At 47.9% G+C, this 67,500-nt stretch overlaps 2 protein-coding genes across 3 annotated transcripts in view; both read left to right on the top strand.

Annotated features, from left to right (window-relative positions):
• LOC130131702 (insulin-like growth factor-binding protein complex acid labile subunit) overlaps positions 1 to 17,362 on the top strand; it is a 19,578-nt gene extending 2,216 nt beyond the window's left edge. The window contains 3 exon segments of the mRNA XM_056301485.1: positions 13,066 to 13,192; positions 15,447 to 16,474; positions 16,476 to 17,362. Coding sequence (XP_056157460.1) covers positions 15,461 to 16,474; positions 16,476 to 16,532 — 1,071 coding nt within the window. The 5' untranslated portion in view covers positions 13,066 to 13,192; positions 15,447 to 15,460 and the 3' untranslated portion in view covers positions 16,533 to 17,362.
• Positions 17,363 to 21,638: 4,276 nt separating this feature from the next.
• On the top strand, positions 21,639 to 41,300 carry LOC130131509 (major facilitator superfamily domain-containing protein 6-like). Of its 2 annotated transcripts, XM_056301209.1 has the most exons (7): positions 21,639 to 21,914; positions 24,022 to 25,558; positions 29,438 to 29,535; positions 31,215 to 31,376; positions 32,206 to 32,304; positions 34,306 to 34,586; positions 39,104 to 41,300. In XM_056301209.1, exons 2-7 carry the CDS (start codon positions 24,024 to 24,026, stop codon positions 39,329 to 39,331), a joined length of 2,403 nt encoding a protein of 800 aa, XP_056157184.1. In that variant the 5' UTR covers positions 21,639 to 21,914; positions 24,022 to 24,023; the 3' UTR covers positions 39,332 to 41,300. The 2 variants fall into 2 exon arrangements, with proteins under 2 accessions (XP_056157184.1, XP_056157185.1); XM_056301210.1 differs by lacking the exon at positions 24,022 to 25,558.
• Positions 41,301 to 67,500: the final 26,200 nt, after the last annotated feature.

Below are 67,500 nucleotides of genomic sequence, written 5' to 3'. Positions count from 1 at the left end.
GTTTACTACAGACACGTGTCCTATCCTAGTCTTCCTGCTGGATGAAGAGTATCAGAAGTGGGTCAGTTTACTACAGACACGTGTCCTATCCTAGTCTTCCTGCAGGATGAAGAGTATCAGAAGTGGGTCAGTTTACTACAGACACGTGTCCTATCCTAGTCTTCCTGCAGGATGAAGAGTATCAGAAGTGGGTCAGTTTACTACAGACACGTGTCCTATCCTAGTCTTCCTGCAGGAGGAAGAGTATCAGAAGTGGGTCAGTTTACTACAGACACGTGTCCTATCCTAGTCTTCCTGCAGGATGAAGAGTATCAGAAGTGGGTCAGTTTACTACAGACACGTGTCCTATCCTAGTCTTCCTGCAGGATGAAGAGTATCAGAAGTGGGTCAGTTTACTACAGACACGTGTCCTATCCTAGTCTTCCTGCAGGATGAAGAGCGAGGCTGTTCCTAAACAGGAAGACGCCACATTTAATTCCTTGTGACATCATCTTCATCACTAGTGTCCTTGAGTAAGACACCAAGCGGCCAGCTCTGCAGCTCACCCTGACCCCTGACCCCTGACCCCTGCCCGGTGCTGTGACAGAGAACAGTTTATTTTTATCATTGTGTCTTTATATGAAGTTGAAGGAGTCCCAGCTGAGAGCAAAGAGCTTTTACTTCCGTCCACCGAGAGAAACATGCCCCTTCTTTTTCTCTTTCATTTTTCTCTCCCTCCTTCTCCCTTCTCTGTCCTCCATCTCTCCTCTCATCCATCACCCCTTGCCCCCCGTCTCTCTCTGTCTCTCTCGCCCCCCCCCCCCCCCTTTCTCGGTCTGACTCAGTTGAAGCTGCGGGGCTGCATCTGCGTCAGAAGCATCAATGTAAATATTTGTATATGAATGAAAGCATCACCTGACCTTTACTCCACCCCCCTGCCCCAAGGCCATTTGCCTCCCACACACTCTGCTGATGTCCACTAACCACACACACACACACACACACACACACACACACACACACACACACACACACACACACACACACACACATGTATACAGACACAGGAGGATTCACAAACACAGACATATGTACGTGCACATCAACAGGCAGATATGAAACCACACACAGAGATGCAGACAAACATTGACATGCAAAGAAACTGTCTCACACACACTCACACATGCACACACACACTCACACACACACACACACTCACACATGCACAGCCAGACACAAATACATACCCAGATGGGCAAGAAGGTAGACCTGCACCCATACAGACATACATGCATGGCGCCACACACACACTCACGTGCAGAGCTACAACCCTTAAGACTTCTGTGCACACAAACACCTTTTTATTCTGGATGTGCACACGTCTGCGTCTCCACGAGCCTTTGCGAGTCATGATTACCCATAAACCCCTGCTGCTCTGTCGCCCACTACAGACCCGCTGACATGGCGGTGTCACGTTAGCGACCAGATTGGATTCTCCCGTCAAGCAATCTCCAACAAACCCCCTCAGAACGGGGACGCCGTCGCTGGCGTGCGTGGCTGGGGTCGGCGGGGCAGAGCCGCGGGGGGTCTTCCTGCCGGCGCGCCCCCAGAGGGCTTCCGTGGTTCTCCAGTAATCCCATCATCACCCACCCCGCCTTCATTCCCGCTCACTAGGAACGCTCCCGGGGCCTCTGCTCTTTACTTACCCACGGAGTTCCAACAGGTCTGGTAGAGTCTCCCTGTGGGGTGGGGGTGGGGGGGGCAAAGTCTCCCTGTGGGGTGGAGGTGGGGGGGGCAAAGTCTCCCTGCGGGGGGGGGGGGGCAGCACCTCGCCCAAATCTGTCAAATAACTGGAAAATTATTTAAAAACCGTTATCGGCAATGATGAGAATGTTCTGCTTTAAACGCCTCAACAACGAAAGGCGGAGTCCACAGGCGTTAACTGTGTGTGTGTGTGTGTGTGTGTGTGTGTGTGTCTGTGTGTGTGTGTGTGTGTGTGTGTGTAGCCATTCCAGCCCTGTATCAGAGGGACTGGGTTTGGGAACTGTCCGGGTTCACATTTAGCTCTGCTGCAGTTTGAGGCTTTCAGATTACAGGCCCGGCCCGGAGACGAGGCCAAACCGCCGACACAACCCGGCTCTGTGCTGGGGCGGATACGGCGTTCGTGTCCTTAAATGACCCGCAAGTGTTGTTAAAACCTCCGAAGTGACCCAGCTGAGTGTCTACAACCGGCTCTGGAGTACGGTGGGTGGGTGGGTGGGGGGGGGGGGTTGGTGCTGTCCGCTGCAGCTTCTCCCTGCAGCTGCAGATGTGCGAAGCCCTGACCCGAGGAAACCTTCAGTTCAGCTTTGCACAGCCCCCCGCGTCTACAGGAGGCCGTTTTTGCCGCCATGCGTGTTGAGCGGCACGACGGTGCGGCGGTTAGCACTGTCACCTGACAGCAAGAAGGCCCCGGGGTTCGAACCCCGGGGTGGTCCAGCCTTGTGGGTCATCCCAGGCCGTCCTCTGTGTGGAGTTTGCGTGTTCTGCCCGTGTCTGCGGTGGGTTTGCTCCGGGTGCTGCGGTCTCCTCCCACCCTCAGAAAGACGTGCATGGTAGGGTCGATACTCCCACCTGTGGCCCCGACCGGGGCGGGGCGAGACCACCCGGAGGTGGTCCCCGGGGGCTGCACGGCGGCTGCTCCTAGCTACACAGCTAGGGTGGGTTAGATGTAATGAAAGAATTTAGCTTTGGGGAGCAATAGAGTATATCAAAATGTTATATATATATATATATGTGTGTGTGTTTGTGTGTGTGTGTGTATATATATGTGTGTGTGTGTATATATATGTGTGTATATATATATGTGTATGTATGTATATATGTATGTATATGTATATATATGTATATATGTGTGTGTGTATGTGTGTGTGTATATATATATATATATATATATATGTGTGTGTGTGTGTGTATGTGTATATATATATATATATATATATATATATATATATACACACACACATATATATATACATATGTATATATATATATATAGTTATGATATTATTTCCCTCAGCCATGGGTGTTTCAGGCATCCGGGTAGCGTAGCAGTCTATCTCGTTCCCTACCAACACGGGGATCGCTGGTTCGAATTCCGTGTTACCTCCGGCTTGGTCGGGCGTCCCAGCAGACACAACTGGCCGTGTCTGGCCGGGTATACACAGGGTGTCCGGATGTGGTTGATTGGGGCGCCTGTTCAGAGGGGGAGGGGTAACTGGGGGGGAATAGCGGGATCCACCCTACGTCCCCCCTGGTGAAACTCCTCGCTGTCAGGTGAAAAGAAGCGGCTGGCGACTCCACATGTATGGGAGGAGGCGTGTGGTAGTCTGCAGCCCTCCCCGGATCAGCAGAGGGGGGCGGGGCAGGGACCGGGACGGCTCGGAAGAGTGGGGGTGATTGGCCAAGTGCAATTGAGGAGAAAAGGGGGGGGGGATATGGGTGTTTCGATTTTTGCCCGACTTTAAAACTCACCAACAGGTCTTGTGAGGTCTTAAGTGCGTTTCCACAAGCGGTCATATAGATTGATGGCGGATCAGCTGGCCTGCCGTCCTCAGGCGCCGCGGCGACAAGAGCGTCAATCCATCACCGGCCGCGGAAACGAGACCGCAGTCGTTTCAGAGTCCCATCTGTGGAGCGTCAGGCAGCGTGTGTCTCCCGGGGCAACGCGGAGTCAGCAGCAATCTGCTCCAGCACCGTCTCCTCCTTGTTGCTCCGACCTCCCGACCTTTCGGAGGCTTCTCCCAGCAGGATGTGAGAGCTGCCATGTTGGATTGTCGCAGGGGGTGCGAACAAGTCGCCTCCCCGCCCGACGCTGTCGCGTTCATTACCGCAAACCTCCTTCACACACACACACACACACACACACACACACACACACACACCAACAGATACACACATATTCACACTCAGACACACACTCGTTTAGACAGTAACAAAACAGTCACTCGTGCATTCACACAATGACACGGTCGCAAACGTGCACCTGCTGTGACACACACCGGGTTAAATGTTCTTTACTTCACTTTGTTTCCTCTGATACTGCAAGTACGGCGCTGTGGGCCTGTCCGGACCCGGTGAGCCCTGACTGTCCGGACCCGGTGAGCCCTGACTGTCCGGACCCGGTGAGCCCTGACTGTCCGGACCCGGTGAGCCCTGACTGTCCGGACCCGGTGAGCCGCGACTGTCCGGACCCGGTGAGCCCCGACTGTCCGGACCCGGTGAGCCCCGACTGTCCGGACCCGGTGAGCCCCGACTGTCCGGACCCGGTGAGCCGCGACTGTCCGGACACGGTGAGCCCCGACTGTCCGGACACGGTGAGCCCCGACTGTCCGGACCCGGTGAGCCGCGACTGTCCGGACACGGCGAGCCCTGACTGTCCGGACACGGCGAGCCCTGACTGTCCGGACACGGCGAGCCCTGACTGTCCGGACACGGCGAGCCCTGACTGTCCGGACCCGGCGAGCCCTGACTGTCCGGACACGGCGAGCCCTGACTGTCCGGACACGGTGAGCCCTGACTGTCCGGACACGGTGAGCCCTGACTGAGATGTCCGGGATTTTTTTTTTTTTGTAAGTCGTAAGTTTGTGAAATAAATGGAGCGTGACACAAGCAGTGGGAGGACTCGAGCACTGGAGGACTTGAGCAGTGGAGGACTCGAGCAGTGGGAGGACGCGAGCAGTGGAAGGACTCGAGCGGTGGGAGGACTCGAACAGTGGAGGACTCGAGCAGTGGGAGGACGCGAGCACTGGAGGACTCGAGCACTGGAGGACTCGAGCAGTGGAGGACTCGAGCACTGGAGGACTCGAGCAGTGGGAGGACGCGAGCAGTGGAAGGACTCGAGCGGTGGGAGGCCTCGAGCGGTGGGAGGACTCGAGCAGTGGGAGGACGCGAACAGTGGGAGGACTCGAACAGTGGAGGACTCGAGCAGTGGGAGGACTCGAGCAGTGGAGGACTCGAGCAGTAGAGGACTCGAGCAGTGGGGGGACTCGAGCAGTGGGAGGACTCGAGCAGTGGGAGGTCTCTTGAGTGACAGACGGACGAAGCGAAGGAACTTTGTTGGACAGTTTGGTGTGACAGCTGATGTGTGGAGTCTGTCCTCACTTAGTCTTTCTTCGTCTAATGAGCCTCAATTATAGAACAGAACTACCCCGCAGCTGTGTGTGTGTGTGTGTGTGTGTGTGTGTGTGTGTGTGTGTGTGTGTGTGTGTGTGTGTGTGTGTGTGAACTGTAATTCCAAATTGTGCGAAGTGTTCTTCCTCGTCATGGTGATGATGGTGAAGATCATGTCATGATGATGATGATGATGATGATGGTGTGTGTGTATGTGTGTTTGTGTGTATTTACCACATTACAAGGAACAGCCCTGTGACTACATTTGCCTGTGGCCATCAGCCAGTGTGTGTGTGTGTGTGTGTGTGTGTGTGTGTGTGTGTGTGCGTGCATTCACCCAGGTTACATTCTTAGTTTTCAGTCGTTTTTCTGCTCCGGTCTTAAATTGTGGTTTGTCTGATGTTGTTAGTGCATGATTTTTTGTTTGATTCATAGATTTTGGGCTTTGTTGTGCAATGTAATTATCACATATCAGAAATATCTTATCTACTCATCCATTCGTCCAGCTACAGTGGATATAGAAAGTATACACACCCCTGTTAAAATGGCGGTTCTTTTTGTGATGCAAAAAACTGAAACTAACATATATCGTGTCAAAGCTTTTAATCTGTAAAAATGAAGTGAAAAACAAACATTTTAGAGGAAAAAAGAAAAGCAAAACTTACAATAACCTGGTTGCGTAAGTGTGGACACCCTTTTACATCTGGGCATGTGGCTGTGTTCGTAACTAACCAATCACATTCAGACTCAAGTTAAATAGTAGTTAGTATACACCCGCCGTCAATTAAAATGACAGTGATGAACCCCAAGTAACGTTCAGCTGTTCCTGCAGGATCTTCCTCCAACTGCAAAAGCCGTGGTCCACAAAGAGCTCACAAAGCATGAACGGGACCTCGTCGTTGAAAGGTATCGATCAGGAGGAGACTTTCCAAGGCATCCGACATACCATGGGACACAGTGAAGACAATCAGCAACAAGTGGAGAAAATATGGCACAACAGTGACACTGCCAAGGACAGGACGTCCCTCCAAAACTGATGAGAAGACGATGAGAAAACTGGTCAGGGAGGTTGCCAAGAGGCCTACGGCAACATTAAAGGAGCTGCAGGAACTTCTGCCAAGTACTGGTTGCTCCCTACATGTGACAACAACCTCCTGTATTCTTCATATATCTGGGCTATGGGGTAGGGTGGCAAGACGGTAGACTTTTCACATGAGAAAAACAGCCAAACCCGGTTAAATGTTGCAAATGGATGCTTCCAGTCTCCCAAAACCATGTGGAAAAGTGTGTTATGGTCTGATGAGACCACGGTTGAACTTTCTGACCAAATTCCAAAAGGTACGTTTGGCACAAAAACAACACAGCACATCACCAGAAGAACACCAGACCCACGGTGAAGCACAGTGGTGGCAGCATCAGGCCTTGGGGCTGCTTTCCTTCAGCCGGAGTCGAGGCTTTAGTCAAGGTGGAGGGAATCGCAAATAGCTCCAAATACCAGTCGACGTTGGTGCAAAACCCTTCAGGGCTCTGCTAGAAAGCTGAAGGTGAAGAGGACTAGGACCTTTCAGCACAACAACAACCCAGAGCATACGTCCAGATCAACAAAGGAATGGCTTCACCATCAGCGTTTTGGGATGGTCCGGCCAGGGCCCAGACCTGAACCCAATCTGTGGGGTGACCTGTAGAGGGCTGTGCACAGGAGATGATGCCCCCCCCCCCCCCAATTTGATGGACCTAAAACGTTTTTTTTACAAGAGAGAGCGGGAAAGTATTGCCAAGTCCAGATGTGCCAAGCTTGGCGGGCAGCATTCTCCAGGCACTCTGGGCGGTGCGTAATAAGCGGCTCCACGCCTCGTCCACACATACACGGGTATTTTTGAAAACGGGGGTTTCCCTCCTTAGTTCCTAAATAAGATCCCGTCCACGCAAGCGCCATTAAAAGAAAAAAAAAACCCGTCCAAATGAAAACGCAAAAACACAATGAACTCAACACGACGAATGCGCTGTCAAGTGCATGCCAACCAACAGGTGGCGATATAACCCAAACCCGAAACCCGCGTTGGCCACTCAGGAGCCTGAAAACACAAGCCAAAAACTCTCCTGTCTACGCGTCAACACGCAAGACGGAGTTTCTGAAAGTCGTCGTCCGGGAACGTTTCGCAAAAGGTCCCTTTAAGCTGCGCTTTCAGAAACACCCGTTTACGTGTGGCCTAGGCAACAGGACAGAGCAACTTTCTTCTTCGTCTTCTTCTTCTGCTGCTGCTGCTTCTTCTTCTCTCGGTTTACTGGCGGATCGTAAACCACTTCAAGTGGCATACCGCCACCTACTGTACCAGAGTGTAACATCATGTCAGTTTACCCTATTCAATCCTACCCGTCAACCTTGTGGTCGCTTAAAACAGTTTTTGTTTTGTTTTTTGTTTTTTTATTCCCACTCGTCAGCACGTGACTCTGTTTTCCGTTCCGCAAACGTGTCCCCCGTAAACAATGACAGGTAGGAACCGAAATTGCTTTGTCCGTACGCAAACGGGACATGAATAAGCAGCTTAAATGTTTCACATGATAGAATATTAGTTTCGTCGATCTTATAAAATAATCAACTTAATTCTGTAAAAGTCCAAAACGATCTTGTGAAATTATTCCCACTGTAAAGCTTAATGGTGACATAGATTAATATGGTAAACTTGGATTGAAATAATCCAAAAATAGGTATACGTCAAGGTTACAGACTTTTACCCAAAAAGACAGTGCTGTAATTAAATCAAAATGTGCTTCAGTAAAGTATTACTGTGCACACTTAAGCAACCAGGTTATTGTAAGTCCCCCCCCCTAAAATATATGATTATTTTTAACTTTATTTTTATAGGGTGCAATTTTAAAAAAAAAAAGTTAAAAACTTCTGACATGATTTATTTTGGTTTCATTTTTTCACATCATAGAAACCTGCCATTTTAACAGGGGTGTGTCGACTTTTTATATCTACTCTATCTGTCTATCTGTCTTATCCAGATGTGGCCATTTTTGATGGTGCCGCAGACAGCAGCCTCGCTTCTGTGCTCTCTTGTACGTTTTCTGTTTTTGTTTATTTGCTTGGTTCGTTAAACTGTGACAGCGGGGATTTCAAATTGCGCAAACGTCCGTTCATGGAAACATGGACTTTTCCAGATCCGCTGCCCTGTGCCTCACTGCAACCCGGCTTGGTGAGCATATTCCGGACAGCTCGCTCCATCTTCCGCACTTCCAACTCCTCCATGCAGACCGTGAAACGGAGCAAACAGGGAGGTGGAATAGGCTTCTATGTAAATGAGGGTTGGTGTACAGATGTCACAGTGTTGAAAAAAATCATGCAGCCCTCTCTTAGAGACCATTTTCATTGACTGTGAAGCATTTTATTCCCCGCAGGAATTTTCCTCGTTTATTCTGGCTGGTGTCTATATGTTCCACCTCAGGCCTGTGTTAGTGAGGCATTACAGCACCTGGCTCACCAGATAATAAACATGGAGTACAAACATCCAGACTCCCTTCTCGTTAACCTTGGGAATCTTATCAGCGCAAACTTCCGCCATGAACTGCCAACATACCGACAGCATGTTAAGTGGCCCACCAGGGACAAAAATACAAAGGATCATTGCAACACAATATTAAAGGACTCCTATCACTCTGTCCCCCGTGCAGCCTTGGGACTCTATGAATACTGTCTGGTTCATCTTCTCCCAACCTACAGGCAGAAACTACAATCTGCAAAGCCTGTGGTTAAAACTATGAGGAGATTGACCAACGAGTCAGAACTGGAGCTCCAGGCCTGCTTTGACCGCACTGGTTGGAATGTGTTTGAGGCTGCATCGCCAGACCTGGACAAACTTACTGACACTGGGACATCTTACATCAGCTTTTATGAGGACGTGTGCGCCCACCAAAACTTCCCGCACCTTCAATGAAAATAAGCCCTTGTTCACAGCAAATCTCAGGCAAGGAAGAGGCCTACAGGATTAGAGATAGGATCCTGTACAGTCAAGCCAGAAACACACTGACAAAGTAGATCAGAATAGCCAGAATGGGCTGGAAAAACAAGGTTTTTAGCTAACGATCCTGCGTCTGTGTGGAGAGGCCTGCAGGACATAAACAACTACAGGAGACCACACACACACGCACACACACACACACGCACACGCACACGCACACACATGCACACACACACACAACACACTGCAGATTTGATTAGCCAACTCTCACATCCCTCACCCTCTCTGGCCACATCACACAGCCAATTGCACCTCCTGCCAGCCCCTCCCCCCTCCCCACTGGTTCCCCACCTGCACTCAGGATCTGGGAAGAGGATGTGAGTCAGCTCTTCCAGAGACAGAAGATCAGGAAGGCACCAGATGGCGTGTCTCCCCCGTACCCGAAGACCTTTGCTGGCCAGCTGGCCCCCATCTTCACACTGATCTTCAACAGATCACTGGAGCTGTGTGAAGTCCCCTCCTACCTCAGCAGCTCCACTATCATCACGGTCCCCAAGAAACCCTGTATCTCAGGATTAAATGATAGATCCAGTGTGATCCGAACGTAGCTTTAGCATTTGTCCTGCCGACGGTCCCTTGAGCAAAAACATGTATTGTGACTTGTGGTTTGGTTTTGTGACTGGCTCCCCTGTTGTTTAAATTGTAATGCAGCTTCTTCTTTAATGATTCTGGACTCGTACTTGTGACTGGGTTGAGGACCAGTTTTGATACAATATTCCCTCCCCACCGTGTCCATGACACGTGATGCGCAACGCTCTGCTATGGATATTATCCAAACATCCGGGTCTTTTCTCCTCTATCATTAAACAATCCTCTATTCTCCATACCTTCTGACCTCCCTGGATTTAGGCAGTTTATCACACAGCACCATTAACCCAAAGGGTAAAGAAAGTGGGGGTGAAACGTTCATAAAGGTTATTTTTTTGGGGGGGGTGTTCTTCTTAATGGAAAGCGTCTTGAATTGAAAACACACAACAAATAAATAAATAAATGTCTAAAAAAAATGTGTACCAAACTTTTGTACCGGAAACTTGCGTTTATAAATGTGGGTGCGTTTCGCCCCCTGCTGGCCGGCATCGAGAGCTGCAGTGTGTAAATCCTGAACGGGCGGGGGTGGGGGCGAGGGGGACGATCTCAAGCATTTCCAGTAACCCGGGAGCTGAACTGTAAGGTGCAGCGATGGAAGGGGACATGACGGGGTGACCTCTCAGGAGCATCACATGTACATTCTGACACGACCACGTGGTCGTTTGGTGACACGCAACACGGATGGCCAGATGTCACGTGACATCCCTCCGGTTTAATTATCAATGAGCCCATCGCTGAGAGACTGGAAGAAAGACATGCAATCAGATAAGCCGGGGGGGGGGGGGCAGAGGTGAAAGGAAAAGAATGGCCAGACATTAGATTAGATTAGACTCACAGCACAGATTACACATCTGACAGTGAAGTGCAGGTTGGCATCTCATCAGAAAGTGCTAAATAACACAGTGACGTCAGGTACTGGGAATACGAATATGGAGCATCAACAGATATGAATTTACAGCGTTGTGACGTGGTGTCTACTTATCCATGCACGTTACAGTATGTAATGAGAGACGTGCTGTATGTGTGCAGTATCTGGATCTGTGCAGTAGTGCAGATGGGGGCGGGGAGCAGTATAAATATAAACAGAGTAGTACTGTGCAGGGAGAGTGCGTTGTAGTGTGCACAGTTTAGTGTGTCCAGTTTGACAGACAACCGATGGGCAGCACGAGAAGATACGCGGATGTCAATATGGTTGAAGGGTGCAGGCCTGCAGGTGCAAGAGCGGAGGCTGCTGCAGCGCCCCCTGGATGGGAGGAGGAGGGTAAACGGTCTGGTTCGGGTGAGAGGTGACTTGACGATGCCTCGCGGCCTCCGCCGTGTGTGTGTGTGTGTGTGTGTGTGTGTGTGTGTGTGTGTGTGTGTGTGTGTGTGTGTGTGTGTGTGTGTGTGTGTGTGTGTAGGTCCTCAGCAGAGGGGATCTGGGCGCCGGTAATGTGCTGGGCAGTTTTCCCCACCCCGTTGCCAGGCCGTCCCGTCGGAGGCAGAGCAGCTGCCGAGACGCAACTGGCGAGGATGCAGCTCGGTGGTGCGGCGGCGAGAGCTCATCACCAGCCTCCGGGCAGACAGGCGAGCTCTCCTCCGACTCCTCCGCAAAAAGAAAACGACTACACCCTTCCACACTTCCCACAATCCCTTCACTCCTCTCTTCCCCCGCCGCACCATCTGCAAACCCCGAGATTTAGAAGTAGAACACATCGATAATCCCGAGTCGTGCGAATTACGCTCTCATCATGATCTTCTTTCTTTTTTCTTTTTTTAAACCTCACCAGGTTAAAACATATCAGGCATGGGAGCTGCGGTCACGTGGGGTCGCACAACGAAACACAAAATGCACACCGTGACGGTGACCTGCTGGAAAACGACCGGAGAGCGAGGCAGGGTTGTCTTTCACGCCAGCCTCCCCGTTGGTCTGACCGCATGCAATGTGGACCGGTTTCCCGTTTCAACCTCAAAACCTCAAACCATCTGGTCTGACTATGGTCTACGAGCCCAACCACACCTACCCATGAACGGCAGGTACGTGGAAGCTGGACTGGCTGGTGACGTGTTCACGGTAAATAAATGGCCTGGCCTGGGAGCGGGCTAACGGGCTAACGGGTGGCTGGCGAAGTTACAGGCGAAGTCTCTTATTGTGACGTGGTCGATTATCTGGGTCACGTCTGGTTACAGAGCCGGGCCGAGGGCCACAACGAAACCCGACCCCGGCCGGCTCCGACAGACACCTGATATCTCGCAGGGACGGCGGCCCTATGAAATTTACAGTAGCCTCCCGCCGCGGCCGTGACTCAGACCTCATCCGGGATGCCGACTCATCGCACAGCGGCAGACGTGGCCTGTCGACGGTGGCCTGCAAGGTTCAAAACAAACCGGGGCGCGCCGTTTTCCAGTTTTCACCACAAAAATTAGCATTGCATTTTGCAACAATTGCATCCCCCCCCCCCCACAGTCAACACCACCTTATCTAGCAACATGTACGTTACTAGATCTACTGTGTAAAGGAGGGATGAAACGAGAAACCCGGGCTGTATTTGCTGCGAGACTGCACAAGACCACGCGGGCCTTTACGCGGGCCGGTCGGAGGCGGGTGTGTATGACGTAGGCTACAAAGGCCTCGCGATGAATCTGCGTGGCGACACCCGCGTAGAACGTAGGCTGCTGTTACTCAGTCTGTGCTGAATGTAGGTTGGGGATTTGCGGGGCATTAGTGTAATCTTCCTCTCGGTGACCAACGGGTTGAGTCATCTATCCGCCGGCTCAGTCCAGCACCCTCCGCGCCGCGTTATTAGAAATCAGCAGTTGACATCTGGCGGGTCACCCTCATCCTGGCGCGTGGGGGTTTTAACTCCCGCCACCGCGGACGCCTCTCGAACCGGAACGAATAAAAGCCTCTCACCCCCCTCACTTGTAGTTTGCTTCCTCGTTCTCGGTCCGCAGGCAGATTTGTGAGCCGAGACACGTTGGGATTCAGACCGTACGGCGTCGCGTCCCTCGTCAATGGGCTCGCTCGACGGCAGCTATGGAGTTGACCATCCAGATGTTTGAACACGTGTCCCGGCCTCGCCCGCATCCTGCGCCACCGCTTCCCTTCCGGGACGACCACTCCGTATCTCCCGCCTTTCTGCAAAGAAATGACGTTTAACTCGTGTCGTTTCTTTAATATTTGGGGGAAAAAACCTGCCCAGATTGCAAATCTAACCAGGCTTTCTCTTCATTCTCAGGCCGGTGGCCCAGTTTGGAGTCAATCTCCTAAAGCCCCTCTTCCCTCCTCCCACATCCCACATGAATAATTGACAAGCTCTCTCTCTCTCTCGCTCTCTCTCTCCAGTAAACAGTAGTGAGACAGGAGGCGCCTGAGAGCGAGGCGAGCATCTCTCCAGGATGTCCACTCTCCACCTGCCGACGCCTGCATGGTAATATTCAGGAAGCAGAGGACCGCCGCTCTTCTGGAACTGGTAAGAGATGACCAGCTGAATCATTGATTGCATTTTGTTTTATCTGTCTTTCTGTCTGCGTCCATCCCCCTGTCTGTCCACCTCTGTCAGACATCACAGGTGTGGCTGTCCTACCAGTCATGCCTCCCTTCGATCTGGTATATGTGTCCGTTGAGTTGGTATTTGCTGTTTTGTGTGTTTATAAATGGGAGGGCTGTTTGGCAGCTAGAAAAATAAAACTTAATTTCACAGCCATGTTTGTGGTCACAGCAGAGACAGACCGGATGCTGGTGAGTTTTGTTTTCCGCCGCTACGCTCGTCATCTTTTCCAGCTGTCACTCAAAAGTCCCGTTCTGTTGTAAGAATACGATTTGGCCGACTCGGTGAACTTCTGAATATAGCCTTATCGCCTTGGTTGTTGGATTTTGCAGAATGGGAAAATGAATAATAAAGTTCATAATGAAGTGAAATGTGAAGGGCTAATTATGAAACTCTGGTAAAGTAGTCATCTTCTGCAGGTCAGGTGTCAGGGCCCGGCTGTCATTCGCAGGCCTGTTCTGTTGGAAGAGCATGAGTTGGCTGGTTCAAAAGGAACTGGTGAACTTTCAGATGTAATAATGAATGAGTGAATACACACACACACACACACACACACACACACACACACACACACACACACACACACACACACACACACACACACACACACTTTGCCCAACAACTAGTTTAATTTAGTACTTAGGTGAAACTTTTGATCAGTACTATAATATATATATATTTCCACAGGATGTTGCAATGAAACCTTCGATGTAGAAAAAAAGAGCTTAATAATTCAGGAGCAAAGATATATTTTATAGCTCAAAGTTATTAAATGGCAGAACAAGCCTGTTTTGTGCTCAGCGCACTCATCAGCTGCCTGTGTCTATGTCTGCACCTATGATAGATAGATAGATAGATAGATAGATAGATAGATAGATAGATAGATAGATAGATAGATAGATAGATACTTCCTCCTTTGGCCAGCTTGTTATTCCAGCTGGGTATCTGATGACTGGTGGGTCATATGTGTTGATGGCTTGGATCTTATTCTTCCTAATGAGCTGCCTCCTCGGGACCTGCCTCACTCTCTGGAGGTTTTTGGCTATAGCTGACCTCCTTGCTGCCTCCTAATGGTTTCTATTTGCCGGTGGAATACCCAGGTACTTGTAACTGCCCTGTATGTCTGCTATCCTGCCACCTGGTGAGTCAACCCCTTAAGTGCTCACCATCTTTCCTCTTTTTGCCACCATTCGACCGCACTTGCCCCGCCCGAATGACATCCCGATGTTGTTGCTGTAGATCCTGGTGAGGTGGCTCAGCGAGTCAACTTCTCGCTCATTCCTGCCATACAGCTTGATGCCACCTATGTAAAGGAGGTGGCTGATGGTAACTCCCCTTCTGAACTTGTATCCAAAGCCACTCTTTGTGATGAGGGGGTTCAGGTCTATGCAAAACAGCAGTGGGGACAGTGCATCACCTTGGTATATGCCACATTTGATGGCTACCTGTGTGACTGACTTTGAGTTGGCCTCTAGGGTTGTTTTCCACTGCCGTATTGAGTTCTTGATGAAGGCTATTAGTGTCCTATCGGCCTTGAATAGTTCCAAACTCTCCAGTAACCATGTGTGGGGTATTGAATTGTAGGCTTTCCTGTAGTCAATCCAGGCTGTACTCAGGTTGGTCTGTCTGGTCTTGGGTGACTACTCTAGCTACTGGTTAATAGAGCAGTCACCCAAGACACTAAGACCAGACAGACCAACCTGGTCTTACAGTATATATAGCGTAACACTTAAAACAAGAGTTACAAAACACTTAACAAAAACATAATTGAGAAGAATAAAATAGAATTGAAATAGAATAAAATTTGAAAAATGAAATAAGATAAAACAGAGGGGCACCCCAGTAGCTCACCCGGTAAAGTGTGTACCACATATTAAGACTGAGTCCCTATCGCAGCGGCCTGAGTTCAGGTCCAGCCCGGGCCCTTTGCTAAATGTCATCTCCTGTCTTTCCTGTCTCTCTCTACTATCGTTATCAAATAAAGCAGAAATAACCAAAAACATAATAAAATTAAATAGAATAGTAAAATAGAAACAACTGTACACAGCAGAACAAACATTTCTTGCCTTGGTTGATAGATTTTGCAGCACAGCAGAACAAATAAAGTTCATAAAGAAGTGAAATATAAAGAATAGAAAGTGCTAATCAAAAAAAATCTCATCTCTTGTACTTCCAGGGTGCTGCAGAGACATGAAGGAGCTCCTGTTTCTCCTCCTGCTCCTCCTGGCAATGGAGGCATCCCACGGTGGCTGGTGTGACCTGGGCTGCGACTGTCAAGGGGACCTGAAATTCACCATCTGCTCCCGGGCTCTCTTCACCCGCCTACCCACCAGCGTCCCTCCCATCACAGAGCTGCTGGACCTGTCATATAACCAGATAACCATCATCCCGGAGCACTCCTTCAATAGGGTCCGTAAGCTACGAGTGCTGCTGCTGCACAACAACAACATCAGCGTGGTGGAGGACGGCGCCTTCTCACCACTGGAGTTCCTCCAGAGACTGGACCTGAGCTGGAACCGCATCACGATACTGCAGGAAGGCTTCTCCCTGGGCCTGGGCCTCCTGCGGGAACTGCAGGTGGCCCACAACCACTTGAACACCCTGGACAGCCGCAGCTTCTTCCACCTGGATGGGCTCCAGAGGCTGAACCTCACAGGCAACGACATCCACGCCATCCACATCAGATCCTTTGTTTCGATGAGCACGCTGAGGCAACTCCACCTGGCTGAAAATCGGCTGACATCGCTGAACAATGGGATCTTCTCCATGCTGCGCTCGCTGGAGGTCCTAAACCTGGAGGGGAATCAGATCAGCCACACAGAGTCTGGCGTCTTCAAGCCTCTCACCAGCCTGGCACTGCTGAGTCTAGCCCACAACCAGCTGAGCACCGTCTACTTCAAGACCTTCCTGAGCATCCACACATACAGCACCCACATCCTGCTGGAGGGGAATCCGTGGCACTGCGACTGCGACCTGCAGAGAGTCTTCCACAAACTCCGGAGCATCCAGCGGCTCTTCCTGGATGACTACTACAACCTGAGCTGCAAGACGCCACCCGTCCTGGAGAACTACCGGCTGATGGATGTAGACACGGAGCTTTGCCTCGCTGAGACAGTCACCGTGCTGGTCATCACATTCACTGTGGTGATCACTGTGCTGGCTGCCATGGTAATGGCAGAGAGGACGCGGAAGAAGAAAAAGAGGGGAAAGCACTGGACGCAGCAGGGAGACGTGTCGGATGAGTCAGACCACAACTGACTGACTGGCTGTGGCTGCATTCAGACCGAATCAGGCGCTGCGTGGAAAATGCCAGTCCTCCCATTCAGTTGGACGAGGGTAGTGCGTTTGGGCTGCAGCAGTGCGTACCGCAGGGGTTCGGCAACAAAAACGTAGCAGAAGTAGAACCAGAATCAAGTGTTGCCAGAACGCGACCCGACGCCCCCCTGCGGTGGCCAATCACATAAGCCGATGATCAGACTGAAGACGCCAATGGGAAGGAAAGCCTCGTTTTTCCAATCCAGAAGGTGGCGGTAATGCGCCTTAAACCTGTTTGCCACCCGCCATTAAACAACAGAAGAAGAAGACGAAGAAGAGACGAACCAGGTAGCGTTCCGCTGTTTACCGAGCAGCTGTGAAGTTGGGAGAGAGACTGATGGCCGCCGTGATCGCATTTCCAGGGGCTGTACAACCCCGCCATGAGCGAGCACAAAGACGTTAGTCGCTTGGCGTTGTATCGCTCTTCAAGTTGGGGTTATTTTCTAGGCGCTGTACCGCCACCTTCTGGCTTGGGGGTGTTAAAGTTCACAACACGACGTCGCACAAACGGGCCACGCGTTGACACGCCCACACCTCCGCTGGGAAGGTGCTGGGTTGCCAGATTCGTTGTGAATGCAGCCTAACGTCCTCTCTCTTGCTCTGTCTCAGTTCAGTTCACCTTTTACTGGCATCAAGTGCAACGCAACGCGATGCCACAGTAAAGTCCATGTAACACTTTGCAGTTCAATATTCTTATGTCAATCACTGGCTCCTCAAATAAAAATGCAGAAACGCAATTTTGGACTTTTTTTATTCGATTTTATTTTTATTTTAAAGTTTGGGAAATGGAAAATTCTGACACCGGCATCTAAGTTCATTTCTTTTTCACAAGAAATCTTGGGCTAAACCGTTTTTCAAGGGGGGAACCAGATGAGCCAGGAAGCTAAACTTCATTGCTTGTGGTTTGTGTGTCAGCTGGTACTGCCTACATATGTTTTCATGTGTTTTCATCACAGATGTGGGGTTTTTTCCCCCCAATCTATTCCAGACAAACTAAATTGGTTTTCTCCATGGAAATTATCAAAAAGATAAACAATAGCAATTAATAAATGCAACCCTTCACAGGCTCTCTTTCTTTGATTACATGTGAGCAAATGCACAAACATGCATCGATGCACTTGCCCAGTCTCTGACTTGTGGTTTGTTTCTGCATTACGGGGCCCCCTGCACTGTCTTCTTTGTCGTTTGGGCAGGTTGGTCACTCCCAGTCCCAGCGCCACTTCTTCAGATAAATAACATTCATCCCCTCCATAGACTGTCCCTTGCAGCGCTTTCATTCAGCCCCCCCCCCCCACCTTGATCACTGGGGACTCCATAGTCTGAATTCAGTCACACGCTGCTTTCCTGGAGCCATTACTCCTGACATCCTGGGGAAACTCCCAGGCCTCCTTGATTCATTTCCAATAACTGTGAGAGTAATAGTCAACGTTGGCTCCAGTGATACTGCCCGTCAGCAGTCTGAGCTGACAAAAAGGGATTTCATCCATTTTTAAATCTCAACTGTTGTGGAAAAACTGCTTTTATCTCTGGCCCAATTCCTAGCCTGCTCCTCTGTCCCAAGGTGTCCCCCAGGGTTCAGTGCTTGGTCTTCCCCTGTTCATATTTTACATGCTCCTCCTTGGTAACATCATACATCGCCATGGTCTCCACTTCCACTGTTATGCTGATGACGTCCAGCTCTACATCTCCACTAAATCCATCGCCACTAAAACTTACTCCAGTCTGACCAACTGCCTCAGTGAGATTAAATCATGGATGCAAGCCAACTTCCTCAAACTGAATAGTGATAAATTTGACATGCCTCCTCCAATACATGTGGAGCTGACGGCTGCTTCTTTTCACCTGTATGTACACTTTTACATATGTACACTCATCCCATCATTTCATCCAACGACATCTCGGAGCGTTGCGTTGTGGGAGGTTTAGATTTTTACCCTTGCTGAATGGAGAAAAAACAAAAGGTCGCATGAAGGTCAGTGAATGGAGTCATTATGCGTGTGCATATGAGTTTGAATGTGTGGATGTGAGTGTGAATGTGTGTGTGTATATTCAAGGTCCATACAGGAGGTAAACAAGGCTGTGTCATTGTCCCAACCCTGTTCTCTCTCTTCATTGCCACCATCCTCTACCTCACGGGTCCCAATCTGCCTCAGGGAGTCAAAATCATGTACAGAACTGACGGGAATCTTCTGAACATTAACAGATTCAGGGCTAAAGGTAAAAACACCACCACATCCATCCCTGAGCTGCAGTATGCCGATGACGACGCCTTAGTGTCCCTTGTAGAAGAGGAACTACAAAGCATACTGGACTCCTTTGCAAAGGCTTGCAAGCAGCTTGGCCTGGCCATTATCCTCTACCAACCCCCACCCAATAGAAATATAGAAATATGCCTGCTCTGACCCCGTCCATCTCTGTAGACAACACCAGACTCAGAAACATGGAACAGTTCCCATATCTTGGCAGCCTTCTCCCCTCCAAAGCCAACACTGACAATGACATGCAGCATCGTCTCAGTTGTGCCAGTCAGGCCTTCTCAAGATTGAATAAAAGGGTTTTTGAAAACCGTGACCTTCAGGCCAGAACAAAAATTCTGGTGTACAAAGTGGTAGTGCTGCCCACCCTACTGTCTACTACTACTACTACTACTACTACTTTCAGCTGCCCCCGTTAGGGGTCACCACAGCGGATCATCCGTTTCCATCTCTTCCTGTCCTCTGCATCCCCCTCTGTCACACCAACCACCTGCATGTCCTCCCTCACCACATCCATAAACCTCCTCTTTGGCCTTCCTCTTCTCCTCTTCCCTGGCAGCTCCATATTCAGCATCCTCCTCCCAATATACCCAGCATCTCTCCTCCACACATGTCCAAACCATCTCAATCTGCCTCTCTTGTTTTGTCTCCAAACCATCCATCCTGAGCTGTCCCTCTAATATAATCGTTCCTAATCCTGCCCTCCTTCGTCACCCCCAGTGACAATCTTAGCATAACTGCCCACCCTACTGTATGGGTCAGAAACCTGGACCACATATAGCAGGCACCTGAAGGCACTCGAGGCACACCAACAGCGATGCCTCAGGATGATCCTTAAGATCAACTGGGAGGATTAGCGCACCTCCTTCAGCGTCCTTGCGTAGGCCAACATGCCTACTGTGACTGCCACCATTGCACAATATCAGCTGAGATGGACTGGCCATGTCCTCCGCAGGTCTGACTCTCGCCTCCCGAAACCAGTCCTTTACTCTCAGCTCGTGACAGGACGCCGTGCCCCAGGAGGGCAAAAGAAGCGATATAAAGATAACATCAAGGCCCACATCAAAATGTTTGGCATCAACCTTAACACCTGAGAACAAGCAGCCAACAAACAAAAAGAAGAAGAAGAAGAAGAAGGCCTGGAGACTGGCTGTCTGTGAGGGTGCTGGGTGCAACAACCATGACCTCCACCATGCTGCTGAAAACAAGTGCAGACTCAGAAAGGAGCGAGTTACCAGAAAGGCCCAAACCACATCCTCATCCACTTCATCACACCCTTACCCACGTTGCCCCAAAATATGCGGCTCCCGGATCAACCGATCTACACCCACCTGAAGACCCACGAGGACCCAAGAAGGAGGACAATCATGCTCGACCCCGCGTGACTGCTGATGATGATGTATGTATTCAGTATGTGATGCACGTGAGAGAGAAAGTATTGAGTTATGCGCACGACTCAGCAAAGTTTTGATGAAATGATTATGAATAAATGAAGCTGATGTGATATAGTTATTAATGACAACATGATGAGGCCTGTATGAACTATAGGCATTGTAAAAAAAAACATTTTTTAGGGAGTTGTTCCTTATCTGATGCGAGGGTGTAAGGCCAGGATGTGATGTTGCTGTAAAGCCCCTTGAGGCGCATTTGCAATTTGTGAACTCGCGTTGTTGTGTTCACAAATGACACAAATGCGGGTATTTGCCCTAAACAAGTCAAGCAGGTGTGCTGGGTCACACGCCCTTTTTTAAAATGTAATCGTCGTCACCAGAGAAGATCTGTGAAGTCTGGTGTTCTCAGTGTGTCTGATTGGAGCATTTGTCATGAACCATGACTGGGCCTGGGTGGCCAGCAGTTCTGTTAAACATCATTTATTAATATCATGGAGTTAGTGTATAGGAATAATAGACAAGGTATCTATCTATCTATCTATCTATCTATCTATCTATCTATCTATCTATCTATCTATCTATCTATCTATCTGTCTGTCTGTCTGTCTGTCTGTCTATGGGCAGCATGGTGGCCCAGTGGTCGGTACCGTTGCCTCACAGCAAGAAGGTCCTGGGTTCGAACCCCAGGCCGTCCCGGGTCCTTTCTGTGTGGACTTTGCATGTTCTCTACGTGGGTTTCCTCCGGTCTTGAAAAAGGCATGCATGTTAGGGTTAATACTCCTGTCTGTGCCCCTGAGCAAGGCAATGGAAAGAAGAACCGGAGCTGGTCCCCGGGGCGCCGCACGGCGGCTGCCCACTGCTCCTACACTATAGGATGGGTTAAACGCAGAGAGGGAATTTCATTGTATGCATGTACAAATGACAAAGCGCATTCTATTCTGTTCTATTCTATTCTGTTCTATTCTATTCTGTTCTGTTCTTATCTATTCTATTCTGTTCTATTCTATTCTGTTCTATTCTATTCTGTTCTGTTCTTATCTATTCTATTCTGTTCTATTATATTCTGTTCTATTCTATTCTAGTCTAGTCTATTCTAGTCTATTCTGTTCTATTCTGTTCTATTCTATTCTAGTCTAGTCTAGTCTATTCTAGTCTATTCTGTTCTATTCTGTTCTGTTCTGTTCTATTCTGTCCTATCCAGCTGGCTCGGGATTATTTACTTTTATGATTTATATGTTTGCCGTGGATCGACGTGAACATAGCCAGCGGCCGCGTCAGCACGGGATCGACCCCGCGCGCTCGCCGCCCGCCGCCGGCGTCGCTCCCCGTCACGAACGGCGGCGCTCCTTTAACGGGGGGAGGACGCGCGCGGAGACGTCAGGCGCGTGCGCGCACGCCGGGCGGCGCACAGGTGGAAGCTCCGGTTGCGGCGGGGTGGGTCAGGCCGCCGCTGTTTCCGCGCACACTTCGCTTACCGGCGCTGGGGAGATAGTTAGAGGAAGAGAGAAGAAGAAAGAGCGGATGATCGGAGGGGAGGACGGGGGGAGGAGGAGGGTTACCAACAACAACAAGACGGGGATGATGTTTAGTGGGGCGACGCGGCTGCGAACGAGCGAACAAAGAGACGGAGCGATCCGGGGGAACTGCGCAGTCCTGCTTTGATGGGCGCCGTGACCTGAGCAGGTGAGTTCCGGTCTGCGGTGGCGGGACACGCTGCTCCGGCCGCTCGGACCCGCTGGCGCGCTCCCCCGACCCGCTGGCGCGCTCCCTCGGCCGGGGCTCTGGTGTAATGGAAGCTAATGGACCCGCAAGTGAAAGCCGCGCCGCGCCGAGCCGCGCCGCGCCGCGCCGGGTCGCCTCACTTGTCATTGTTCTCCGGCGCCACACCGCCAAGAGCTTCCGCCGCGCATTGTGGACGTGCACTTTTAGCGCGATTTAAAACGCCAAACATCTGAACGTGTTTGTCTGTTCATTAAACCCCGTGTGTCGTCCTAATTAACAGCAGCGATGCGACCGAGCGTTCGTACTTCCGGATAAGACCGACACAGCCGGACGTCGTCGGCCGGCCCGTTTCTACCCGTCCTCCCGTCCGTCACCGCAGGACGATCTGATCAAACTTCCCTGATCATTACCGACGACCCAGACACCCCGAATGTGACACCTGTCAGCCAGAGTTTACTCACAGCCCGAGGTTTGGCGTCTGGTTCAGCGTACAGGGGGCATCACATAGGCTGTTACCAGTTATATGGGACGTTACAGGACGTACTACTCCATAGTGAGCAGTGTGCAGTGTTTCTCAACCGGGGGTCCGCGGACCCCTAGTGGTCCGTGGTGTAATTGCAAGGGGTCCGTGAAAATAAAATATCTTTAAAAAAAGATCCTATGACATTTCTAGAAATAGGATTATTTTACTCAAATGTGACTGAGACCTTTATCTACCTAAACTATAAAGGGTAACAGGACTTTTTTCTCTAATTACATCTGTTTCACAAGTGTAATTTATGGTATTTTAATAAGAGATCTCGCTCCCGTTTGCATTGTTAAAAGTTACTGCATAAGAATTCTGTTGTTACATCTATCTGAAAGTTACTGAATACATATTCTGTGTTGTTACATATATCTGAAAGTTACTGCATAAGAATTCTGTTTTGTTAACTATATCTAAGTTACAACTGAAAGCTCTTATTTTTGCCCCAAAGAGTGAATAAATGCTATAATGCAATTTAAAATGCAGTTTCTACTGTTTCTATCAAATTGCAACCCCCCTCCCCCAAGATCAGGTGGAGGGGTCCTCAGGGTAGATCACAAATACGCAGGGGGTCCAGGACCCCAAAAAGGTGGAGAACCACTGGTGTATAGGACACTGTGTAGGGTATCAAATAAGATGCAGGGTGCTAATCCTCAGAGATGCAGGTAGGTCATTACACTATACACAGCTGCTGATCTCGGGGTGTGGGCTGCTACCAAACTGGAATACATTAATATCATCTTAATGTAAAATGTCTACTACTATTAAATGCAATACAGCGAGCCACGCCTAAACTTCAACAACAACAACAACAGCATGCCAGTACTGTTAAGTAAAGCTCACAGCCAAACTAGAGAGATATTCCAAATTAATAGCAGCAATCGAAAAATATTGTATTGTAAAATATTTATATTGTTGGTATCCATCACCCTATCCGGTGTGAATCAATCGACTAGTTATGCTCCATCTGGCGCCAGGTGGGAATACTGTATTGGAGAGACCTGCTGTTCCCATGTTTTGTAAACTTGTTGGGTAGATGTCCATATTACTTTGTGCTGGCATGCCAGGCAAGTAGAAACCACGTTGTGTGTTCCTGAGTCACGGGATGTGTGTAACCTGCACTGTATAGTGTCCTGTCTAAATACATGGCCCCCACTTTGTGCGTCTTTGCACTGTGTATCTGTTAGTATTGCGTCGTCCTGACATGTGTCGTATGATACTCGCATGTATTTACGTGTTGGCGTTTGTTGTGATGTGAAAACACCACATTAAAAAACACACACACACACAGCAGCATGTTATTTATTTGGCAATAGCAGCCTTTTCATTTTGGTTACAAGCAGAACTTGACTTCTTTTTGTTTGTGCCACTTCTGTCGCTGTTTCACCCACCAATAAGATGGTTGAAATAGAACAGGGCCTACAAATGGTGGTTGGTTACCAGGTAAAGTGGCCTTCACAGGAGATTTGACAGCAACTTCACAGCCCGGTTCTACTCTGCCGGCTGCTCTCTGACCCGGTTTCCCCTTTTCTTCTCTTCCAGACATGGCTGCTGACGACAAGGTTGCCATCTTGACGGAGGACGAGGAGGAGCAGAAGAGGAAGTATGTCTTGGCCGAGCCCTTCAACTCTCTGTCTCTGGAGCACAGGGTGGAGGACTCTGCCGCGGCCCCACCCGCCTCGGACACGCCCCCGACGGAGCTCGCCGGGCCATCGGCCACCTCCATAAACTGCTGTCAGAGAATATGTCTCCGCGTCAACAGCCACCTCCTCGTCTCCAAAATCTTCTATTTCTTCTTCTATGCAGCTTATGGCTCCCTGCACCCCCTCCTGGCGGTCTACTACAAACAGCTGGGCATGTCACCCAGTCGCAGCGGTTTGCTAGTCGGTATACGTTATTTCATTGAGTTCTGCAGCGCCCCCTTCTGGGGAGTGGTGGCCGACCGTTTCAAGAACGGGAAGGGTATGCTACTGTTCTCAGTGTTCTGCTGGTTGGTGTTTAACTGCGGCATCGGTTTTGTCAAACCGGCTGAAATGAGCTGCAGGGAAAAAGGGGCGGCTGCCGTGACAACCGTGTCGCCCGCGGTAGCGACGACTCCCTATACAAACGCCACGCTGGCTGGCAACGCCACCAGCCGCACGAGGCGCCGTCGCAGCATGAACTATTTCCTGAATCCCCCGATGATTTTTAGTGTGCTTAGTTCCTACCACAGTGCGCGCCGGAGGGTGGAGCGAAGTGTCGATGCCAATGCTACATCGGTGCCCTTTAAAGTACTCGACACCACCCTACCAACGGCAAATACTACCGTCGCCAGTACCACTCGTACCACCACCAAGCCAGCTCCCACCAAAGCCAAAGAGTACCAGATCATCTACAACGAGGCCCAGGTGGAGAAAATCTTCCTCATCATCTTGCTGGTGGTCATCGTGGGGGAGTTCTTCAGCGCCCCGGCCGTCACCATCGTGGACACAGTCACCCTGCAGTACCTGGGGAAGGCCCGGGACCGCTACGGCATGCAGAGGATGTGGGGCTCGCTGGGCTGGGGCCTGGCCATGCTGCTGGTGGGCATCTGGATTGACCACACCCATGTGTCCGCTGTGATTGATGGCGTGGGCTGCATCCTCCCCGAATATCGCATGCACAACTACCAAATCGCTTTCATCTCGTTCGGCGTGCTCATGGGTGTGGCGTTGGTCGTGGGGACGCAGTTCTACTTTGACAAAGGTGGAAGCAGCCATCAAGAGCTGCCGGCGGACACTGCAGAAGAGCCGGGGGACACGTCATCCCCTGACACCGGCTCGCCTTCGGAGCAGACACCTGTCAGCTCGGACGCCGGTCAGGATTTCCACTACAGCGACCTGCTGAGGCTGCTGTGCAGCGTACGGTACAGCTCGGTTCTGTTTGTGGCCTGGTTCATGGGCTTCGGCTACGGCTTCGTGTTCACCTTTCTCTACTGGCATTTGGAGGACTTGAAGGGGACCACCACGCTGTTTGGCGTCTGCTCCATCCTCACCCACCTGTCGGAGCTGGCAGCCTACTTCACGAGCCACAAGTTCATCGAGCTGGTGGGCCACATCAGGTAGAGCAACGTCATTCCAGATGTGCGATGTGCTGATACGCCCTGTTTTATGTACATTACATCAGCGTCTGTTGTTGGTTTTTATACCAAACTCCTTAGTGCCGTGGGTGCATTTCCATCATGGGCTACCCTAATAGGCGAGGAACCCCCCCTAACCCTGTCTGAGTTAGTCGGTCTTAGTGCCTTCATCATATTGAACTGTTTGCTCTTGTAAAGCGTAATATCAAGCCAAAAATAGTTTTCAAATAATACTCCCTCAGATATTTCAGACCTCATTTTGTGAGACGTTTTGGGTAATAGCTTCTCATTATCATCAATTTACCAACGATAAACAAGAATATTGAATTACCGCCTCGCCCTACTTGACTATGTAGGACCACATCCGTGTAAATGTCACATTCCTCCGTTATTTATTTAGTTTTATCCTGATCAAATCGGTCGATGTGGCACGGCGGCGCAGTGGTTAGCGCAGTCGTCTCGCAGCAAGAAGGTCCTGGGTTTGAACCCTGGGGTTGTCCGACCTTGGGGGTCATCCCGGGTCGTCCTCTGGGGGGGTCATCCCAGATTGTCCTCTGTGTGGAGTTTGCATGTGGGTCTCCGGTTTCCCCCCACGGTCCAAAGACATGTAGGCCAGGTGAATCGGCCGTACTCGATTGTCCCTAGATGTGAATGTGTGGACCCTGTGACGGACTGGCGGCCTGTCCAGGGTGCCTCCCTGCCTGCTGCCCAGTGACTGCTGGGTTGGGCTCCAGCATCCCATCACCCTACATAGGACGAGCGGCTAGGATAGGGGATGGATGGGAAATCGGTCGATTACCAGCTTTGTTTACAACTGTTTATTCGTCTCTCGCTCGATTCAATAACCTTCGCATTTGCCTCCATTTGGGCTCGAAAAGCCACTCGGTGTTTATGTTCAATTCAACAACGGACTGCCTGTTGAGGGTCTGAAAATCAGTGGTGTGAACTGAGCCGCTCCGTGCTGACAGTGGGGAAGCAGGGAAGGGCGAGTTTCTCTTGAGAGGAACAATGATTTTATTGATGGAGGGTTGCTGCAGGATGGAGCGGCGGGCCCGGGACTTGGCCCCCCGGGGACATTTGAGAGGGCGGCGTTAGGTTTCAATGTGAGGGCCCCCCGCACTTCTCCCACCTCTGTCCTTTGACCACAAAACCAAACCCACTTAAACTAGAGGGACGGCTCGGGGGGGTAAAGCTTAATTTATTGATCGGTTGGATTTTTGTGGACTCTGTGCGTCCTGGTGGACTAAAGTGGTAGTGTTGCGTTCAACCTCCGCTAGCTCGAGCATTCGCATGGAAGAGAAGCGTGAGAGATGTGGTGGTGTTATGGGGAAACAGCTGTTTGTAAGATATCCACCAATGAGGTAATGTATTTGTGTCCCGACTCATTATATAGCAACGTCTAATCGCCGCACTGACGGTCACGGTTAATCACGTAGGTCATGTGGAGGCGTCAGAATTCAGCTCAGACCCATAAACGTTCAATGAAAAGCTCCTCCCAGCAGCTTCAAAAAGAACTTGAGGTTATTTTCTGTTTTTAATAACTAATCTATCCGGTTACCTGGTGGAATATTTACACATCGATCTTCGTCTATTGGTTAGCAAATATTTTCAGAGTAATTATTTCATGTTGACTCGTACGGGGACAGCTAACAGAATGCAAATGCCTCCTTGCAAAAGACAGGAGAGGCGTGTAAAAATCTCTCGAGTTTCATCTAAGGGGGATTTAGAGGGGAAGAATTATGTAAAATATAACACTATTTGTGTGTGTGTGTGTGTGTGTGTGTGTGTGTGTGTGTGTGTGTGTGTGTGTGTGTGTGTGTGTGTGTGTGTGTGAGTGTGTTCACTCATTCATTATTACATCTGAAAGTTCACCAGTTCGTTTTGAACCAGCCAGCTCGTGCTCTTCCAAGTTATTTGTCTGCATCACCCTGCTTCACATGCCCTCATTCATACACATTCACACTTAGGAGCTTCCCAGTACAACCAGCCTGATACTGGTGGCCACTGGGAGCTTCCCAGTACAACCAGCCTGATACTGGAGGCCACTGGGAGCTTCCCAGTACAACCAGCCTGATATTGGAGGCCACTGGGAGCTTCCCAGTACAACCAGCCTAATACTGGAGGCCACTGGGACTTTCCCAGTACAACCAGCCTGATGCTGGTGGCCACTAGGAGCTTCCCAGTACAACCAGCCCGATATTGGAGGCCACTGGGAGCTTCTCAGTACAACCAGCCTAATACTGGAGGCCACTGGGAGCTTCCCAGTACAACCAGCCTGATACTGGAGGCCACTGGGAGCTTCCCAGTACAACCAGCCTGATATTGGAGGCCACTGGGAGCTTCCCAGTACAACCAGCCTAATACTGGAGGCCACTGGGACTTTCCCAGTACAACCAGCCTGATGCTGGTGGCCACTAGGAGCTTCCCAGTACAACCAGCCCGATATTGGAGGCCACTGGGAGCTTCTCAGTACAACCAGCCTAATACTGGAGGCCACTGGGAGCTTCCCAGTACAACCAGCCTGATATTGGAGGCCACTGGGAGCTTCCCAGTACAACCAGCCTGATACTGGTGGCCACTGGGAGCTTCCCAGTACAACCAGCCTGATACTGGAGGCCACTGGGAGCTTCCCAGCACAACCAGCCTGATACTGTTGCTCCACCATGGCGGTGGGTTGGAGGATGAAGAGCCTTGCCTAAGAGCACTGGAGTAGTATTGAGCTACATAATAGCCTTTGAGAGTTCAGGATGTGTGTCATCAACATTCCCAGTGCCGAGTTTCACAGCTTGTGTGAGATTTGAGCCATCCAGTCACAATATGCTGCAACTGTCACTGCTTCCATTACAGGTCAAAGTCCAACGAGGAAAACATTTCACACTGAATAGTAAATCAGAATAAAATCATATTTCTGCCACAGAGTTGTGTTTCCCAGGCTCTTACCTGGGTGGGTCACTGGACTTGCCCATAATGCACCAGATGGTGCCTTGGTTGTCGTTACCCCAGTGGATAAGGCTATCAGGAGTGACTGACACACCTGCCTCTGTGACAGTTAATAAACAGTGATAATGGAAATTCTCGCTGCACTGTACACACACACAGACCCACCTGCTTACCGGCTGGTCTGGGATCTGTTTAGTTAACCTTTACATAAACAGGCATGTCGGTTGAGAGCAGGTTTGAATTGGCAGCAACAAATATAGGAGTGTAGTTACAGGGGGAGAGAGTATTACACACAAACATACCCATATTCCCACAGTCCTCTCTTTACAGTTCTCATCCGGTATAACCACAGTCCTCTCTTTACAGTTCTCATCTGGTACAGTCTTCTATACCAACTCAGTGACTGACAGCTTTAGACTACTGTCCTGCAGCGCATGACTGTATTTGAACTGGTTAGCTCCCTGTATACAGGTGTGACTATGTAGACAGTGCTGGAAATGATGCATAAAGCACGTAGTACTGAACAGAAGTAAAGGATTTTGCACAAATCCTGAAAATAAAATCGTACAGATCCTGTTGAATATATTGCACAAGTTAAATGTTGGCACTTTATAAGGTGTGGAAGAGCATGTAGGGTGAAAGTGAATATGGCATGGTATTAAACATTAGATGTGAATTGAATGGGAAAAGGTAATACAATGATAATAGATAATATTGCCCATACAGTAATATGTATGTATATATACACATACATATACACACACACACACACACATATATATATATATATAAAAGCAGTGTGTCATACTCTTTCTGTTGGAGAAACAAGATGGCGGGCATTCTTTAAATATTGTGTCTCTCTCTCTCTCTCTCTCTCTCTCTCTCTCTCTCTCTCTTTCTCTCTCTCTCTCCCCGTGGCAGGGTGCTGTACATCGGCCTGGCCTGCAACACGGTGCGTTACCTCTACATCTCCTATCTGGAGAATGCCTGGATCGTCCTGCCCATGGAGGTCCTCCAAGGTAACAGAAAACTAATTCGCACCCTAACGTTAAGGTCACATTCACGGATCAGCCCGGATGGGGGGAGCTAGGACCCTGAGTCACTTATGCGGCGGCGTCTGAGACGAGGCTGCACGCAGACAGGAACCGACTGTGTTTGTTTAGCAGGGCACTTATCAAACTCCCTTTTCCTAGACACTCCTAAAACAACTGCCGGATGTGTTGTCAGACGGACATGCTCAGAATGACGCCATTTTGCTTTTTTATTTCACATTTTAGCCTTTTTGCCGAAACTTATCTAAAGCAAAAGGCTTAAGCCCACAGCTTGCTGCTGGCAAATAAACTGTACAATGAATAGAATAGAATAGAATAGAATGGAATATATATGATGTGATATAATGATACAATATATTTTGTATCTAAACGCTAAGTGATATGGAAAACAATATCACAGTAATCAGGGAATTTGAATTTTCACAGGAGATATATATATATATATATATATCATATCATGTTATCTGCTTACATATGCAAAAAGGCCAAATTTAAGAATACACCTGAGCTTCATCACATTGAAATGTTTGGTAATGTAAAATATGATATGAAACTAAATCTAGTTTTCAAATAGCACTCCCTCAATTTGTTCAGGCCTCATTTTCTGAGAAATTTGAGGTCATGGAGTCGCGGGATCATTAAAATCTTGAAAAATTTGACATATCTGAATTTCATCCCAATACAATAATTTCGAAAGATCCACACATCCATCCATTATGCAAGCCGCTTATCCTACTCGGGGTCACGGGGATGCTGGAGCCTATCCCAGCAGTCATTGGGCGGCAGGCAGGGAGACACCCTGGACAGGCCACCAGGTCATCACAGGGCTGACACACACACACACACCTAGGGACAATTTAGTATGGCGGAAATTTTGAAAGATGATGAATGATAATATTGAATTATTGCCCGGTCCTATGATATATCTAAGCTCTTTTTAGATATATTGTCAGATATATCAGGTTAATATATAAAGCATTAAGGTGTTTAGCTAACCTTCCTCTGCAGAGAGACTTGGAGTGAAAGCAACAGTAGAGATGAGCTTCAATTTCTGATGTTAAAAGCAACGAAGAATAAGGAGGTCAAAGTCACAACACTCCTTTTGATGTTGAACCATTTTGTTAAAACTGTTGACTCCACAGAGAAGACCAATGGCAATCAAACTTCTGTTTCTGTGGCATATTTTGACCGTACATGAGGACATAAATATCTGGCTGAACTGGGTTATCTTCAGAGACAGCTTCCTCCTCTTTTGGTGTTTTCAGAGACCGGATGCTGTTTTTAAGACCATATTAAACTGTGAAATAGAAAGTTGTCGTAATCTACAAAGATGGAAAACTGTGGGTCTGAGGGAGGGAGGCAGTAGCTCATACATTTCAAGTGGATATTGTTATTGATTTATTAATTTATTTGATAGGAGCGATACACACTAAACATAGTGTCGCTTCAACTGGTTTACTGCACTGTTCTGCAAACAGACAATGAAGCTACTGCTAGTTATCAGCTGCTTTCCAGAGTACAAATCAGAGTCATATATAATTATAAAACGAAAATTATTTAAAGAAAAAAATCAGAAGATGATAAATGACTCAAATCACAGGTAAGGTTATTAAAAATGTCTACATCTCCGACTTTGTTTCAACCAGGTGTGACCAACGCCTCGGTGTGGGCCGCCTGCATCTCCTACCTTAGTGCCGCCGTGCCGCCGGCCCTGAGGACCTCCGCCCAGGGCATCCTGCAGGGCCTCTACCTGGGCTTAGGTCGAGGCTGTGGAGCCATGGTTGGAGGAGTCTTCGTCAACTACTTTGGTGCGTTTTCCTAATGCAGTCTGTGTTTTTGTGTCGGTGATATCACGGTGTGTCACTTTTAGTAAAAGATCAAGAATTTCAGTCTTTCGAGCACAAAGAGACAGTCATAAATCTTACAATGCCTCCGTAGTAACTCATAATAACAGCCTCCATAGTAACTCATAGTAACAGCCTCCATAGTAACTCATAGTAACAGCCTCCATAGTAACTCATAGTAACTGCCTCCATAGTAACTCATAATAACAGACTCCATAGTAACTCATAGTAACTGCCTCCATAGTAACTCATAGTAACAGCCTCCATAGTAACTCATAGTAACTGCCTCCATAGTAACTCATAATAACAGACTCCATAGTAACTCATAGTAACAGCCTCCATAGTAACTCATAGTAACTGCCTCCATAGTAACTCATAGTAACAGCCTCCATAGTAACTCATAGTAACTGCCTCCATAGTAACTCATAATGACAGACTCCATAGTAACTCATAGTAACAGCCTCCATAGTAACTCATAGTAACTGCCTCCATAGTAACTCATAATAACAGACTCCATAGTAACTCATAGTAACTGCCTCCATAGTAACTCATAGTAACTGCCTCCATAGTAACTCATAGTAACTGCCTCCATAGTAACTCATAGTAACTGGATCCATAGTAGTACATCGTAACTCTCCCCAAAGTAACAGCCTCCATAGTAACTCATCTTAACTGTCTCCATAGTAACAGGCTCCATAGTAACTCATAGTAACAGCCTCCGTAGTAACTCATAGTAACTGCCTCCAGCATAACAGCCCCCATAGTAACGTCCATCTGGATTTCTTCTCTGCAGGAGCGGCGGAGACGTTCAGGGGACTTGGCATGGCCTCCCTCGTCATCCTCCTCATCTTCTCCTTCATCCAGTGTCTCACCTCGAAGAACAAGGAGGAAGGTGACAGATACAAGCCCCTACCTTTCCAAATGCACATTCACCTCTACGTCAATACATAGAGCTGATTTAAAGAAACGATCCAGGGGCCGTATTACAGAAACTGAATATCTAAAGTCTTCATTTAAGATAGGAAGTGTCTAAGATAGGATTTTTCCCTATTTGGTATGGCAGAAGCAAATCCTAACTAACTTTAGGAATTCTATCTTATCTAATTCCATCCTGTCTTATCTCAGGTTAGGAAATCCTATACTCAATCCAACATCGCTTATCATCTTTTATGTTTGTTACCTATCAACCGATGCTAGTTTTCTCATCTCGCCGAGCTAAACAACTTTGTAACCGTTGGTTTTTCTCATTGAAACATACATTTGAAGCATACAAAAAAAGGGAGCAAAAATGACAGGCACTTAACTTCAAGACAGCTGGACGGACGGGGGGGCAGCGACCGGGACGGCTCTGGAGAGTGGGGTAGTGGGGTACTTGGCCAAGTGCAATTTGGAGAAAAGGGGGGGGGGTCCCGTACTCTAGCTTTAGGTTAGGATAGGAACAGTGACTTAGGAACTGTTCATCTGTAATGGCTTTTTTCCTGAATCAGGTCAAACTCTAATTACCACGGTCACTAAACAGCTGAGATAGGATCTGCAAGATAGGAAGTTTCTGTAATATGGCCCCTGGAGATTTATGCACAAACAAACGTCTCCTTTAAAACATCATCACCGGCACATTTAACACAATAGCCACAAGAACAATAACCATAAGAACAACAGCCATAAGTAACAAATGTGCCAAACATAGAGAGGATTTTAACACGGGGTTTCTCTGAGAGGAGAATCGGCTGCGTGGTTAGACTGGCGCCGTGCAAGGCTCATTGCATGATGGGTAAATTTAATGTCCAACTTGCTGCACAGACACAAATGTGAGAGCCACGGAAACACCGCCGGGCCAAGGTGAACGCTTTTTGCAACAATTTAAATCAAACACTGCAGTTTGACTTAAATCACATCTATGAGTTCATTTAGAGATGTTTCTTTGTAAACCGTCAGGCAGCAGCCATGTTGATTTTATTATTACGCACATTTCAGACATGTAATGCTCTAATTTCACATTCCTTGAATTCACCGGGATTTCTTAATTGTTTTAGGTTTTGTGTGTTTGTTGTTTTTTAACTGTGTTGGCTTGTGTAAAAATAATAATTCAACAGCGTTCTGCTCCGTCATCTCCGCCGTGCGCCAAAAATGACCTCAGAGCAGCCCCGCGTCTCTCGTCCATTTATACGCCAGTACTGGAAAACTGATAAGATAAGTCTGGCTGATCCCTGAGGGGAGAAGTGGGTCAGTGAATATTGGAGACTCTTCTGTGTTTCCACTCCCGTTTGCCTAAAACACCCCCGCTGTGCCGCACGGGAAATGAGTCAAACAGTCAATCAAATTCTGTGTATAAAGCACACGTTGTGTTCCCAAAAACACAATGAGCTTTACATGAGAACAAACAAAAAGAAAATATGTGCAACGAAAAATATCATAAAAGCGATGCGTGTTGGTTTGTCGAGGGTGTGTCCTGGTTATCCTCTTATCCTGGTCAGGAGAAGAGCCTGTGTTGGCATGTGTGTGTGTGATTTGCGTGTATATTTGTGTATTATTATTTTCATACTCAAAGTCAACAGATTGTGGGATTGCACCCTGTCAGGCCAGTGCACATTTTGGTTATGCTAGTGACAGACGGGTGCAAGGAGGCGTTGTGTGCTGCTAACGCTACTGCTAATGCTACTAATACTAGTAGCATTAGCAACAATAACAACAATATTAACTAGTAGTTAATATTGTTATGTTTAGAGCTTGTGTGTGTGTATGTACAGTAGGTGTGTGTGTGTGTATGTACAGTAGGTGTGTGTGTGTGTGTTGGTGGGTATTGTTTGGGGGAAAGTCCGTTTCCTTGTTATGAGGATCTGTTCCTGGTTGTACCTCTCAGTGACCTTTGACCTGTTTCTCCACTTCCCATCAGAGGATAGAATGCTGGCGGAGAACATCCCAGTGCCGTCCAGCCCGGTTCCCATAGCGACCATCGACCTGGTGCAGAGCCAGAGCAGCGCTGCCGGGCTGCGCCAGGCGGCCATCTTGCCGGTGAAGAAGACCAAACACCAGGAAGAACAGGAGGACGTGACGCGTCCTGCGTGGGTGCTCTCCGGCGCCCCCTGGGTCACCATCGCTTTCGCCGTGTTCCAGATCCAGGAGATGGTTGCCATGGCGAAGAGCAGCCCGCCCCCGGAGACTCAGCCGCTGCAGGTGTGTGAGAGATAAGCTGCTTCCTGAGGGTGTGTTGCAGTGTGTAGACCCTGTTTGGATTCAGTCTAACTTCAGACAACACAGGATAGTATTCACTTGGAAGTATTTTCAGACTGAAATAAGTCAGAATCTTTATTCGTCAAGTACAAGTTCACAGACCAGGTGTTTTGAATGGATGCTTTGCTGACTTTGACACTTGAACATCACGCTTTTATGTTGAAATAGATAAATGTAGATATTCAAATAAAGATGAAACTCTTCCCGCATGTCCCCTCTCATCACCGTGCGTTTCCTGTCTATCTAGTATCCTGTCACTGAAAAACTATTATTAACACCCCCCCACCCCCACCCCCACCCCACCCCCCCCAAAAAAAACCTCAGTAAGGACACACCGCTTCCTCCTTTTCTAGTGATATTTCAGACTGGATCCTTGACGTGGAAAATTAACATTTTAAAATCCGGGAAGCTAGAAGTTTCAGAGGCTAGCCTTACATTTTTAAATCGTGCCGCGAACGTTTTAATCACACAGGGCGCGACTCGTCGACAACCCATTCAGAATAACACAAATGACAAATATAGAAATGTCACCGGCCTGAAGGCCGATGACGCACCACATTCCTCTAACCTGGAAGTCAGAAGTCAGCCCGTAGTAGCACCGGAACAGTGAAAATGGTTGTGTGATAGAGTTCTGTTAATTTCATTTCCACTGTTCCTTTTAGAGAGGGGTTTGTTTGGTTGTAGAGAGGGGTTTGTTTGGTTGTAAAGAGGGGGTTTGTTTGGTTGTAAAGAGGGGTTTGTTTGGTTGTAAAGAGGGGTTTGTTTGGTTGTAGAGAGGGGTTTGTTTGGTTGTAAAGAGGGGTTTGTTTGGTTGTAAAGAGGGGTTTGTTTGGCTGTAAAGAGGGGGTTGTTTGGTTGTAAAGAGGGGTTTGTTTGGTTGTAGAGAGGGGTTTGTTTGGTTGTAAAGAGGGGTTTGTTTGGTTGTAAAGAGGGGTTTGTTTGGTTGTAAAGAGGGGTTTGTTTGGTTGTAAAGAGGGGTTTGTTTGGTTGTAAAGAGGGGTTTGTTTGGTTGTAAAGAGGGGTTTGTTTGGTTGTAAAGAGGGGTTTGTTTGGTTGTAGAGAGGGGTTTGTTTGGTTGTAGAGAGGGGTTTGTTTGGTTGTAAAGAGGGGTTTGTTTGGTTGTAAAGAGGGGTTTGTTTGGTTGTAAAGAGGGGTTTGTTTGGTTGTAAAGAGGGGTTTGTTTGGTTGTAAAGAGGGGTTTGTTTGGTTGTAGAGAGGGGTTTGTTTGGTTGTAAAGAGGGGTTTGTTTGGTTGTAGAGAGGGGTTTGTTTGGTTGTAGAGAGGGGTTTGTTTGGTTGTAGAGAGGGGGTTTGTTTGGTTGTAGAGAGGGGTTTGTTTGGTTGTAGAGAGGGGTTTGTTTGGTTGTAAAGAGGGGTTTGTTTGGTTGTAAAGAGGGGTTTGTTTGGTTGTAAAGAGGGGTTTGTTTGGTTGTAAAGAGGGGTTTGTTTGGTTGTAAAGAGGGGTTTGTTTGGTTGTAGAGAGGGGTTTGTTTGGTTGTAAAGAGGGGTTTGTTTGGCTGTAAAGAGGGGTTTGTTTGGTTGTAAAGAGGGGTTTGTTTGGTTGTAAAGAGGGGTTTGTTTGGCTGTAAAGAGGGGTTTGTTTGGTTGTAGAGAGGGGGTTTGTTTGGTTGTAGAGAGGGGTTTGTTTGGTTGTAAAGAGGGGTTTGTTTGGTTGTAAAGAGGGGTTTGTTTGGTTGTAAAGAGGGGGTTTGTTTGGTTGTAGAGAGGGGTTTGTTTGGTTGTAGAGAGGGGTTTGTTTGGTTGTAGAGAGGGGTTTGTTTGGTTGTAGAGAGGGGTTTGTTTGGCTGTAAAGAGGGGTTTGTTTGGTTGTAGAGAGGGGTTTGTTTGGTTGTAGAGAGGGGTTTGTTTGGTTGTAAAGAGGGGTTTGTTTGGTTGTAGAGAGGGGTTTGTTTGGTTGTAAAGAGGGGTTTGTTTGGTTGTAAAGAGGGGTTTGTTTGGTTGTAGAGAGGGGTTTGTTTGGTTGTAGAGAGGGGGTTTGTTTGGTTGTAAAGAGGGGTTTGTTTGGTTGTAAAGAGGGGTTTGTTTGGTTGTAAAGAGGGGTTTGTTTGGTTGTAGAGAGGGGTTTGTTTGGCTGTAAAGAGGGGTTTGTTTGGCTGTAAAGAGGGGTTTGTTTGGTTGTAAAGAGGGGTTTGTTTGGTTGTAGAGAGGGGTTTGTTTGGCTGTAAAGAGGGGTTTGTTTGGTTGTAAAGAGGGGTTTGTTTGGTTGTAGAGAGGGGTTTGTTTGGTTGTAGAGAGGGGTTTGTTTGGTTGTAAAGAGGGGTTTGTTTGGTTGTAGAGAGGGGTTTGTTTGGTTGTAGAGAGGGGTTTGTTTGGTTGTAAAGAGGGGTTTGTTTGGTTGTAGAGAGGGGTTTGTTTGGTTGTAGAGAGGGGTTTGTTTGGTTGTAAAGAGGGGTTTGTTTGGTTGTAAAGAGGGGTTTGTTTGGTTGTAGAGAGGGGTTTGTTTGGTTGTAGAGAGGGGTTTGTTTGGTTGTAAAGAGGGGTTTGTTTGGTTGTAGAGAGGGGTTTGTTTGGTTGTAAAGAGGGGTTTGTTTGGTTGTAAAGAGGGGTTTGTTTGGCTGTAAAGAGGGGTTTGTTTGGTTGTAAAGAGGGGTTTGTTTGGCTGTAAAGAGGGGGTTTGTTTGGTTGTAGAGAGGGGTTTGTTTGGTTGTAAAGAGGGGGTTTGTTTGGTTGTAAAGAGGGGTTTGTTTGGTTGTAAAGAGGGGTTTGTTTGGCTGTAAAGAGGGGTTTGTTTGGTTGTAGAGAGGGGTTTGTTTGGTTGTAGAGAGGGGTTTGTTTGGTTGTAGAGAGGGGGTTTGTTTGGCTGTAAAGAGGGGTTTGTTTGGTTGTAAAGAGGGGTTTGTTTGGTTGTAGAGAGGGGTTTGTTTGGTTGTAGAGAGGGGTTTGTTTGGTTGTAGAGACGGGTTTGTTTGGTTGTAGAGAGGGGTTTGTTTGGTTGTAGAGAGGGGTTTGTTTGGCTGTAAAGAGGGGTTTGTTTGGTTGTAGAGAGGGGTTTGTTTGGTTGTAAAGAGGGGTTTGTTTGGTTGTAGAGAGGGGTTTGTTTGGTTGTAGAGAGGGGTTTGTTTGGCTGTAAAGAGGGGTTTGTTTGGTTGTAGAGAGGGGTTTGTTTGGCTGTAAAGAGGGGTTTGTTTGGTTGTAAAGAGGGGTTTGTTTGGTTGTAGAGAGGGGTTTGTTTGGTTGTAAAGAGGGGTTTGTTTGGTTGTAGAGAGGGGTTTGTTTGGTTGTAGAGAGGGGTTTGTTTGGTTGTAAAGAGGGGTTTGTTTGGTTGTAGAGAGGGGTTTGTTTGGTTGTAGAGAGGGGTTTGTTTGGTTGTAGAGAGGGGTTTGTTTGGTTGTAAAGAGGGGTTTGTTTGGTTGTAAAGAGGGGTTTGTTTGGTTGTAAAGAGGGGTTTGTTTGGTTGTAAAGAGGGGTTTGTTTGGTTGTAAAGAGGGGTTTGTTTGGCTGTAAAGAGGGGTTTGTTTGGTTGTAAAGAGGGGGTTTGTTTGGTTGTAAAGAGGGGTTTGTTTGGTTGTAAAGAGGGGTTTGTTTGGCTGTAAAGAGGGGGTTGTTTGGTTGTAAAGAGGGGTTTGTTTGGTTGTAGAGAGGGGTTTGTTTGGTTGTAAAGAGGGGTTTGTTTGGTTGTAAAGAGGGGGTTTGTTTGGCTGTAAAGAGGGGTTTGTTTGGCTGTAAAGAGGGGTTTGTTTGGTTGGTTGTAAAGAGGGGTTTGTTTGGCTGTAAAGAGGGGTTTGTTTGGTTGTAAAGAGGGGTTTGTTTGGCTGTAAAGAGGGGTTTGTTTGGTTGTAAAGAGGGGGTTGTTTGGCTGTAAAGAGGGGGTTGTTTGGTTGTAAAGAGGGGTTTGTTTGGTTGTAGAGAGGGGTTTGTTTGGTTGTAGAGAGGGGTTTGTTTGGTTGTAAAGAGGGGTTTGTTTGGCTGTAAAGAGGGCTTTGTTTGGTTGTAGAGAGGGGGTTTGTTTGGTTGGAAGAAATGTTCTCGTGTCTTTGGTTCTTGTAGTTGAACTAACCTGATGTTAATTAATATCCTTCCTGCTCTAACCCACTGCCTCCGCCCTCACTGCAGAAAGGTGAGGCTCTTTGCAGACGTGTGAAGGTCAATGGAAAACTACTGGGGACCGCTCCAGTGTTGACTTCGTTTTTGTTGGTGAACTAACTGGTGCATGGGTTAATCTAGTGACTCATCTGGTGCGTGTCTGTGTGTGTCTGTCTGTCTGTGTGTGCGTGGGTGGGTGTTTGGGCGTGGGCATGTAGACGCTTGCGTACATATGTAAGTGCATGTATGTATGTGGGTGTGTGCATACGTACGTCTGCGTTCGTAGTTCCCTTTGTCGGCCCCCCGCCCGTGTTGACACAGTGTGACGTGCATGCTTTAATCGGGGCGCCGCAGAATCTGCAAGACGCAACCGACCGGCTTGCTGATGACCTGATGGCCTTCTTCTATTCTCCCCAGGTGCCTGACAAGCAGTCGCTGGAGTACCAAGCTGTGGCGACGTCTCACGCCGACGACGGCGCACGACAAACGGGCTCCGAACCGGCACCAGAACCCCCCACGGAGCCTCATAAAGCCCCGCCCGCCCCCACGAACTCAGATGACGCTCGGGACCAAACGCACCCGCCCTCCAACCGAGCACCGCCCATGCAGAACCCTGCCTTCCCACCGGAGGAGACGGAAGGATGAGCGGTTTAAGACGCTGTTGAACGCGTATTGTTTAGTTTACATTTGCTGGGCCGTGCTGCTCTGTAAGTTATCGTGTTTGCGCCTCACCGGACTGCTTTTGAGGAATTGGGGGAAAAACGGGAAGTGTGCCGGGTTTAAAACGACGACTCAGTCTTTCTGCACCCCTGATGTCGTGGAACCCAGCGCACCGCCACAGAGCACCGTGTCTGTGCGCCTCACGTGCACTCCGACCGCCCTTTGACCTTAAAGAAGGCTTGTGACACAATTAGAGGATATTGGATGGTAACGTCGACCTCAACAAGTCAGTTCATTCGGTCGGGAACATTTTTAAACGGGAAGTGAATCCACCCAAACGGTTTCCTTTCAGGCAGCACAGGGGTTAGCGCAGTCACCACACAGCAACAAGGTCCTGGGTTCGAACCCCAGGGTTGTCCAACCTTGGGGGTCATCCTGGGTCGTCCTTTGTGTGGAGTTTGTGTGTTCGCCCCGTGTCTGCGTGGGTTTCCTCCGGGGGCTCCGGTTTCCCCCCACAGTCCAAAGACATGTAGGTCAGGTGAATTGGCCATACTAAATTGTCCATAGGTGTGAGTGTGTGTGTGTGTGTGTGTGTGTGGGCCCTGTGATGGCCTGGCGGCCTGTCCAGGGTGTCTCCCCGCCTGCCGCCCAATGACTGCTGGGATAGGCTCCAGCATCCCCGCGACCCGACTTCGGATAAGCCGCTTGGCGAACGGATGGATGGGTTTTATTCCAGCCTGCGATGTCGACCATTTGGAGGCGGACGATGCTAACGGGAACCGTCGCCTGTTTATTAAACAAACGCCGTCTTTAAAACCTAAATACCACGCCGGCATCCAGATAAGGTCACTTGACTAAATCAAGAGAATTCTTCAGACGGGTTGAATTGTATTTGATGAAGTGACGTTATCTCACCCAACCCACATGAAAAGAAAAACAAAGTCATTTTTAGACTGGTTAGCAGACAAGCTGGCCGGTAACGCCGGACAGTTAAGATTTGGCGCCGAGCACAAGACGCTGCTGAACAGATCTAGAAGCAATTTGCAAAAAGTGCCTCTTTTGAACGTCCCGTTTCGTTGTGGCTGCGATGAGATGGGCGGCCCTGTGACGCAGGGCCGAGAAAGCTGACTCTTACATCGCCGTGTCAGCGCGCGAGGGAAGAGTCTTGTCGTTTTCACCGTGTTCGCTCACGGGTTCAACGCAGCATCTGTTCACCGCAGCGCGTTTTACCGCTGAAGGTCAACGGGTGCTGCTGAAAAGGAAAAGTAGCTCACGGTGAAAATGACTAATGCTTTTTAAGGGTGAAGTCTTGGGTTTAAAAAAAAGAGCGATGAGCGAGTGTGTCAGGCTGTTTGGGTGTAGGTGTAGGTGTGTGTACGAGAAAGGGCCCATCACACCACAGATGGCTGATCCTTTTGAGCAGAAGGTTAAACCACTTTTGAAATCCGGGGTCCTCTTTGGCTTTGTTCAGACTGCGCTTTAAATCCCACCCAGCTCTGAAATCCCACGGACACCATTTTTATTTCAGATTTTGGCCATTTTCGAAGTGTCCGGTATCAAATGCATGTTCAGTATGGGGCCGTGTAACTGATTTGTTGTGCCTTTGCACCGGATGGGGGTCTGTTCACGGTCTTCAGACAACGAGTCATCTTCAGAAGTGGATGTGAACAGTGGGGCAGAGATAAAAAAAATGATGAATAAAGCAAACCGGAGCCAAAAATGTGGAGCTGAGCGGTAAGGCCTGCAGTGTGAACACCGTCAGAGATCATCCGAAACCGGCCCGGCCTTGCTGACTGGCTGCTTTAAGCGGCGGGTAGGAGTTGTAGATTACGCAGAGGGTGTGGAGCCGCTTTCCGTATACATCCTGTGTTTATTGTGCCTCTTTAATCCCTTACGTCAATACTTGCAGCCTTTTAACTTGCTCATTCGCACCACGGATTAAATCACTTTTCATACAAAACATACTGGTGTTGGTGTTTTCTGACGTCTCCCCTGTAAGAACAAGAATGTTTTGGACTTGTTGGAGTAAGGTGCTTAAACTGCCAGGGTGAAGGGGTTGAATTTCCCTGCTCAGGTGTGCCATGTCCCTGTAAAGGCGTCCACCAATGAGGTGTCGTGTGAGGGCCAGGCCACATGGTGGCAGTAGCGCACCGAGAGAGTCAATAATGGGGCCTCACGCGTTCTTGAAAGGACCAAGCCAGTTGTTCGCGTGCGTGCGTGCGCGCGCGTGTGTGTGCGGGGTTATTGAGGTCGTGGTGTGCCTGCTACTGATGGGTGTGTGTGGGAGGACAGTAATAGGCTTCCTCAAAAAAAAAAAACCCCAACTAGACGATGGTGCCGTGGTTAAAAAAAAAGAAAAGAAAGTCTTGGCACACTCGTCTGTCTGATATCCGTGGAGAAATTTCATCAGCTCCCTGCGCCGTTATTTTGCTCGGCTCGGTGGGAAATAATTAGCGGTGTAACGGTGCCGTCTTCTTCAAGGCATCGTGACCGCAGAAGAAGAGCAGTGATGACGCGTCCCTCTTTAGACCGTGCGGAGGCAAGACTCGGTCATCGCTGCGCCAGTCTTCTTTCGCCGCTGTTGCGTTGTTGTCACGCCGACCTGTGCAAGATGCCTCTCGTTGCCATAACAACATGTCTGTCTTTACGCTTCCACGCGTTTCATTGGGGTTTAACAAGGTGGGGGGAGGGGGTGGGGTGGGTGGGGTTCTGGCTCAAGGAACAGGTCAGCAGCAGACATAATTGCAAGTTGCAGTCTCACTTGCAAAAAGAACAGCTTATATCAGGGGTCCCCAATAGGCGGCCCGCGGGCCACGTCCGGCCCGTGACGGGTTGATTTATGGGTCCGCGAGAATTTTTGGAGAAATGCCAGAAGGAAGAATTTTTTTTATTTCCCTACCCCAAAAAAAAATTAATTTCTTAGTAAAAGTAAGACTAGTAATATATCGAAAAATAGATGAAAAATCTCTTTTTTAAATTATAATACCTGCAACGTATCGACACCAAAACAAACTAACGAACAACGTGCTGCTGGAGGTTGAGTGGCCCGTGGTTTTAAAAGTGGCCCGCTATGAAAAGTAATGGGGGACCCCTGGTTTATATCTAACACGGTGATTCTTCACGTTTTTATTTAGTTTATCTACTCACATTTTATAATATAGCGAATTTGGGGGGGTACAACGCAACCACAGGAAGTGCCGCGGCCGGGAAACGAACCCGTGTCGCCCGCACCGCAGGAGGCATCGCTGACAGCTCGACTAAAGGGCCAGACTCGCCAGCCAGCGGCCAGCGTGTCCACTAATCCATGCACGTTACAATAACGAGGGTCTCGGAGCCGTGCTCGTCTCAAGACGCTGGACGCCACGTCTGTCGCATACGTCACATGGGCGTCGCCATCTTTGATGCCCCCGTATGACGTAGTACATCGGAGAGGTTCGACGGTAATGACGTGGAACGGGCATGGATTTCCCTCCCTTGGCCTTGTTGTTGAATTTATCATTAGGGTAACCGGCCCTACCGTCCTAGACCCATGCCAACATGTTTTCAAATCCAAATTTTGTAAAATACATGTAAAAGACGTGCTTTTGTGATGTCTGGTTGTGGGATGGTGGCGGGGGGGGGTGATCGTGATCTGTCAGTTGATAAACACTGCTGTGATAAGCACACCTGTACAGGAACACTATCCGGGTGTTGCAACTGAGCCCGTCACTTACTGTATTACGCCATCCTGCTACCGCTAATCCTGCACCACCAAGGCGTGGATGAGCTTGGTTCTCATAACTGGTTGAAGGTTTGGATGGTCTCTGGCCACTGTACCATACCACCCTGCTGCCATAGCAAAATAAAGATATTCCGTTGTGAAAAAGAAAGTAATCGTATAAATGCCAGCTCTACCAGCGGTCAATCCTAGTGGTCCTCTCCTGTTTATCCTTTGCATGCTCCCCCTTGGTAACGTCACACTCTACGCCGATGATGTCCAGCTCTACATCTCCACTAGATCCATCACCACCTCAGCTTATTCCAGTCTGACCAACTGCGTCACTGAAATTAAGTCACTGATGCAAGCCACCTTCTTCAAACTGAAGAAGACATGATCATCATCAGTCCCAAATCCCTTACCAAAACCAGTCCCAACCCTTGCCTCATCATCGATAACTCCACTCTGTCTCCCTCCCCACACATCCGCAACCTCGGAATCATTTTCGACAGCAACCTATCCTTTGAACACCAGTTATCACCAGAACTGCTGCTGAAACTTTGATCCATGCCTTCATCACATCCAGCCAGCATTGACCACTGCAGCAGCATTCTCTATGGCTCATCATCCAAGGTCCTAAACAAACTCCAGTCTCCAGTACATCTAGAACTCTGGTGGTCACCTACTCACCCACTCCCATGACCATATCATCCCTGTCCTCCAGAACCTCCACTGGCTCCCTTTTTCACAATCGATCCAATTCAAAGTCCTTCTCCTCACTCATGAAGCCCTCCATAACAAGGCCCCCTCCTACCTCACTGACCTGCTCCACTACCGTACTCCTTCCCGTAGCCTTCGCTCCTCCGATGCCAACCACCTGTCTCCACCACACAGGACCAAGCACCGGACTCTCAGTCTCCACCACACAGGACCAAGCACCGGACCTCCTGTCTCCACCACACAGGGCCAAGCACCGGACCTCCTGTCTACACCACACAGGACCACCAAACCTCCTGTGTCCACCACACAGGACCAAGAATCGGACCTCCTGTCTCCACTACACAAGACCAAGCATCGGACCTCCTGTCTCCACTACACAGAACCAAGCACCGGACCTCCTGTCTCCACCCACCACACCAAGCACCGGACCTCCTGTCTCCACCACACTGGCTCAAGCACCAAGCACCGGACCTGGAGAAACAGAGTCTTCTCCATAGCTGCCCGTCCCTCTGGAACCCCCTCCCCAAACACATCAGAGACTTCACCGATCTGTCCACGTTCACGTCATTAATCAAAACTCACCTCTTCAGAATTACTTGTAACATATGATTAATGTTGTGTGTTTCATGTCTTTGGTGTGTTTCACTTACATAAGGCGTCTGAGTGCCCCGAAAAGCACTCTAAAAATAAAACGTGTTACTGTAATTATTATTTAGCTGTCCCAGTTTGGAGCCATTAAAACGACAGAGTGGAGTCCTCTGGCTTCTGGAAAGCGGAGTGCCAAGTCCAACCTGAGTCACTGGCCTTTATTTCAACACTGTTCACCGCCGTCACCAAGAGAGTCGGTTAAACATTTACTGTGCCAGTCCAGTAAACTGACTCAGATCTGGTGTTAATGTTTGATAAATGGCTTCATCGCACCGTCAAAAGACTATATTATTCTCATCCAGACTAATGACCTCGTTTTGTTCATTGCACCCAGTTATTACCTATTGCTGAAAAAAGAAGAAACATGAAAACAATGCTGGTTGGTTGGCCAACCCACCAGAGTCCAGATACACACTTGCTGCCCCCTTTTCTTTTTTTTCCTTTCTTTGGCAGCTTTCTCATTGGCTTTACTGTGATGAGAGCTGGCTGGATTCAACGAGTCATGGTGATTACTGGTGGTCTGGGACCAACACACACACACACACACACACACACACACACACACACACACACTCACGGCGAGGGCTCGTTGACATTGCTGAACCGGCCTGATCTGAACTGTGTTGGGTTTTACGACAGTCTGCCGAAAAGGGGTTTGGTAGCCAAAGCCGTAAAGCGGGTGGTTGAAGTTGTGACGAGCAGCGCACGATAGAGTTGGCGTGTTGGACCTGAGGCTGCGGTCCGCGAGTTATTACGCTCAACAGAGGCGACATTAAAGACGAGCTGCAGGCGTCCCGGGTAGCGTGGCGGCCTATTCCGCTGCCAGCCAGCGGGGGGATCCCCGGTTCGAAACCCCGTGTTCCCTCCGGCTTGGTCGGCCGTGTCTGCGGGTGGGAAGCCGGATGCGGGTATGTAATAATACTGTAACGTGCATGGATCAGTAGACGCGCTGGCCGCTGGCTGGCGGGTCTGACCCGTTAGCCTAGCGGTTAGCGATACCTCCTGCGGTGCGGGCGACACGGGTTCGCGTCCCGGCCGCGGCAGTTCCTGTGGTTGCGTCGTCCCCCGAATTCACTACAATAATAATAACGCATCAATCTTATATAGCGCTTTTCTAACACTCAGGGTCGCTTTCCAATAAACGGGGCGAAACAAGACAACAGATAATGTGAGATTGTGTGGGTCCTGGTCGCCGCACTAGCGCCTCCTCTGGTGAGTCGGGGCGCCTGTTCGGGGGGGGGGGGTAGCGTGATCCTCCCACGCGCTACGTCCCCCTGGTGAAAGAAGCGGCTGGCGACTCCACGTGTATGGGAGGAGGCACGTGGTAGTGTGCAGCCCTCCCCGGATCAGTAGAGGGGGGTGGAGCAGCCACCGGGACGGCTCGGAAGAGTGGGGTAATTGGCCGAGTACAATTAGGGATACAAAAAAAAGAAAAGGGGGGGGGAGGGGTCCAAAATAAAAGATGAGCTGCCGAGTTTTTTGGCCACAGAGCAACGTGGCTGACCGCATCCCAGCAGAAACACAAACATCCTGTCCCGAGATGTTGCACCGAAATCCAGATGTAAAGTCGTCCAAATGTGTAAAAATGGAGATTGGATCAGACACCACGCTGCGTCTGCACGACTGGAGGTATTAATGCATGCACACACACACCCCCCACACACACCCCACACACACCCCTGTTCGACTTCATGGAAAACTTTATGTAAATAAGACAAGTCTGAGTTCCAGCACCGTCCTGGCAGAGCCAGCAGGCCTGATCTGTTGACTCTCGTTCTGGCGGCGTTGCTCTTAATCATTTTTACAAGTCGGTTTCTCAGTTCAACTCTCCTCTTTCTAAATTATTTCATCATCATCTTTTTTTTTTTCTTTTTCTTTTTTTACATTTTTTTAGTTCTTCTCATTTCTGCTCACACTTCGTGTTCAAACACGAGTGGAGCGTATCGAAGAACCAGATCACTGTTTGCAACCTTTTCCAGGGTTTGCTGAGATATCGGTGCAAAATGTTGCATGAAAAATGATGAACCAGCATCGCCTGTACTTTCTAATGACGCATGTCACCACCCTTTGTGGTTGTTGAAGCACAGTGGAAACAGAAGAAAAGAGCTAGTCTCAGAATTTAAGCAGGTTGTGAAGAGTTTCAGATTTGGGTTAGTTTGTTTTACAATGAACTGCAAAGCACTTGACGTATAACTTGTCTTGGGAGTGCCTATAGGCCGATAGTGCCTATAGGCTTATAGGCGGCCTATCGTAGCTATAGGCCTAGTGCCTATAGTGCCTATAGGCAAGGTTTTATCGTAATTTTTACTACAATATCTTCATCTAGATCAGTGTTTCTCAACCCAGTCCTCAAGGAACCCCTATCCTGCAGATTTTCTTCGCAACCCTGAATAGATACCTGTTTGTAGTAACTCAGCAGTGAATGTCAGAGTTTGCACACCTTGCATAATTGAGTGCTGTGAGATGATTGGTTGAGTAAGTAAATGCAGAGCTACCTATGCAGGGTTACAATGAAAATCTGCAGGATAGGGGGTCCTTGCGGACTGGGTTGAGAAACACCGATCTAGATTCTTATTTATGTGAACAGTATTCGTGGTAAATAGTTAAAACAGTCGGCTTGGACCCAAACAGTGGGTGCAGACGGATGCAAAGCTGCCGTGTGAAGCGAGATATCGGAGCAGACAGCTGTCACAGGCGGTCTGCCGTCACCCGGCGAGCTGCGGTCAGACCGCTCTTCTTCTTCTTCTTCCTCTTCTCCAACACACAGAACAGAAGGCAGGGATGTGCCGACCGGTCACCCAAACACAATGCTGCAAGAGGTCTCTCATTGGAAGAGATCTCTTGGGGTTCAAAACACCGGGTTTTTGCATCCATGATGGTGAACCGATTTGTGTAGGGGGGCTTTTTATCGACTCTCATGTGCAGGGATAGGAGTTGTCCAGCACCAGCAGGGGCGTGTCTAACATTTTGAATGGGTATGGGTGGTGGTGGGGGGGGGCTGGTGATCAATATGTATATTTATAGCAACGTGCATGTGTGTGGGGGGGGGGGCATTGCTTGCTTAGATTGTAAACTGAAGACTGGTCATAATGTTGTGTTAACTTTTTTATGGGGGATAACGTCAACATTTGGTTTGTCGTTGGAAGATGCAGTTTGGTTCCAGTTCATTTTTGATGCATCCTTTTTCCTTTTTTTCTTTTTTGGATTTCCCCCCCTTTTTTTCTCCCCAATTGTACTTGGCCAACTACCCCACCCTTCCAAGCCATCCGGGTCACTGCTCCGCCCCCTCTGCCAATCGGGGGAGGGCTGCAGACTACCACATGCCTCCTCCCATACATGTGGAGTCACCAGCCGCTTCTTTTCCCCTGACAGTGAGGAGTTTCACCAGGGGGACGTAGCACGTGGGAGGATCACGCTATTCCCCCCTGAACAGGCGCCCCGACCAACCAGAGGAGGCACTAGTGCAGCGACCAGGACACATACCCACATCCGGCTCCCCACCCGCAGACACGGCCAATTGTGTCTGTGGGTACCAAGATGGAGGTAACACGGGGATTCGAACTGGCGATCCCCGTGTTGGTAGGCAACGGAATAGACCGCTACGCTACCCGGACACCTGATCCATTCTTTTGGGAGCAACACGCTTCTTTCATTAATACTGACAAGTTGATTGCCTATCATAGTCCAGATCTGATGTGGGAGGCCCATCAGATTCAGATGTTGTGGTTATTGAGGTCAGAAGATGTTTCCTCAGCTTCTGCATCCAGATGTTCACAGCTGCTCAGTGGATTCAAACCAAAATTGTCATTTTGGTCACTTTTTCAAGCTATCTCTGTCTGTCTATCTATCTATCTATCGATCGATCGATCTATCTATCTATCTATCTATCTATCTATCTATCTATCTATCTATCTATCTATCTATCTATCTATCTATCTATCTATCTATCTATCTATCTATCTATCTATCTATCTATCTATCTCTCTTGATGCAAAACCAACCACCGTGCATGTGATGCTCAGTAGCACCAAAGAATCATTTAATTTGTTTTCACATAAAAAAGGGAGTAAATCAGGTTATTGATTAGCACGTGTTGTGAATACGTGTGCATTTGGTGCTCAAGTGTAGTATGGCACAAGTTAGATCCAGTATTTCCTCTGTTACTATTCATTTTGTTTTCAAAAATTGGAGCTTGTTGTTGGTAATATTTGGTTAGAGTTTTGGTTCTGGAGCAGTTTATAATGCTAGCTGTTCCTGTTCGGACTGTTACTCTGCCATGGTACTCTTTGCACTGCTATATATTCACAGGTCTGTACTAACACTTGCTGAATACCAAATGTAATTAGTCTTTAGTCTTAATAAATATTCATAATTATGAGCGCAGAGATAATAGTGCATGGACAAAATATATGGCTCCACGACTGTGGTCATCAGCCACCACCTTCGAAGTGGACGTACAGACAGTAAAAGTACACACAGTATAAAATTACATAGAGTAAAAGTGCATACAGTTAAAGTACATACAGCAAAAGTACATAGCGTAAAAGTGTACACAGCAAAAGTACATACAGTAAAAGTTAATATAGTAAAAGTACACACAGTGAAAGTGCATGGAGTAAAAGTACACACAGCAAAAGTACGTATAGTAAAAGTACACACAGTGAAAGTACATAAAGTACATGGAGTAAAAGTACACACAGTAAATGTACACACCCTCAGGGAGTCGTGTCTCACGTGATAAGGAGCAGTTGTGCTACATGACCGAAAATGTGCATTTTTGGACCAGATCCAATACATAAAGGCCCTGTAGACCAGAGGAGACGTGTTTTAATGTACTGCAGCAGTATTTGACTAAAGTGGGCCTTTCAAGCCCACAGACGCCGGGAGCTTCCTGATGTGGAAAACATCCACAGAAGGTTCTGTGGAGAACGTGGACGCTGAGGTGTTTTTCTAGGAACAACCCCGGTCTCCCCTCTCAGCCGCCAGAAGACTCCTCCGAGCCATCCGGCTCTTCAGAGTAGGGAGACAACAGGCCTACTCGACGACTCTTGACAGGAGCGTCTGAAGCGCCTTTGGAATCGTCCTAAGGGGGATTATGGGCAGACTATGTAGTATTTTGGATGTGCATAAGCTCACTTCAATGCCACAAGAACTGATTTACCGCTCTGGCTTTCAACAAATGTGGTACTGAAGTTATGGAATGCTATTTTTGTCAGCATTAAATATATAAATACATACATACATACACAAGGAAATGTGGCATTAGGAAATAAAAGTCTCCGGAAATAAATAAACGTCTTTTTTTTTTTTCAATAAAAAGGCATTTATTTATTTACTTGCTCACTAATTTATTTAGTGACTCACTCATATTTACATTTGTTGATACATTTATTACCTCGTCAGTTCATTTCATATCTGCATTTATTTATATATTCGATATCGACCAAAATGGCGTTCCGTGTTTTCCAAAATGGAGAGGCCCCGCCGAGCCAGAAAGACAGCAACAGTCAACCGTCGATTCCTAGCTCGCCGTCCTTGCAGAAAAGGTCAGAGGATCCCGACAGCAGACGGAGGAAAAAAATACCTCTGTGGCCTCAGAATGACTGAACTAAATGTGGAAATGAGCAGGAAAGAAAGGCGAATTCCCCGTCCCACTTGTTATTTTAACCCGCTTTCCAACACTCAGAAGACATCTGCATGATAAGACCGGGAGGCAGACAGATGATAATCCTACAGCCCTACGATGAGCCAACGAGAGAAAAATGGGGGGGGGGGGAATTAAATAATAACAAAAAGGGAGACTTGTTTTTGTACAAAGAGAAGACAACGTCACCATAATGGGTGACTCCCAGGCAGATATTAGGTAGCGTTTGACTTTGTGGCCGACTAGGTTTTCCCACAAGCGATAAGTCAAAAGCTTGTTAACGCCCAATGTTTATTGAGGCTTCATTATCGGCATTATAACGTGGCGTGTTTATGATGTACATGCTTTTAAATCCATGCTGAAGGCTTTTGCATTCAGTTCGTGTGTGTGTGAGTGTGAGTGTGAGAGCGAGCGAGCGATGTCGGACCGTTCTGACGTGAACAACCGGTAATATGGTTATGATCCCGTGTGAGTACATTGCGGCATCGTACTGGGGTAATTATGACAAATGTAATTTCTCCAGACGCTTCCACATCTGCTGTTGCAGAACAAAACCACGTGTCTGTGGCCGCATCACCCAGTGTCACAGACAAGGACTGGCTGTTGTGTCACTGAGAAATTAAAGTTTGTGGTCGTGTCGTTTGACTTCATACGAGCTCCCGCGTCATAAACTTGCTCCGGCTTCAGGGCCAGTCATGTAAACACCTTTATCTGGTTAGCCTGCTGAGCTCTGGTCCATTTCCTCCCGCGTTTCGTTCTCCATTCATTTGGGGATGATGCTCGGCTCGTCATGGTTTGTGGTGATGTACTGTCTGCTAATGTAGCAGATAAGAATGTAAAACTAGTTAAATTAGTCAGGAAACACAATCTCCTTCCTTTCAGAGTTGTGCAGTTGCTCTCCTTGTATTCCATTTTCAACTAGTACTACTACTGTTACTACTACTACTACTACTACTACTAGTACTACTACTGTTACTACTACTAGTAGTACTACTACTGTTACTACTACTACTAGTACTACTACTGTTACTACTACTGTTACTACTACTACTAGTACTACTACTGTTACTACTACTACTGTTACTACTACTACTAGTACTACTACTGTTACTACTACTAGTAGTACTACTACTGTTACTACTACTGTTACTACTACTACTGTTACTACTACTGTTACTACTACTACTGTTACTACTACTACTAGTACTACTACTGTTACTACTACTACTAGTACTACTACTGTTACTACTACTACTAGTACTACTACTAGTACTACTACTGTTACTACTACTACTGTTACTACTACTGTTACTACTACTACTGTTACTACTACTACTAGTACTACTACTGTTACTACTACTACTGTTACTACTACTAGTAGTACTACTACTGTTACTACTACTACTAGTACTACTACTAGTACTACTACTGTTACTACTACTACTGTTACTACTACTACTAGTACTACTACTGTTACTACTACTACTAGTACTACTACTGTTACTACTACTACTAGTACTACTACTGTTACTACTACTGTTACTACTACTACTGTTACTACTACTGTTACTACTACTACTGTTACTACTACTACTAGTACTACTACTGTTACTACTACTACTGTTACTACTACTACTAGTACTACTACTGTTACTACTACTACTAGTACTACTACTGTTACTACTACTGTTACTACTACTACTGTTACTACTACTGTTACTACTACTACTGTTACTACTACTACTAGTACTACTACTGTTACTACTACTACTTTCGGCTGCTCCCGTTAGGGGTGGCCACAGCGGGTCATCCGCTGACTTTATACCACCAGCTTTGTGTTGCTGAAGTGAGTGGTATAAAGTCAGCGTAATTAGTACAAGTAGGTAACGCAGGTTCTCGTCTGGGTTAATTGTGCGTCGATCGATTGGTAATGCCTCAGGGCTCCAGTGAAGGCGAGAGATGTGTGCTGGTTTCTTCGTTCCTCTCCCCCTCGCCGTTTGCCCCGTTTAAGGGAACGACACCTGGCTAGCTAAGCTAACGGTTAACTGTCAGACAGGATGGCGAGGATGTGCAGTACTGCGATAACAAGTCAAAATGGAAAAAAAATACGAGAGACATTTTCCATTGACAGGCAGAGGAAATAACTGGACAAACTTGCTTGAGCGGTGTTACTTCTGGTCATCGAAGCCCTTCTGTAATAACTTTCTCCTACGCTGAGAAGCCACGGGGTGACTTCTGATGCTGGTGTGTAGACCAGCGTCGAAGCCTCCGTGTACTTTAAATGTTATGAGTCCATTTGTGCAACCGTTCTGCTTCTCCCCCACAATCTGATTCTAGTCTGTAGTCAGTGGTTTTGTATGACATCCATATTCGCCTCGTGAAGATCAGATAAGGCTCAGTGTTCGAATGCATTTCTGGTTGGTATTATCAGAAACTGTGACTTTCCCCCCCAGAAAGCGACACCTGCTTCCTGTTCCTGTTGGCTCACCTTAGAGCTCCTGGGTGACTTCATTCCACCCCAAGTTAATTCACACAAACCCACACGAGAGAACTTCTCGCAGCATATGTAACGAGCTATAGACTATCGTGTCACGTCAGAAGGTCGCGGAACGTCACTCGGCACGTTAAAACCACAGTAAATTAACATTTAAATCAGAAAAAGAAATAGATTTACCTCTCTTTCTGTGACAACAGCAGCTACTGATAAACTGAGCATCTGAGCTGCGGTATCTCTTACAAACAGCATATTATGTGCACGACAATACAGTGACCTTTGACCTTTTGCAAGGCTGACGCCTCCGCACTGTGCCCACAACGATCTCCCTCTGGCCTCGTGTCCTCACTGCGGCCTGGCCTTCAAATGCAAATGCTTCTATAAAAAGACAATACTGCTTTCCAGCATAATCTAAAACAAACTTCCCTCTTCTTGGCTGGACCGGTCGGCGTTCCCGTTAAATCCACGAGGGTTTAGGGCCTTCCCACCGTCAAGTCATCAAGTGCACGAGGGCTCTCTCACAGACGTTTTGAGCCCTTTATTCATGCCCTCAGGCAAAGTCTGCATTTCTGCAGACTTTGCCTGAGGGCATTACCCACAGTTCATAGTGTTGTTACGTTAAACATAGGGTTACCGGGGAAGCCCAGAAGCATTAAAAAAAACAAAACAGTAAACAAACAAGCATGGAAGGACACATGGGTGTGCAGCCTGGCATATTGGGTGCACTTGTAGGCCCAGATTTACAAAGAAACACTCCATTAAGAAGGATTTAAGATGGTACATAAAACCACATGACATCAGAGGAATGTGAGCATCACGCCGAGTTTATTCGTCGACCATTTCTTTTCATTTTCACTTCATGATGCTGTCTTGACAACAAGTCAATTTATTATTTGACAGTTGCCTCTCGTCCCGCTTCGTAAGTCAAAAAGGTGAAATAAGTCCCAAACCCACAGTAGTACGAAACATGTTTTGGCATCGTCCAGATAACGTGATATGTCACCAAGTGCTGTACCATTCCTGTTTACACCATTTCGAACCCTTGCAGCCTTTTTTTAAGAAACTTTATTTATACAATGGAACTTGCAACCCTTTTACCTTTCCAACAACAGTAAGAAGGTAATGTCTGCATGAGGTAGAGCGCAGATAACTATACATAAAAAATACATAAAATGATAAATAAAAAAGTAAACAAACTTGAATTAAATAATAAAAAATCTAATTCATTACACAAGGCTGTAGTTTTTACAGCTTTAGGGTTTGTGCAGTATTTCAGCGTGTCCAGGTGGGATCTTGAGTAGGACGTGAATCAGTAAGGTTGGGTTTCTGTTTTGCAAGTTTGCTGGCGTGTATATGGAAATTAACTAATAAAGAAATAATATTAATAACATACATTTTCTTGACAGGCATTTCATCGGCAAACAAAAAATAGAAAGGAAATAAAAAACACATAAACTAAGTTCAGCTTCGAGTTTGAATTGAATCTCAGATTTTCTGGTTAAAAAAAAGATTAAGGTCTTAGCAAAAAGTCTGACTTAAGCACAGTCCCCGCAAAGTCGAGTTGTCGTTTCATCTGTGTGGTGCCAGAAAGGACAAAAGAGGATCAACATTTAGCCTTTTTTATTTATTTTACAATAACCTAATTAACTGTATAACACCTGTGCAATATTTTCCGAGACACCTCTCACACCTTATTTGAAACAAAAAAATCCTGGGTAATAACCATGTTTTTTTTTTCAGTACATGCCAATATACAAATTAGTCAGGTTTACTAATCTGAATTATATTCTCTTATACATGTATTATTAGTTGTTATACTCAAAAAGGACCTGAATTCCCTACGTGTAATTCTGGTGCAGTAGTTTGATGTATAATATCGCTGGTTGCAGATGACGTCAGAATTTTAATACCCGACGGAGCAGCGTGAAAGACAATAGGAAATTCTCTAGGGCGGTGGTTCTCCACCTTTTTGGGGTCCTGGACCCCCTGCGTATTTTGGATCTACCCTGAGGACCCCTCCACCTGATCTTGGGGGAGGGGGGTTGCAATTTGATAGAAACAGTAGAAACTGCATTTTAAATTGCATTATAGCATTTATTCACTCTTTGGGGCAAAAATAAGAGCTTTCAGTTGTAACTTAGATATAGTTAACAAAACAGAATTCTTATGCAGTAACTTTCAGATATATGTAACAACACAGAATATGTATTCAGTAACTTTCAGATATATGTAACAACACAGAATATGTATTCAGTAACTTTCAGATATATGTAACAAAACAGAATATGTATTCAGTAACTTTCAGATATATGTAACAAAACAGAATATGTATTCAGTAACTTTCAGATAGATGTAACAAAACAGAATATGTATTCAGTAACATTCAGATATATGTAACAAAACAGAATATGTATTCAGTAACTTTCAGATATATGTAACAACAGAATTTTTATGCAGCAACTTTTAACAATGCAAACGGGAGCGAGATCTCTTATTAAAATACAATAAATTACACTCGTGAAACAGATGTAATTAGAGAAAAAAGTCCCGTTACCCTTTATAGATTAGGTAGATAAAGGTCTCAGTCACATTTGAGTAAAATAATCCTATTTCTATAAATGTCATAGGATCTTTTTTTTAAAGATATTTTATTTTCACGGACCCCTTGCAATTACACCACGGACCACTAGGGGTCCGCGGACCCCCGGTTGAGAAACACTGCTCCAGGGAGTACTGGAACGTCACATTCTTATAGAAATTCATTATAAGTAAACATGTGACCCTCCTTTGTTAAATCCTTGACGGTGAGGCAGTGCGCTGTTATCAAGCCATTACTTTAAAAACTAGGATTTGCGTTTGAAACGCAGCTCTACTTGAGCGTGAGCGTTAGGCCCACCTTCAGAGGGCCATTGGCATTGGGCCGCTGGCTGAGTGATCAGTTTGGCGATTGGTCCGCTGGATCAGGTGACCAACGACGTTTCCGGCTAGCGGCGACCAACGACGTCGCTGAAGTTACACGATTGGTCGGCCGACCAAGAACGTCGCTGGTAAACACGGAAGTGGGTTTTTTTTTAAGTGGGAATTTCCCTATTAGCCGTGAATCTGCGCAGCCGGCGTTGCCAGGTCCGCGGTTTTCCCGCGAAATTGGGCTACTTCCGAAGTGGGGGTTGTTTTTGGGTCCACTGGTAGATCTATTTTGCATGCAAATGATATCTATCGAAAAGCCATATTTTAAATGAAGTAATGTATTCATACCCAACTCCTGCCAAACTGACGCCAGATCAGCACGTACACGCGGACACGGGACACGCCCACATAAGGAGTCTGTGCGTCCTCATTCGCCGCTCATCCCAACTCCGGTAGTAAAGTAAAAATAGCGCATTCGTGTTGTCCAGGCAGGGAGGAAGAGGGGGAAGAGAAGAGGAAGAGGGGGAAGAGGGGGAGGAGACGAGGAAGCGAAAAGACAAAAGCAGCGGGTGAGTTTGTGCGTCAGTGAATTGGTCTGCATGTTAACGGAGCTGTGTTTGATATATGATGATATACTGTTTCTAGGTACACGAGGCCATTTTAGTACCTGAACTGTTCAGGGAAAACTGCTTCGAGTGCTGGCCTACTAAACTTCTGTGGCGTCGCTTTTTACATATTGCAAAACTTCTGGCAATGCTGTGGGACTTTAAAAGCGGTGTTTATGGTTTGGCAGGGGCATGTCTTGGGTTCTGGTGTTGGGCTGGTTTTGATTGGCTTTGGGGCTGATTTTGTCACACAGCCCTGGCAACCCTGGGTGAGGCGGTTTCCACGCTGACGAACGTCATACGTCGCTGCTCGTAGATGCCACGGAAATGCCTGCGATTCACCAACAGCGGCACTAGCGGGCGCGCAGCTAGAGTGAAAATGATGAGCGTCTGCGGGCAGTTGGTGGTGAATTAAGCATAAGGGGTGTCACGCCCAGACTTACCAGCTGGTCATGGCAGCAGTGGTAGGGTAAACCGGGATAAAACGCCCCCCCCCCGAGGTAAGAAGCCCCCCCTCCTCTGATTCCCCTCCTGACCACAAGAGGGAGCCAATTTTGATTTCAGTTCTTTTCTTGGATGGTAGTGGCCTTGCTAATCTTTGAATAGCATCAAAATCATTTTGCTGGCGGGAGAAAATTCCAAAAAGTGGTTTTGAGGTAAGTTGATGTAATTTTTTGACTGTACAAAATAAGCGTCTGTGTTTTTATTATCAGTGTTAAAGTCTAAATAGTTGAGTTTATGTTATAATAATGTTAAAGCTAGCAATATTAGCTTGCTGTAACACTAGCTAGGTTGCTAGCTTGAATTTCTCGCTAGTGTAAGCTAACATCCGTAGTGATGTTACGAATTGTTGGCTGTGTACACGTGGTTGTGCGTGTGTGTGTGTGTGTGTGTGTGTGTGTGTGTGTGTGTGTGTGTGTGTGTGCGTGCAAGTGCGTGAGCAGTGGAGGGGGATAGTGTGGCAACTATTTGTGCACACGTGGTGTGTAGGCTAAGTCTCAGGTATGCAAAGTTTGTTTGCGCATGTGTGTGTGAGGGCGTAGTGGGGTATTTAAAGTCAATAAAAAAAACATTTTGTTTTTGAAGAATTTTTCTTTCATCATAGACGAGGTTCTACATGAGGACAAGTAGCAGAGGAAACTAAGGGGAGCAGGCTCTTGAAGATGCACTTAAATGCATCAAAGATGGTGAATCACTGAAATCAGTGTCTCGGAAATTTGGCATACCGCCAAAAACCCTTCTTCGGCATCGTGACCAGCTGGTGAAGAGACCAGGCAATATTCATCTGGGGAAAATGGCTGTCTTCTCTGCATCCTTTGAAAATGATCTGGTGTGTTACATCCAAAATATGGAGAGAGCGCTCTTTGGGCTAACATCATGGGTTGTATGGAAACTGGCCTATGACCTGGTTACAAGATGGGGGATCAAACACCCATTTAGTGATGCCAAAAAAGTTTCTGGGGTAGACTGGTTCCAAGCATTCATGAAGAGGAATCCATGCCTCTCCGTCCGCACCCCACAGGCCACCAGCCGTGCCCGAGCAGTAGGCTTCAATAAAGTAAAAGTGGGTGAATTCTTTGATGTTTAGGAAAACATACTTCAGAAACTGAACGACATATGTCCCACCAAGCTGTGGAACATGGATGAGACAGGAGTCCAAAGCATCCAGAAACCCCAGCCTGTGGTGGCAACAAAAGGGGTTTCAACGAGTCGGGAGGATGACCAGTGCAGAAAGGGGATTGAATGTTATTGCTGTGTGCGCAATGAATGCTGCAAGGCAAGTTGTTCCTCCGACGCTTATCTTCCCGAGAAAGAGAACGATCGAGATCCTGATGAGAGGGGCACCACCTGGATCTGTGGGAAGAGTTTCAGATTCCGGTTGGATCGACAGCAGCCTATCTGTGGAGTGGCTCTCCCACTTTGCGAAAAAGGTGAAATGCAGCAAGAATGATCCACACATCCTGATACTTGATGGGCACCACTCACGTAAAACCTTAGAGGCCGTTAATCTGGCAAGAGAACTTGGCATAATCATGATTTCACTACCAGCCCGCTGCAGCCATAAAATGCTGCCCCTCGACAGGACCTTTTTCAGAAGCCTCGAGCTGAGCTACAATTAAGTAGCCGACGGATGGATGACCAAAAGCCCTGGGAAGAGGACTGCCATCTATAAGATTGCTGCCATTTTTGGTGAAGCCTACAGCCAGGTTGCCAGTGTGGGAAAGGGGGTGGAGGGGTTCAGGGCTTGTGGCCTTATGCCATATAACAGGGACATTTTTGGAGAAGAGGACTTCAGGGCAGCGGAGGTGACAGAGGAGCCAGACCCTGCCCTGCAGCCTACTCCACCCACCTCCAAAGCTGCACTACCTACAGTACAACCTACTCCACACACCTCCAATGTTTTACCACCTGCCCTACAGCCTACTCCACCCACCTCCAAGGCTGTACCATCTACCCTACAACCTACTCCACCCACCTCCAAGGCTGTACCATCTACCCTACAACCTACTCCACCCACCTCCAAGGCTGTACCACCTACCCTACAACCTACTCCATCCACCTCCACTACCTGCCTTACAGCCTACTCCATCCACCTCACACCAGGCTGCTCAAGAGCCCATTCCTGGTAAGACAAGATAAGTGTCCTTTCATATTTCAGAGGCTATATTTTTTATCAAGGGTGCTAACCCTGTTTTCTGTCCCTCATGAACAGAGACCACTGAACCTTCAGTGTCAAGTCTCATCCTGGCAATCTCACCTCAGCCAAAGTTACAGCAGGCCAGGCCAAGACAAAGGAAGGCTGAGTCAGCAGCAGTGCTCACAGCCTTTTGGCTTGTTCACATTAAAGTGAAATCTTAATCGCTATTTTACTGGATATTTTATTCACCTCATTTTCAGGACTTTTCACACTTGCATGCAGTTTTATGTAGCAGTGTGTTTATGTCAGTAAATTAAATATCAATGATAATAAAGTTATAATGCTTTTAAACAAATTTCTCCCACTGTGCTTTGTCTTAGGCCCATCAATCCGAAATTAATTAGCAATAATCAAAATGTTGTAAAAACAATCAAAAATCATTTCTGTATGTTTAATACAACATTTACGTTGCAGTTAAACTGAGGGCAACATCAGAATTTGAAAATCAAGTTAATCTTGTGCATGAATACCACGTTTGTATGGCTCAAAATGACTCGTGAGGCGAGATGCCCCCCTGGGGGCGTCTTTCCCCGGTAGGGGGGCATGTTCCCCTGGTCGTGGGGAAAGATGCCCCATTACAAGACTTTACATTTAGTTTTATAACAACAACGTTGTAGTCACCTATGATTTAATTAGCCTCTAAATGTGTTTAATTAGGATACTTCTTGTGTACATATTATAATGATATTCAGTATAAATAGGCTTGAGGGGGCGTCCTACCCCAGTTTACCCTAATTATTTCATATAAAAAGATAAATTGGCGTGACGTCCGTGTAGCGGGGCGGTCTATTCTATGTGGGATGTGGGTATGCGTCCAGGTCGCTGCACTAGCGCCTCCTCTGGTCGGTCGGGACCACCTGTTCGGGGGGGGGGGGTAGCGCGTGATCCTCCCACGCGCCACCCCCCCCCCTGGTGAAACTCCTCACTGTGGGGTGAAGAGAAGCGGCTGGCGGCTCCACATGTATGGGAGGAGGCGTGTGGTGGTCTGCAGCCCCCCCCCCCCGGGATTGGTGCTGTTTAGCTGTATAAATAATCAGGGTTTGAACACGGTGGTCCATATGCTGTAGGTTTTAGTCTTGTCTTCCTGTACCCAGCAGCTCCCACTGCACTTTAATTCAAACACCACTGACATCCAGACAGAGAGGCAACATGGTTTCGTTCTATCTGTTTTCAGGGTGCTGTGGCTCTGACCTTTGACCTCCTCGTGACTGCTTGCTTGTAATGTCGGTCGTTTTGGAACCATGTTGCTCTTTTTAAAAGTTAATGTGAATTATACCTCAAGTAATGATAAATGTAAACAACTTCTTTCACTATTATTATTATTAGTAGTAGTAGTAGTAGTACTAGTAGTATTCACATGGGTGGATGCATCCACCCGTTTAAAAAATTGACAAAAACTGACCCTTTGTAAAATGTATCCCCCTTTAAATCCCCTTTGGGTCAGTGGTACGTTCTTATATATCGTCATCAAGCATTAGTAGAATTAGTAGTGCATGTAAAGAATCTATTAACGACACTTAAATTCTACCCACATTACTGTTCAGTCCCCACATTACTGTTCAGTACTCACATTACTGTTCAGTACTCACATTACTGTTCAGTACCCACATTACTGTTCGGTACCCACATTACTGTTCAGTCCCCACATTACTGTTCAGTACCCACATTACTGTTCAGTCCCCACATTACTGTTCAGTACCCACATTACTGTTCAGTCCCCACATTACTGTTCAGTCCCCAGATTACTGTTCGGTACCCACATTACTGTTCAGTCCCCACATTACTGTTCAGTACCCACATTACTGTTCAGTCCCCACATTACTGTTCAGTACCCACATTACTGTTCAGTCCCCACATTACTGTTCAGTCCCCACGTTACTGTTCAGTCCCCACATTACTGTTCAGTCCCCACGTTACTGTTCAGTACCCACATTACTGTTCAGTACCCACATTACTGTCCAGTCCCCACATTACTGTTCAGTCCCCACATTACTGTTCAGTCCCCACGTTACTGTTCAGTACCCACATTACTGTCCAGTACCCACATTACTGTTCAGTCCCCACATTACTGTTCAGTACCCACATTACTGTTCAGTCCCCACATTACTGTTCAGTACCCACATTACTGTTCAGTACTCACATTACTGTTCAGTCCCCACATTACTGTTCAGTACCCACATTACTGTTCAGTACCCACATTACTGTCCAGTCCCCACATTACTGTTCAGTACCCAGATTACTGTTCAGTCCCCACATTACTGTTCAGTCCCCACATTACTGTTCAGTACCCACATTACTGTTCAGCGGCGAGTGTAGTGAGTATTGTAACGTGAATTCTCAATATGATAAGTATGGAATTACTAAAACAGAAAATAAAAAAACATAATATATAATACAGATAAGGGGAGGGGGAGGCTAAAAAAGGGGGGGACGAGCCACAAAACTCAACCGCGAGACCAGAGTTGTGCATGTCCCCGAGCTCTGAAATGGGTTTCCAACACGCTGGCCGTCGTTTGTGAGCGTTTGCAGTGGACGTAATGGTAGTGAACGAGTTAAAATCTGCCCCACCAGGAGGGTGAATTCCCAAAGTCCCAGGATATCCAGTATTGCTGGGAGGAGAGCTGGGAGCTGTGGGAGAGGAAGACAATAGGGGGACTTTGTATTCACCGGGATCAATTGGTCCATACATGACGCCCACCCAGCCTGGACCTCCGTGGGCTCCCTTGCAGCCCTCCGGCCCCCGCAGCCTGCAGGAGAGCCACAGGGTACAAATCCAAAGACACACACACACACACACACACACACACACAGGGTCCAGGGAGATGTGCATGCATACTGCTCAGTTTTAGACTTGATTACCTAGAAAACAGCTGGAAAAACAAGAACAAGCTTCAATTGTTTGATCGCAAATGTAGCAAAACAAAAGAAGGAGAGAGGGAGAGGAAGAAAGGCAGTGAAGCCGTTAAACCGGAGGATCTGAACAAGAGCAGGATGCACCTCACTTCCCAGATCACAAACACAACAAGCAACCGAAAGTAGGGACGATGTTTTTTTGCGGAGCAGTGTGCAATAACACGGCTCGAAAAGAGGGAACAAAATCCACCCGGATCTTTAAATGTTGAAAAACCTCGTGGCTGGCGTGTTCTCGGCGGTCACGTTGACCCAGGGCGCGTTTGGGTTTCTGAGCAGTTCGGCTGCAATATTTAATCAGAATACTCGGTGTCCCGTCTTCGTCTGGGTCATTACCTGTAGTCGGTGTATTGCCGGTGAAGAGCTGTCATTCAAACTGGGCCGCTTGCCTTCCCTCCGTATTCTGTCAAAACGCATTTAATCTGCATCAAGTCCCGCTGGAAAATCAGCCCCAATCACCTAATGTACCTGACCGCACGTGGAGGGGGGTATGCTGAGTCTCTACTGACTCTGTCTGTGGTCTGTGTACCATGTGTGTCAGTACACACCGTGGTACTACTATACAAGTTGTCACTATGCACGTGGAGGGGGGGTATGCTGAGTCTACTGACTCTGTCTGTGGTCTGTGTACCATGTGTGTCAGTACACACCGTGGTACTACTATACAAGTTGTCACTGTGGCCATGGAGGGGGGGTATGCTGAGTCTCTACTGACTCTGTCTGTGGTCTGTGTACCATGTGTGTCAGTACACACCGTGGTACTACTATACAAGTTGTCACTGTGCACATGGAGGGGGGGTATGCTGAGTCTACTGACTCTGTCTGTTGTGTGTGTACCATGTGTGTCAGTACACACCGTGGTACTACTATACAAGTTGTCACTGTGGCCATGGAGGGGGGATATGCTGAGTCTACTGACTCTGTCTGTGGTCTGTGTACCATGTGTGTCAGTACACACCGTGGTACTACTATACAAGTTGTCACTGTGGACATGGAGGGGGGATATGTAGTCTCTACTGACTATATGTCTGTTGTGTGCGTACCATGTGTGTCAGTACACACTATGGTACTACTATACAAGTTGTCACTGTGCACATGGAGGGGGTATATGTAGACTCTACTGACTCTATATGTCTGTGGTCTGTGTACCATGTGTGTCAGTACACACCGTGGTACTACTATACAAGTTGTCACTGTGCACATGGAGGGGGGATATGTAGAGTCTACTGACTCTGTCTGTTGTGTGTGTACCATGTGTGTCAGTACACACCGTGGTACTACTATACAAGTTGTCACTGTGCACATGGAGGGGGTATATGTAGACTCTACTGACTCTATATGTCTGTGGTCTGTGTACCATGTGTGTCAGTACACACCGTGGTACTACTATACAAGTTGTCACTATGCACATGGAGGGGGGATATGTAGTCTCTACTGACTATATGTCTGTTGTGTGTGTACCATGTGTGTCAGTACACACCATGGTACTACTATACAAGTTGTCACTGTGCACATGGAGGGGGGATATGCTGAGTCTCTACTGACTATATGTCTGTTGTGTGTGTACCATGTGTGTCGGTACACACCGTGGTACTACTATACAAGTTGTCACGATGCACGTGGAGGGGGGTATGCTGAGTCTCTACTGACTCTGTCTGTTGTGTGTGTACCATGTGTGTCAGTACACACCGTGGTACTACTATGCAACTTGTCACTATACCAATAAGTACCGTAATGTCACCGAGACAAATCCAGGCAGATTTTTTTTCACCCTCGGCGATTAAAGTGGTTCAAGTTGCGCCGTGGTACGGGGACGTAGGCAACGGCATTGTGGGTACTTGTGTGCGCGAGGAGCCCTGAGTTGCAGAGGTTTTTTTTTTCTTCTTTTTTTCTAATTGAGTCAGGGACTTATGCTGCCAAGGTGGGCGTGTGAGTGGGGGGGAGACTAATCCCAAGATGCTGTTGTTTTTCGTGCCTGCTGGCTCCAGATCAAAAACTTAAACAGCAATAATCATGCAAAATGTGTGGCTTCACTTCAAAGCATGCCTAAACTTTCCTCACACCCTGACGGGGGGTGGGTGGGGGGGTGTGCATTGTTTCATCCCTTCTGCCAGCTTTCCTGCTCCCTCCCGGAAGGGGTTCCCCCCACCAGGACGAGGTGCCGCGTCGAGTCTTCATCCGGGTGCGGCGCATCTGTGTCCGAAACGTCTCGAGATGGGCCGCGGATTAGCTCGGACCTTTTTTTGTGCCAAATTTCCCGAGCGCGCGGATTGATCTCACCTTCGAATGAACAGGCGTCGATAACGAGCTCATGTCGGATGCAGGTGCACACACACACACACACACACACACAGAGAGGGGGGGGGGCTGTTAAAGCGTGTGCGTGCGGCCGTGGCAGCCTCTCGCCGGCAGATACGGCGAGGCCCAGACGTCAGCAGCGCTTCAACCCGTGGGTGCTGGAGGGTCGCTGCGCCCGATGTGGTCACAGGGCCGCCCACGCGGGCAAGTCCCTGCAGAACGCGTGCTGGCGCGCACGTCACTGCGCAATCAGCCAGCCACATCAGCCGGCGGAGAGCGAGGCGTTCTACCGCACGCCGAGCTCGGTAAAAGTGCAGCATTAGCATTTCACGCTGCAGCGATTAGACCGCGCGGTCGTGCTCAAGTACCCTGCGTGAGTCGATCTGGCTTCGGTGCCTTGCTCAAAGGCGCCCCGAGGGGTGCTGTCGGTTGCACCGGTTTGGCTGCAGGGCGATTTAACGACTTCGCAAACCTGCTCCGCAGTCAAGCCGAACACACCTCGGCGTGCGCGTGTGGAGGCCGTCCCGGCCCGGCGCGGTGGTCCCCGGAGGGGGGGGGGGCAAGCCGTTTCCTGGGTTTCTGCAGGGCCCCTCCAGTCATCTGTGATCTGCTTCTGCGGTGAAGTTTCACACGCGTGAGCGCTGCAGAAACACTGCAGTCTCTGTGTCACATAACCCCCGCCCACGCGCTCCACTCCCACACACATCCTTGCCCAAAACGCCCACGCGAGAGCGAGCGCACACGCGCACACACACACACCACACTTTTTCACACTCACGCACACACACACACTCACAGACACACACCCCACACTTTTTCTCACTCACATGCTACACTTTTTCTCTCTCTCTCTCTCTCTCTCTCTCTCTCTCTCTCTCTCTCTCTCTCTCTCTCTCTCTCTCTCACACACGCCACACCTCTCTCTCTCTCACACACGCACACACGCACACACGCACACACACGCGCACACGTCGCCCCTATACACACTGGCTGCCCACACAGGCACACACGTGTTCTTTCAGACATAAGCCGCTCATATCGGCCCACTCTTCCTCCACAGACACAGCCAGACTCTGCTGCGCGAGCGCACCGCTTAGCCCCGCAAATACGCACGCGCACAAGCTCGCACAGCAGACACACACACACACACACACACACACACACACACACACACACACACACAGGCCCCGGCCTTTTTTAGCGTCTGAAAATCTATGCGGCGTATTTTTTTCATCGACTTTTATCTCCGCGTCTGTCCCTTTGTCCGTGGCTGTGTCGAGGCGCTCCGTGACGGGAGGGTTTTGCTTAAAAACGGCCTTTCGCTAATGAATGAGTCTAACTTGACTCGTTACTACTTCCTACCAGTTTGTTGTTTTTTCTTTTCTTTCCTCTTATTTCCAGCGGTCCTTGAAAGCAAAGTTGAGCCGTCAAATCAAATCCGCACCCATTTAGGGAGTAATGTGTGTTTTTGTTTTTTGTTTTTTTGCAGACAATAAGAGTCATATCACACGTATTGTGGAGGGGAGGGGGGGCAGGGGGGGCGGGGTTGCTTTTGCAGACTGCAAAATGTCACAAACTCCACTCCAGCCCATATTCAATCCAAATGAGAAGGGACACTCCATGACAAGCACCGCCTGGAGTCTAAATCATGCAGCCCTGTTGTTTTCTCTCTCTCTCTCTCTCTCTCTCTCTCTCTCTCTCTCTCTCTCTCTCTCTCTCTCTCTCTCTCTCTCTCTCTCTCTCTCTCTCTCTCTCTCCCTCCCCTCCTTCCAAAGAGGAACTTGGATGAAAAGAGCTCCTTTTAGAGCACAAGTGTGAGGATGTGGGCTGGTAGGGAAGGGAGGAGACGGGAGGAGGGAGGGGAGGGGAGCGGAGCGGCGTGGGCGCGCTGACAGGGCGCGGGGGCTGACAGGCCCGGGCGTGGGCGTCTCATTGAAATGTGTTTCTACTTGGGGGGGGGGGGGGGGAGAGAAGGAGGAGGAGGGGGGGGAGGGAAAAGTTACAGGGGATAAAAGAGACGAAGAGGCTCACAAATCAAACAGGAAGAGCATATCTCTTTGAAAACGCTGAACAGAAAAAAATCGACTTCTTTTCCCCCCCTTTTTTGCCCAAATCGAGATTATAAACCTTTACAATTAAAGTGTGCACGTGTACCTGCCTAAATGATTGACGGCTCGAAATGAAAACAAAATGACTCCAGTTTGAAGAACGGCACAGTCTGATAACTGAAAGCAGTTTGCTGGCTAAATGGGAACGCCTAGGAAACTGTAGAGAATAGGTAACCCCAGATATGTTTTTTCAGTTTACATTCATCCGAGATTTTGCAAATGGAAAATGTTGTTGGTCTTACGTTGCCGTTGGTGCAAAACAGATTTCCACCTAAATGCACAAAAAGGAGTCATGTTATGTTATGTTATATTATGTTATGTTATATTATGTGTTAAGAGAATAAGGTTGGAGACAGTGTGGAAAATAGTGGCTTTCATCAGACACACAAATGTAAAAGAAGGACTTGCAAGCAAACAGGCCTGTCATCCACCTAGCTGACAGTGTGGGTGGACATCCTATTTGCCACAAAAACAATCATTTTATCTGTCTTTCTGCTGTTTTTTTCCCTCCCTTTAATTCTTTTGTTACCGGGTTCAGGGTTCAGCGCTAGTGCTGAATCCAGAGAGATAAAGAACTTATCCGCTTTCCATTAAAATATATATATATATATATATATATATATATATATATATATATATATATATATATATATTCGATTCATTCATTTCTGCAGAGCGGCTGATCCTTGGGGTTTGCATCAGAAGGTCATGTCTGCACATGCACACATGCATGCACACATGCATTCTCACACACACGCACACACATGCACACACACACACACACACATGCACACACAGCACCAGACAAGGATTACAGGCCGGGGGTGGGCGTGCTGAAAACCGAGCCTACCTGCTCCATGAGAGGATGTGACTGCTGGTGTGGAAAACACATCATTAATGCTGGCGGTGGAAGTCGGTGAGGGGCCCCTCCCACAGCCACGGTACCGATTACCAGGTGCTTAGCGGCTCCTCTCTGCAGAACCCGACAACTAATAACGAGACCGGATCAGAACAGGCAAGCAAACCCTCCCCCCGTGCACGTATGACACACACAAACGCACACGCTTTTCGTCAAATCTACCTCATGGCGGGGCTCTTAGCCACAAGAGCATCTTCATGCATACGTATATATGACGAGATGAGTATATAGATTTTTACTTTCCCTGTTGTTTTTTGTTCCGGGGTGCAAAAGCTCCTCCAGTTTTTGTCCCCGGAGGGCGCTACTCTGGTGGCGGCTGGCCTAATTCCCAAAAATAGCTCATTGATGGAGAACCAGGCAGAGTCAGTCAGCCTCTATAAGGAAACTATTGTGTGCAGATAGCAGAGAGCTGCCGGTCCCGAGGAGGGAACGGCTTCAAATCTCTCCCCGGGGCTCATCTTCAAAGCCCATCGTTTGATTTATATGCAAATATTGGGAGTGGAAAT

The sequence above is a fragment of the Lampris incognitus genome, chromosome 21 (genome assembly GCF_029633865.1).
Source record: "Lampris incognitus isolate fLamInc1 chromosome 21, fLamInc1.hap2, whole genome shotgun sequence".
Lineage (NCBI taxonomy): Eukaryota > Metazoa > Chordata > Actinopteri > Lampriformes > Lampridae > Lampris > Lampris incognitus.
Note: the sequence above shows the minus strand (reverse complement) of the source record. Positions and strands in the feature narration are given on the sequence as shown.

What these genes read in the sequence shown, in the direction of transcription:
- LOC130131509 (XM_056301209.1), top strand. Translation starts at nt 24,024, where the DNA reads ATGGCTGCTGACGACAAGGTTGCCATCTTGACGGAGGACGAGGAGGAG. An exon ending in GAGCTGGTGGGCCACATCAG is followed by an intron (nt 25,559 to 29,437) that starts GTAGAGCAACGT and finishes TCCCCGTGGCAG; the next exon opens with GGTGCTGTACATCGGCCTGG. An exon ending in GCCCATGGAGGTCCTCCAAG is followed by an intron (nt 29,536 to 31,214) that starts GTAACAGAAAAC and finishes TGTTTCAACCAG; the next exon opens with GTGTGACCAACGCCTCGGTG.